Source organism: Quercus suber, unplaced genomic scaffold (assembly GCF_002906115.3).
Source record: "Quercus suber isolate HL8 unplaced genomic scaffold, Cork oak 2.0 scaffold_400, whole genome shotgun sequence".
Lineage (NCBI taxonomy): Eukaryota > Viridiplantae > Streptophyta > Magnoliopsida > Fagales > Fagaceae > Quercus > Quercus suber.
Window position 1 is genome coordinate 629,390 of NW_027069851.1, and position 68,158 is coordinate 697,547.

Genomic DNA, 68,158 nt, shown 5'->3' on the forward strand with positions numbered 1-68,158 from the left:
TGCTTTAACTTAGGAACAAAACATTTTGAAAACCTTGGTCTTTGGCTACCAATCTAGCTTCAATAACAGCCTCCAAAAGAGCTCCAATGGAAGTTGTAGCAGAAGTACTTGCTACTCCAAAAAACACTTTATCTCCCTGCAGAGTTAGAGCTTCATATACAATACCATATCTACATTGCCTCCTCTTTCTAGCTACTACAATTTTGATGATTAAGTTCCAGTTTCTGGCTGTAGGTTGCTGCCAAGTGTTGGGATGGTTGCTATCTCTTCTTCTCGGGGTTCGACAACTTGAGAGAGAGGCCTTATACTTGCAAGAGAAGTTTTGAGCAGTTAGAATAACTTCCATTGGATTAGGGATGATTCCTTGATGCACTACTCTATTCCGATGATTCCAAATAGCCCAAAGAGTAATGAAAACATCCTGCAAATAAGACAAAGAGTCCGAATTCCTCAAATCATGTCTTGAAATAATTTGTTTCAGCCAATGTTGAACAGACAAGTCAGAAAAATCTGAAGTATGGATAGCTAGAGTGGTTCCATGCCAACACGCCCTTGTAAATGGACAAAGAAGAAAGAGAACGGTTAAACTCTCCTCCTCCTCATTACACATTGGGCAAAGATTTCCATTGGATATACCCCTAACATGAAGATTATGAAAAGTTGGCAGACAATTGTTCAACAGTTTCCAAACAAAATTACTGACTTTCAAAGGAACCTTAATTTTCCAAAACGATCTCCACCAACCCAAATGAGCTTGAAAAAAACCCGACTGGCCAGCATAATTCCTACTTAACAAGTCATAGGCTTTGAACACTTGATACTCCCCATTATTGGAGTATTTCCAACAGAGTGTATCTTGTACAGCATTAGTCTTGGAGATGGGAATTCGAAGGATTGATGAAGCCTATTGAAAAGGATATATGTTCCTAACCAAATCATCCTTCCAAGTCCTAGTATCATGATCTATCAAATCTCCCACAATGCCAGTAGGGAGATGAGGCTGGTGGCCACTAAAGTTTGAATGAGGAAACCGATCCTTATGGTTTAGGGGAATATTATACCCATTCCCAACCCTCCATTTCCCTTCTCTCAAAAAAGGGTGATCAACTTTGATGATATTTCTCCAAACCCATGAATGATGCGGTTTAGCTCTATAATCCTGAATTGAACTATTAGGGAAATANTTTTTTTTTTTTTTTTTTTTTTATACAAGATAGAATTTCTACTCTAGCCTAATCTAGTTGTATATGTGTGTGAAATTCTCTCCTAAAGACTTGAACCCTGACCCTTGCCCCACACCCTACAAGCATTTATACTTGTAAAGTAACCACCGCAACAATGGTGCGCAGTGGTGACAAATTCTTATTAGTTTGTAAAATAATTTATGTCTGTAGCATTACTCTTCATATAAATAACATGCATTATAATATGAGTTACCATGGCTTTTGAGTGGAGTTGTGGTGTGCTTTATGTTAGAACCCTTCCCTCTCTCTTGTATGTGTGTGTGTTTGTTTCTCGAAAGAAAAAAATATATATTCATTAAGTCTTTACAATTATTATGCTTTTAAATAATATGTTATCTTACATAATTGGCTCACTTGTATTACTTAAACAAATTGAATTTGACACATAGCATTGTTAGTCCATATCACCCTAAATTTATTCAGGACTTTGCTACATGTCAATGTTTTGTTCTTGAGTAAAGGGCACGTGTCATTATAGCGTGCATCTACCAGTTTTGAGATCTAACTTTTACATTATACTAGTAAATTATCCGTGCGATGCATAGATAATGTTATAATATTTATGTAAATTTTTTTGGCGAAAAACACATTTTAGTCCCTACATTTTTAGGGCATTTTCATTTAGTCTAAATTATTTTATTTTTACCACTTTTAGTCCCTATCCTAAAAAAAATGCTTGTTTTGGTCCCTGCCGTTACATCAGAGACGAAAAATGCACACGTGGCAAACGGCAGAATTAAAAAATATTTAAAATATTTTATTTTAAATTTAAAATAATAAAATTAATTATCAATAATTTTAAAATAATTTTAAAAATTTTAATTAAAAAATATTTCTTTCGTTTATTGAATTTTGATACAGATAACGTGGTATCATTTGATATGAAATATTTTTCTTCCCGCATGAAGTCTCTACTTATATATATATATATATATATATATATATAAAGATTACAATATCTGGATTGGAAGCACCCATATGTTACACCAGTTGTTAAAGGGCCCTCTCTCAGAAAGTGTATACCATATCTGCTTTTTTTTTTTTTTTTTCCAATACCACTGAAGGGAGAAACAAAATACACAATAGCTTTACAAAAGACCAACTAGAAAACGATTACAATAGTGGAGTGGAAAACATGTTGCCTCTTTAGGTATAGACCAAATATCTTTCACTATAACATGAGGAACCCAAAAAAGATCACAAAACAAGCCATTCTAATTCAAGAAGCAGTAGTCCGCGAGCCTAGTGCTGTCCATCCAATCCGTGGCACATTTCTTCTTAATTGTCTGCATAAGTCCTTTGCTTTAACTTAGGAACAAAACATTTTGAAAACCTTGGTCTTTGGCTACCAATCTAGCTTCAATAACAGCCTCCAAAAGAGCTCCAATGGAAGTTGTAGCAGAAGTACTTGCTACTCCAAAAAACACTTTATCTCCCTGCAGAGTTAGAGCTTCATATACAATACCATATCTACATTGCCTCCTCTTTCTAGCTACTACAATTTTGATGATTAAGTTCCAGTTTCTGGCTGTAGGTTGCTGCCAAGTGTTGGGATGGTTGCTATCTCTTCTTCTCGGGGTTCGACAACTTGAGAGAGAGGCCTTATACTTGCAAGAGAAGTTTTGAGCAGTTAGAATAACTTCCATTGGATTAGGGATGATTCCTTGATGCACTACTCTATTCCGATGATTCCAAATAGCCCAAAGAGTAATGAAAACATCCTGCAAATAAGACAAAGAGTCCGAATTCCTCAAATCATGTCTTGAAATAATTTGTTTCAGCCAATGTTGAACAGACAAGTCAGAAAAATCTGAAGTATGGATAGCTAGAGTGGTTCCATGCCAACACGCCCTTGTAAATGGACAAAGAAGAAAGAGAACGGTTAAACTCTCCTCCTCCTCATTACACATTGGGCAAAGATTTCCATTGGATATACCCCTAACATGAAGATTATGAAAAGTTGGCAGACAATTGTTCAACAGTTTCCAAACAAAATTACTGACTTTCAAAGGAACCTTAATTTTCCAAAACGATCTCCACCAACCCAAATGAGCTTGAAAAAAACCCGACTGGCCAGCATAATTCCTACTTAACAAGTCATAGGCTTTGAACACTTGATACTCCCCATTATTGGAGTATTTCCAACAGAGTGTATCTTGTACAGCATTAGTCTTGGAGATGGGAATTCGAAGGATTGATGAAGCCTATTGAAAAGGATATATGTTCCTAACCAAATCATCCTTCCAAGTCCTAGTATCATGATCTATCAAATCTCCCACAATGCCAGTAGGGAGATGAGGCTGGTGGCCACTAAAGTTTGAATGAGGAAACCGATCCTTATGGTTTAGGGGAATATTATACCCATTCCCAACCCTCCATTTCCCTTCTCTCAAAAAAGGGTGATCAACTTTGATGATATTTCTCCAAACCCATGAATGATGCGGTTTAGCTCTATAATCCTGAATTGAACTATTAGGGAAATATCTAGCCTCGACAGTGTTAGCAAGGAGAGAGTTACGATTCTGACATAACCTCCAATATTGCTTGTTAAGCATAACTTGGTTCACGGTTTTAAATTTATTTATCCCCAAACCACCCATTCTCTTGGGCTGACTAATCCTATCCCAATTAAGGAGATGCAACTTCCTTTCTTCATAATCATGATCCCACCAGAAAGCACAAATAATAGTGTCCATTTTACTACAAATAGCATCAGGAACTTTAAAGCAAGAAAAAGAATATAAAGGCAAGGATTGAAGAACAGAAGCAATTAAAGTTGTTCTACCAGCTTGAGACAATAACCTCATTTTCCACCCTTGTAATTTTGCTTGCAATTTGTCAATAAGAAATTGAAAGTCAGCAATCCTATTACCTCTCAGTTTGAAATGGACACCAAGATACTTGCTAGGTTGTTGAACCAAATTGACCCTGAGGGAATTAGCAAGTTATACTAGCTCCTCCATTGGCATGTTAGGAGAACAGTACACATCAGACTTAGCCAAATTTATAGATTGACCAGAGATAGAACAATACCATTCAATAAAACCAAGTTATTTCGTTTCTTTGTCAGTAAAACACAAAAACTAGGACAACAATTACAGATTTTTTTTTTTTCTTTCTTAGGGGATAGTCCAAAAGGGTTAAGGAAATTGTTTTATGTTGACTCAATGACATGCGGGACTTCGAAGTTGGAAATGAAGGCGAAAATTTTTGGCAGAAACATTTTGTGGTGCAAAAATTCAATCTTAAACTTCCTCGCCAGTATAGTGGGAGCAAAAATAGATATGTACAGACAAAAAACAATGTCTATACTTTCCTCAAAAAAAAAAAAAAAAACAATGTCTATACATATCTATCTATTTACACAATTATACCATATATAATAATGAAAGCTCTGCAATAAATTTTACAAAGCTCTTTATGCACCACATCATCATTAGCATCCTTTCTTATTTTTTACTTTTTGCAATTTTTACCTTGTTCAACCTTTCATCTTCTTCAACCATTATTTTCTTAGTTCAATCTTTCATCTCCTCCAATCATTGTCTATTTCAATTTTTCATTTGATTCCCTTAACATAGATTTTCAAATTTTCTCCTTTATATCTTCTTAAATTCTATTGTTTCACTATTTCCAACATTTCATCTACTTCCACCATTCCTCTTCCATCTTAATTTTTTTTTATAAATTTCTTTTTACTTCATTTCCACCTCTCTCCTCTATTCCTTCCAAGTTGTTCACTTCAAAAAAGGTCAATACTCTCTCTCTCTCTCTCTCTCTCTCTCTCTCTCTCTCTCTCTCTCTCTCTCTCTCTTTTTTTTTCTCTTTCGGTGGATTTTTTTTTTTATTGTTTCAACACCATTTTTTTTCCACTAATGGTTTCTTTTTATTATTAATGATTAAGTTGTCACATCATATTTCTTTCCCTTTTTAGCAATTTTGTATCGACTTTTATGCATATTTAGGTTTTTAAAATTCCAATATCCTATCACAAGTTCTGTTTCTTTATCCATTGGTTTGATTTTATTTTGGGTTAATAATTAGTTGTTTTGCAAGTTAGAATTTGATCTTTTTTTTTTTAGTGATCCAATTAGATGTTAAACTATGAGACTTTACTAGATTTTTGTTTATTTTTTAATTCTTTTGAGTGGACAAATATGTTGTTTTTGTAGAGTAAGTACTATTGACAGTTGAATTAAAAGTACTCTATAGTGCCACTTATTTAGACAAAAGCAAAGGTTAGTCAAATGAAAATAGTTGGATGAGTGACATATTTTAGCTTTTGCAATTGTTTTTTCATTATTATTATATAATGATGCATATAGAAACTTAATTATGATATTTTTCTAATTATTGTTTATTTGATAATCTTTTGGGTGGACAAATTTGATATTTCTGCAAAAATAAAAATAAAAAAAAAATAAAAATCTCAAAATAGATTATCAACAACAAATTTTTTTTCCTAATCAATCAAATTAATCATTGTTAAGCGACAATTGATTAGATATTTGTGTTTATTTGCAAAGTAAATTCATATGGGTATATTTTGATTCGATATATATTTATGAATGTATTGAGATAAGCAATATATTCAAGAAGAGATATCATAAGCAATATATTCAAGAAGAGATATCATGATCATACTTGGTATACTTCAAAAGAGATTGATTGGTTCAAGTAAGATAACATTAAAATAGAATATTACAAGTTGAAATTTTTTGAATGGTGGAAAAACTCAAATTTTCTCATTCCTTTCTAACTATCATGATTGGAAAAACTTAACCCCTACTATATTCTATCACTAGCAAATTGGCTCATAATATGAGTAGATGAAATTTTTTTAATATAAAAGATAGTAATATATATATATATATATATTATTTATATATATATATATATATATAATTGTATATAACATTTGAGTCTATCAGTCACTTGATTCATTTGGGTCCGCTTCAGTGATACTTTGAAAGGAGAGGTTGATACAAAAAAAGGAGTCAGTTCATTGAAACATAGACAATTACATCTTAGTTCAGTCCATAATGTTGGTACAATAATTAGAGATTTTTTTTCCTCTGGGGAATAGGGTTGTTAGGAAGGGAAAGTCCGAAAGGATGAAGGAAAGTGTTTTACATTGACTATCATGTAGACTTTTAAATCTGGAAATGTAGGGAGGAGGGGAGGTTCCTAATAGTAATTGTTATTCTTTTTTTTTTTTTTTTTAATTTATTAGTGCTTTTTTTTTTTCACTGGTAACATTACTACATTAATATATCCGTTCCCCCCCCCTCTAAAAAAAAAAAACTGTTTCTCAACCGTTTTTTAGTGTTTAAACAATATTACATGTAGTTCCACACACTTTTTTACCAACACATATTTTCAAAAAATAAAAATAATATTACTAAAACAACATTACACGTAGTTCTACACACTTTTTTACCAACATATATTTTCAAAAAATACAAATAATATTACTAAAACATCATTGCCTAACCACAGCCGTTTAAATTTTAAGTATGGAGATTCCCTCATAAATTAATAAAAAAAATTATGGGGAGTATCCTTTGCCTCAACTCATCCTATGGAAAGTAGTCAAAGTATTGCTTTCTCTTCCCTAAAAAAATAATAATTAATAATGGAGTAGTGCTTTCTTTTTTCCTTTTTTTCCGCTGGTTACATTACTTTATTCCTTTTTTTCCACTGGTTACATTACTACTTTAATGTATCCGTTTCCCTATGATTTTATTTTTATTTTTTGTTTAAGTAAGGAGATTCCCGCAGAAAAATAATTAAAAAAAAAGGTATGGGGAGTGTCTTTTGACCCAAGTCCTCCTATGGAAAGTAGTCAAAGTACTTCTTTCTCTTCCTTAAAAAAAAAATTAAAATTAAAAAATTAAAAAGAATAAGGTAAAATATTATTTTGGTCCCTAAATTTTATTAAAATTTTGTTTTTTTATATTTAAACTTTAAGAAGTTCATTTTTCATTTCTAAATTATTGAAAAATTCATATTTCATCCTTAAACNATTTTTTTTTTATATATATTATATATATATAATATATATATATATATATATATGTATATAACATTTGAGTCTATCAGTCACTTGATTCATTTGGGTCCGCTTCAGTGATACTTTGAAAGGAGAGGTTGATACAAAAAAAGGAGTCAGTTCATTGAAACATTGACAATTACATCTTAGTTCAGTCCATAATGTTGGTACAATAATTAGAGATTTTTTTTCCTCTGGGGAATAGGGGTGTTAGGAAGGGAAAGTCCGAAAGGATGAAGGAAAGTGTTTTACATTGACTATCATGTAGACTTTTAAATCTGGAATGTAGGGAGGAGGGGAGGGTTCCTAATAGTAATTGTTATTCTTTTTTTTTTTTTTTTAATTTATTAGTGCTTTTTTTTTTTCACTGGTAACATTACTACATTAATATATCCGTTCCCCCCCCCTCTAAAAAAAAAAAACTGTTTCTCAACCGTTTTTTAGTGTTTAAACAATATTACATGTAGTTCCACACACTTTTTTACCAACACATATTTTCAAAAAATAAAAATAATATTACTAAAACAACATTACACGTAGTTCTACACACTTTTTTACCAACATATATTTTCAAAAAATACAAATAATATTACTAAAACATCATTGCCTAACCACAGCCGTTTAAATTTTAAGTATGGAGATTCCCTCATAAATTAATAAAAAAAATTATGGGGAGTATCCTTTGCCTCAACTCATCCTATGGAAAGTAGTCAAAGTATTGCTTTCTCTTCCCTAAAAAAATAATAATTAATAATGGAGTAGTGCTTTCTTTTTTCCTTTTTTTCCGCTGGTTACATTACTTTATTCCTTTTTTTCCACTGGTTACATTACTACTTTAATGTATCCGTTTCCCTATGATTTTATTTTTATTTTTTGTTTAAGTAAGGAGATTCCCGCAGAAAAATAATTAAAAAAAAAGGTATGGGGAGTGTCTTTTGACCCAAGTCCTCCTATGGAAAGTAGTCAAAGTACTTCTTTCTCTTCCTTAAAAAAAAAATTAAAATTAAAAAATTAAAAAGAATAAGGTAAAATATTATTTTGGTCCCTAAATTTTATTAAAATTTTGTTTTTTTATATTTAAACTTTAAGAAGTTCATTTTTCATTTCTAAATTATTGAAAAATTCATATTTCATCCTTAAACTACTGAAAATGTTTTATTTATGTCTTTAAACTTTACTAAAAGTTTGTTTTTCATCCCTAAACTATTGAAGAAGTTCTTTTTCATCCTTATTTTTGTCTCTATACTATTTAAAAAACTCTTTACAAAATTTAGGAATGAAAAAGAACTTTTTAAAGTTTAAGGACGAAAAACAAACTTTTAGTAAAGTTTAGTGACTAAAATAGTATTTTACAAAAAAAAAAAAAATACTTCTCTCTTTCCTAAAAAAAATTAAAAAAATACTGCTTTCTCTTTTTACTAAAATAATTACTACTTTTTTTAACAATAATTGAGTGTAACACTGCCAACGCACATTATTTATAAGATATGTTGGCATTCTAAGCTAGAGATTGGAGAGGGACAATGGTTTTCATCCTATCCAAAAGAATTAAAACTAACATCTCTACTTTCTCAAAAATAAAATAAAAAACTAACATCTCTATCCAAGACGCCAAAGGCCTTGTAGCTGAATTCAGTGGCGACTCTAGGAATTTTTTTCAGGGTGTTCCTTGGGTATGTGGAGAAATTATAAGATCCACATGGTGAACAAGTGATGTGGTCCATCATTCCACTAAAAAACTGCTACTAGTCTAAAATTGTTAGTTAGAAAATTTTTTCAAACATAAATTAATTAATGACTCAGTAATTTTAAGCAAGTGGAAGTTTTTTAATAGAATGGTGAACAAATGACGTGGTCTACCAGAAGACCCTATAATTTCTTGGGTATGTGGTTTTCTTATCAAGTATTTGTCCATAATTCTAGTAAAAGAATAAACAATAAACTATAAGTTCATTTGAAATATTAATAAAATTATTAATTATTGTTGTTTATTTTTTTTTTTTGAGGGTGAATTATTGTTGTTTAGTTGTTTTATTAATTTGTTTGTCTTTTATAAATTATAATTTGTTATATTGTTATTTCATTAATTATAAAATTATTAATTGTTGTTTAGCATAATATAATATAATTTGTTTGTCTTTTATAATATATTGGTTAATTAAATTTTTAATTATTGTTTATTAGTTGATTCCCTTTTATATTAAAAAAATTTCATCTACTCATATTATGAGCCAATTTGCTAGTGATAGAATAGAGTAGGGGTTAAGTTTTTCCAATCAGGATAGTTAGAAAGGAATAAGAAAAATTGAGTTTTTCCACCATTCAAAAAATTTCAACTTGTAATATTCTATTTTAATGTTATTTTATCTCAACCAATCAATCTCTTTTGAAGTATACCAAGTACGATAATGATCTCTCTTCTTGAATATATTGTTTATCTCAATACATTTATAAATATATATCGAATCAAAATATACTCATATGAATTTACTTTGCAAATAAACAAAATATCATATCAATTGTCGCTTAACAATGATTAATTTGATTGATTAGGAAAAAAAATTTGTTGTTGATAATCTATTTTGAGATTTTTTTTTTGTTTTTTGTTTTTTGTTTTTTTTTTTTGTTTTTTTTTTTTTTTTGCAGAAACATCAAATTTGTACACCCAAAAGATTTTCAAATAAACAATTATTAGAAAAATATCATAATTAAGTTTCTATATGCATCATTATATAATAATAATGAAAATACAATTGCGAAAGCTAAAATATGTCACTCATCCAACTATTTTCATTTGACTAACCTTTGCTTTTGTCTAAATAAGTGGCACTATAGAGTACTTTTAATTCAACTATCAATAGTACTTACTCTACAAAAACTACAAATTTGTCCACTCAAAAGAATTAAAAAATAAACAAAATCTAGTAAAGTCTCATAGTTTAACATCTAAATGGATCACTAAAAAATAAAAGATCAAATTCTAACTTGCAAAACAACTAATTATTAACCAAAAATAAAATTAAACCAATGGGATAAAAAAGAACTTGTGATCGGAAATTGAAATTTTAAAATACCTAAATATGCATAAAAGTCGATACAAAACTGCTAAAAAGGGAAACAAATATGATGTGACAACTTAATCATTAATAATAAAAAGAACCATTAGCGGAAAAGAAAAGGTGTTGAAACAATAAATAAAAAAAATCAACCGAAAGAGAAACAAAATGAGAGAGAGAGAGAGAGAGAGAGAGAGAGTATTGACCTTTTTTGAAGTGAACAACTTGGAAGGAATAGAGGAGAGAGGTGGAAATGAAGTAAAAAGAAATTTATAAAAAAATTAAGATGGAAGAGGAATGGTGGAAGTAGATGAAATGTTGAAAATAGTGAAACAATAGAATTTAAGAAGATATAAAGGAGAAAATTTAAAAATCTATGTTAAGGGAATCAAATGAAAAATTGAAGTAGACAATAATTGGAGGAGATGAAAGATTGAACTAAGAAAACAATGGTTGAAGAAGATGAAAGGTTGAACAAAGTAAAAATTGCAAAAAATAAAAAATAAGAAAAGATGCTAATGATGATGTGGTGCATAAAGAGCTTTGTAAAATTTACTGCAGAGCTTTCATTATTGAATGCTCGAAAATGTGTTGAAAACACAAGAGCTGTTTAGATCCCCAAACTAAAGTTACGGCTCGATTGATTTTACACTAACTTACTACTAAGTGCGGAATAGTGTAAATGCGAGTGGATAAACAAACAAGCTACTCTAATCCATAATCATAGCAACACAACAGTAAAATAGAATGTAAAAGAGTAGGGAAGAGAGATGCAAACACAATATAACACGCTGATGTGTTATCGAAGAGGAAACCGAAGAATTTAGCGAAAAACCTCTTCGCCACCCTCCAAGCGGTAATTGATCCATAGACAATTAGTTGGGATACATGGGTTAGCAAGAGACCCTCCAAGCCTAATCTACCCGATATACCTAAGCCCTCCAAGCTCCTGCTCCAACAAAGTTTCTCGGAACCGTGTCTTTAAATTACAACTTTACAATTATTATATATGGTATAATTGTATAAATAGATAGATGTGTATAGACATTGTTTTTTGTCTATACATATCTATTTTTGGTCCCACTGGACTGGTGAGGAAGTTTAAGATTGAATTTTTGCACCACAAAATGTTTCTGCCAAGAATTTTCGCCTTCATTTCCAACTTCGAAGTCCCGCATGTCATTGAGTCAACATAAAACAATTTCCTTTACCCTTCTGGACTATCCCCTAAGAAAAAAAAAATCTATAATTGTTGTACAAGTTTTAGTGTTTTACTCACAAAGAAACGAAATAAGTAGATATGGTATACACTTTTTGACAGAGGGTCCTTAACAATTTGTGTAACATCTGGTGCTTCTAATCCAGACATTGTAATCTATCTATAATCAATATATATATATATATATATAACTTTTTTATACGTACAAATAGACAATACACGGAACACAAAAATACAAAATTGATTTTTGATGCTGTTTGTATTTGACAACAATCAATATATGTATATATATATATATATCTATAATCAATTCTTAGCATCACCTTTTGCTATGACTCTGCCAATATTATGACTTACTATTTTACTGGACTGACCAATTGATTGCTTCAGTTTCGTCTTGGACAGAGATTTTTTTTTTTTTTTTTGGAGAAATAATTACAATATGCTGCTAACCCTGCAGCTCGAACCATTTTCCCTCTAAATCCCCAAGCGCTTTGTGCATGGGGAGGTGTCAATTCAGCCAGTGGCGACGCCACGTTTGGTTCAGGGTGTTCCCAGGAACACCCTGACCTGAAAAAAAAAAAAAAAAATTATATATAAAAATTTAAAATTTTTTATTTATCTACCGTTAAAAAAAAATGAGGAACACCCTCAAACTTTTTTTATGCCAAACAAATTTTGAACTAAAATCTAAAAAAAAAAAAAAAAAAATTGTAACAGAGAATCTGGAAAAAAAAAATTGTAACAGAGAATATGTGAGAAAATGATTATGAAATAAGAAATATCTCTTAATTTGGGCGAGGAGCAGAACAAGGCTTTGGAGGAAACAGAGAAAGAGACGAAACTGCAGCTCTGCCGCTACTTCTTCTTCTTCTTCTAAATGTTCAGAGTGAGAGAGAGATTTTAGCAATTTGTTTAGACTTTTTAGACAAGGAGAGGAGAGGACAATATGTGGGTGGATATCCTTTGGCCACGTTGATAGTTAGGTGGGAGAGGCAGACCACTTTACTCTTTTTTTTTTTTTTTTTGGATAAATACGTCTGTGATATGGCTTATGTGGGTACAGTGGGTTTGAGTGGTCAATCAAATTATTTGCACTTTGTACACCGATAAGGTTATTGCAACATTCAAGACCAGCATAAAATATTTTTATAATAAATACAATTTTTTAGAAGAAATATTTAGATGTGAAATTATATTAACATAGGTAAATATTTTAAATTAAATAATGGTTTTGTTAAAAATACTGAAAATATATATGATTATAAAACTTTAAAACCATAACCTTTTTTTTGTGTAGTTTGTTTAGGTAAACTTCTTTTCTTCCTCTAAAAAAATGATAATTTATTTTTCTTTTAATTTGAGTTAAATTTAACATGAAAATACTTCTAAAATTTTTTATATCTTTTTTAGTAAATATCAGTATCTATATTCTTATTTATTTTTTTATTATTTTTTTATATATTATTTATTAGTTAATTATTTATGATCGTCACTAGTTTGACCACCAGTTGAACTCCGGTTTGACCAGAAAACCAATAGCCACTCATTTTTCTGGTTCTTTCATTGCACCGAGTTTTTAAAACCATGGTGGGCGGGGATGGGGCATGGGCGGGTGGAATATTTGAATTGAGGGAAGTAAATACACATGGGGGTGTACTAGTGCAACTAATAAACAATAATTTAATTAACTAATAATTAATTGATAGTAATATATATATATATATATATATTATTTGAGTCTATCAGTCCACTTTGATTTATTTCTGTCTGCTTCAGTGATACTCTGAAAGGAGAGGTTGATATAGAAAAAGAAGCCAGTTCATTGAAACATTGACAATTACATCTAAGTTCGGTCCATAATGTTGGTACAATAATTAGATATTTTTTTCCTCTGGGGAATAGGGTTGTTAAGAAGGGAAAGTCCGAAAGGATGAAGGAAAGTGTTTTACATTGACTGTCATGTAGACTTTTAAAGCTGGAAATGTAGGGAGGTATATATATATATAATATTGGCGAAACTACACAATTGGTCCATGAAGTTTATCTTATGTGCGCAATCGGTCTCTCAAGTTTGAAGCGAACACAATTAGTCTCTTAAGTTTTAAAACTGAGTTTTATTTGTCTTTTTACTAACTGATGTTAACAGTGTTAATTACGTGGCTAACGGAACAATGACTTAGCATTTTTTTAAATGATGTGGCATGTTTTTAATTAAAAATTAAAAAAAAAAAATTTCCACGTCAAATGAAATTGAAAAATCATATTAGCTGGATTAAAAAAAAAAAGGCTTTTGCGTTTTATATGACCCCTCCTTTGTTTATGTTGGACATTTTATCTTTTGACAACGCTAATAGCAGCACTTCTAATGTTTTTGCTGGACCTGAAACTTTTGTATTAGGCCCTCTGTTTTTGGGTTAGTTTAATAGACTCTCTGTTTTTAACCAAAAAAAAAAAAAATCTGAAATTTGTTTAAAAAAGGCACGATGAAGAGAGAGAAGGGGAAGCGAGAGATTGCCAACCACAAGAGAGCCGCCTGAAATTCCATGCCCTAGCCGCCGCAGGCAATAGCCCAAGCTGTAGCTGCCGACCCAAAACACCACCGTAGCAGTATGGTCCATAGTCTCACAAACCCCAAACTCAACCTCTTTGAAAAACATGATGATGCTATTAGAAACACAAAAAGCAAACGAAAATTGCCGATGGTAGGTGTTAGAAATACTGAATGTAATAATATTGTATTTCATTATGAAAGAATGTACATGGGTGCCTTTATATAGGAGGCATATGTGTGCAATACAAGTAACCTAATTGGACCTAAAGTCTACAATATTATACACGTTAACAGCCCCCCTCAAACTTAAGGTGGATGTGAGACCAACTTGAGGTTGTCAACCAAAGTACGAAGGCATCCCTTAGAATGTGACTTGGTGAAGATATCTGCAAGTTGATCTTTAGAGAAGACTGAGATCAGCTTAAAAACACCATGGACAAGATGATAACGGATAAAATGACAATCGTTCTCGATGTGTTTAATCCGTTCATGGAGGACATCATTGTGAGCAATATGAATAGCACTCTGGTTGTCACTATAAAGAGGAGTAGCAGATGATGTAGACACACCTAAGTCTTTGAGAAGCTATCGTAGCCAAAGGAGCTCAGATGTGGTATTAGCAAGGGCACGATATTCTGCTTCAATACTGGAGCGGGTCACATGAGTTTGTTTCTTACTTCACTAAGAAATCAAAGAAGAACCAAGAAGAAAGCAATAACCAGTGGTGGACTTACGATCAGTGGGATCTCCTGCCCAATTAGCATCAAAAAATGCACAGAAAATAAGAGGAGACTAAGCAAAGTAGAAAAGACCATGGAGGAAAGTGCCCTTTAGGTATCGAAGAATGCGCAGAACAGCAGCATAGTGAGTCGATCATGGAGCAGACAAATACTGGCTCACCTGGTAAACAGCATAGGAAATGTCTGGACGAGTAATAGTGAGATAAACTAAGCTGCCAACCAAACTTCTGTAAAGAGAGGGATTAGACAATGGTTTCCCCCCTGAGGGAGTCAAATGCGCATTAAGCTTAATTGGAGTGTAAACAGTCTTGCTATCAGTGAGTCCAGCTCAAGACAAGAGTTCAGAGGCATACTTGGCTTGAGTAATATAAAGTCCATCTGTAGAATGAGTGATTTCAAGACCCAAGAAGTAGCTGAGATGTCCAAGATCTTTCATCTCAAACTGCTAACTGAGAAAAGTCTTGAGTTCTTGAATGCCACTGAGGTCATCACCAGTTATGATCATATCATCCACATATAGGAGAAGTAAAATAGTGCCTTTGTCAGTACGATGAAGAAATAAGGCAGAATCATAATGACTGGCCATGTAACCCAAGCGAGAGATGGTAGAGCTGAATTTGGCAAACCAAGCTCGTGAAACTTGTTTAAGACCATAAGTGCACGTCGAAGGTGACAAATCTTGTTTGAGTTAACAGAAAGACTAGGAGAAGGTTGCATATACACTTCTTCACTTAAATCCACATTAAGGATTGCATTTTTAACATCCATCGGAAAAAAGTCCCATTTACTAGCAACAGCAATAGCTAAAAGGGCACAAACAGATGAGATACAAGCAACCGGAGTAAAGGTCTCTTCATAATCAATCTCATACTCTTATATAAAACCTTTTGCAACAAGACGAGCTTTGTAGCGCTCAATGGACCCATCAGAGCGAGTCTTAATCTTGTAGATCCACTTACAACCAACCACAGATTTTCCAGGAGGAAGTGTCACCAAATCCCAAGTATGGTTTTTAGATAATGCATCAAAATCCTCTTTTATTGCAATCTGCCATAAAGGGTCAGTAGAAGCCTCACGATAGGTGTGAGGCTCGTGTAGTGTAGTAAGGGCAGTGTAATAATGATAGTCAAGTAAATGTGCAGGAATAGATCTTACTCGAGTTGAGTGATGAGGTGGAATGTCTTATGCAAGATATTTAGGCGGAGCAGGAGCATGCTCTGATACCACGTTAGAAATACTGAATGTAATAGTATTGTATTTCATTATAAAAGAATGTACATGAGTGTCTTTATATAGGATGCATATGTGTGCAGTACAAGTAAATATGTGTGCTATACAAGTAACCTAATTGGGCTTAAAGCCCACAATATTGTACATGTTAACAGTAGGTTTGGGTGGGTAAGTCACCGGAGATGCAGAGAGAGGGAAGGAGGAAGATGGGTGTGTAAGCCAACAAAAAAAATTGTGGAATATTTGATTGGCAGTTCAATTTATAAATTATTTTTATTTTTATTTTACTCGATTTATAACAATATTTGTTTTCTTTTTCTTAAAAATCTCTTTGGATTTTGGTGGCGTAGCTCTGTGATTCAACGTTAGGATTCTCCTTCTTGTAATGAAAGTTCCGAAAACAAACAAGTAAAATCACTTAAGAGTAAGTCTTGGCTAAAATGATAACACACAAGCCCAATGAATTTGTGGTGGGGGAGATGGACTATTAGTGGAGTGGTTTTCCAGATTTTATTATTATTATTTTTTTAATTATAAAAAAAGAGCTTGTGATGGAAATTCCATTTGAGTTCTTGTGGCTGTCAATCTCTCGCCTTTGTTAAACAAATATCATATTTTCTTTTAATCAAGCCAATATGATTTTTCAATTTCATCTAACGTGGAAATTATTTTTTTTTTAATTTTTAATTAAAAACATACCACATCATTTAAAAAAAATGTCAAGCCATTGTTCCGTTAGTCACGTAAGTAACTCCGTTAACAATAGTTAGTAAAATGACCAATACAACTCAGTTTTAAAATTTAAGGGACTAATTGTGCTCGCCTCAAACTTGAGGGATCAATTGCGCATACAGAGTAAACTTCCGGAACCAATAGTGTAGTTTTGCCTATAATATTTAAGTCTATCAGTCCACTTTGATTTATTTCTGTTTGCTTCAGTGATACTTTGAAAGGAGAGGTTGATATGGAAAAAAGAGCCAGTTCATTGAAACATTGACAATTACATCAAAGTTCAGTCCATAATGTTGGTACAATAATTAGAGCTTTTTTTCCTCTGAGGAATAGGGTTGTTGGGAAGGGAAAGTCCGAAAGGATGAAGGAAAGTATTATACATTGACTGTCATGTGGACTTTTAAAGCTGGAAATGTAGGGAGGAGGAAAGGTTCCTAATAGTAACCATTATTCATTTTTTTTTTTTTTATTAGTGCTTTCTTTTCCTCTTTTTTTTTTTTTTTTTTTTTTTTTTTTTTTTTTTTTTTTCTCGCTAGTAACATTACTACATTAATATATACGTCCCCCACCCCCCTTTAAAAAAAAAAATCCATTTTCCCAATTATTTTGGTAAGGTGTTTTGAACAACAGTTTTCAGTGTTTAAACAACATTACATGCATTTTTACACACTTTTTTACCAACACGTATTTTCAAAAAATACAAATAATGTTACTAGAATAACATTACCTAATGGCCCGTTTAATTTTTTAAGTATGGAAATTCCCTCATAAATTAAAAAAAGTATGGGGAGTATCCTTTGACTCAACTCATCCTATGGAAAGTAGTCAAAGTAGAGTCCAAATCTTCTGTCCCACTTTTCTTGCTTCACTCTATACTTCACCAATAAATACTTATCACGTGTTCACTTAATTAATTAAATACTACTATTAATTAATAACTGTAATAGAAAAAGTGTGACAGAAGATTTGGACTCGTCAAAGTACTGCTTTCTCTTCCCTAAAAAAATATATTGAAAAAAGTATTGCTTTCTCTTCCCTAAAAAAATAATAATTAATAATGGAATAGTGCTTTCTTTTTCCTTTCTTTTTTTCGCTGGTTACATTACTTTTTTCCTTCTTCTTTTTTCCACTGGTTTCATTACTACGTTAATGTATCCGTTTCCCTATGATTTTATTTTTATTTTTTGTTTAAGTAAGGAGATTCCCGCAGAAAAATAATTTAAAAAAAGGTATGGGGAGTGTTTTTGACCCAACTATGGAAAGGAGTCAAAGTACTTATTTCTCTTCCCTAAAAAAAATAAATTAAAAAAAAGTAGGGTAAAATATTATTTTGATTCCTAAATTTTATTAAAAATTTGTTTTTCATCTCTAAATTTTAAAAAGTTCATATTGTGTTTCTAAACTATTGAATATGTTTTATTTATGTCCTTAAACTTTACTGAAAGTTTGTTTTTCATCTTTAAACTATTAAAAAAGTTCTTTTTCATCCTTATTTTTGTTTCTATACCATTTAAAAAACTCTTTACAAAGTTTAGGGATAAAAAAAAAAACTTTTTAAAGGTTAAGGACAAAAAACAAATATTTAATAAAGTTTAGGGACTAAAATAGTATTTTATCCCAAAAAAAAAAAAAAAAAAAAAAAAACCTTCTTTCTTCCCTAAAAAAAAATTTTAAAAATACTGCTTTCCCTTTTTACTAAAAATACTTTTTTTTAACAATAATTGAGTGTAACGCTGCCAACGCACATTGTTTATAAGATATGTTGGCATACTAAGCTAGAGATTGGAGAGGGACAATGGTTTTCGACCTATCCAAAAGAATTAAAACTAACATCTCTGCTTTCTCAAAAATAAAATAAAAAACTAACATCTCTGTCCAAGACGAAACTGAAGCAATCAAATGGGCAGTCCAGTAAATAGTAAGTCATAATATTGGCAGACTCATAGCAGAAAGTGATGCTAAGAATTGATTATAAATATATATATTGATTGTTGTCAAATACAAACAGCATCAAAAATCAATTTTGTATTTTTGTGTTCTGTGTATCGTCTATTTGTACGTATAAAAAAATTCTATATATATATATATATATATATTGATTATAGATAGATTACAATGTCTGAATTAGAAGCACCCAATGTTTCACCAATTGTTAAGGGACCCTATGTCAGAAAGTGTATATCATATCTGCTTATTTCGTTTCTTTGTGAGTAAAACACTAAAACTTGTACAACAATTACAGATTTTTTTTTTTCTTAGAGGATAGTCAAGAAGGGTAAAGGAAATTGTTTTATGTTGACTCAACGTCATGCGGGACTGCGAAGTTGGAAATGAAGGCGAAAATTCTTGGCAGAAACATTACGTGGTGCAAAAATTCAGTCTTAAACTTCCTCGCCAGTCCAGTGGGACCAAAAATATATCGCGGTAATGTCAGCACCAGTCCAATGGGACCAATAATAAATGACTGTAGTGGTAAACACGTGTTGGAGCATTATAATATTAAATAAATAAAATGAATAAATGTAATAACATAAATGAAAAGATATGGGAGTAAATATGGGGAATGAGGAGTTATTGAAAATGTTTAATTCCACATTGAAAAGGAGAGAGACTTTTTTATTCTTTTTAATTGTGGTGATTAATGGGCTAAAATGTATTGACTCAGATATTGGGCTAGATACGTGCGCAAGGGGGAGGTGAAGAGTGGAGGTATCAAAATTGGAAATGAATCAGTCCAAATAGAGTTGTGTAATTTCTCTCTTTAAAGTAATAAAAAATTCAGAAGTATTATTCAGTTTCTCTTTGTATTATTTCTATTACCATTGTATTTGCACCAACAACACGCAATTTATTTATGATTTTGTTTCACAAAAATTGAAAGTTGAAACTAATTGCAGACCACCGCTTAAAGTAAAGGCAAGCCATGAGAATGAAGAAGATACTGTGAGGTTTCTTATTAGCTCTTGAATCTTGATTAGTATATTGATGTGCAAGCCACACTTGTGGCGTCTCCAGGTGCATGTATCTCTTCTCAGATGAGAGGAAACAGAGTTAGCCGTTACAGATTTACCAACTAACCAAGTCTATACCTAAAAAAAACATGACACCGTGGAGAAGATGATGATTGACATGTCGTACAAACCCAGTTGGCTACACGACTTGTCGTTTTGTTTTGCTTTCCTTGATTGTGTTGTAGTACGGCCAACAAGGAGGATAAGGAAAAACGCATGTTAGTGTATTTTGCCTTCTTAGTATTTTCGCTTCATTCTTATTTCCTTTTCACCTTTCTATTTCGAAATTCAGATCATTGCTTGTTTGTGATCTATGATAAATTGTCACTAAGCACCCAAATGACAAAGATTGTACAAGTTATTGTAGATGGAATGGGCCACACTGGCCTTGACTTGGAGCTCGTATATGGTGTACTTGGCATATGTGCCGGGTCACTCACACACTGATGGATCCCACAGTGTGTGGGGCCTGCCTAATGTGTGAGAGACCCGGCATATATGCTGGGTACAACATATAACTTTCGCTTGACTTGAAGGTGATGACTAAAAATAACTGCTGTACTAATAAAATATGGAATTTCTTTGACTGTTTATTTTTATTAGTATTGAAACTAATCATGGTTTTTTCTCTGACTGGTCCCGGCGTGCCGATTGTTTATGTTGGATTTGGTTTTCTAATGCTGACAACTTGCATTAGTTGTCTTTTCCATCTCATTCAGAGGTAAAACTTTTACTTTTTTACTTGATAGAGGTTGACCATATATTTTGAAACTTGCAATTATATAACTGAATTAAGATTTCTCAAAAAAAAAAAAAACAAATACTTGAATTATGATCAATATTCTTAATAAAGTTATATTTGGTCAGTCTGATCTCGCTACAGTTAAATTTACGTTCACCTATTATAACAATCATGACTTTTGCTTTTACATTTAAAAAACGTCGTCTTTAGTAATTTACAAAGTTGTACTGAGGTTCTGGACTTAAGAATGGTTATGAAAATTAATAAAGTGTATTTTCTGCATCAGTATACACTGTTAAATTGCTCATTTTCTTTTCAATTAATAATTTCATTTTGGTTTGCCATTACCATTATTGAAAACATGATTCCAATTTAATATATACTCATCTATAATTCTATTCCACTGTTTTCTTTCTTGAACATCTGAAAGATTAGGGCCTTAGAAGATGGAACAAACCAGTACGTAAAGGCTGAATTTCTAGGGGAGATGAACAACTTGCTTTATCGGGTTCCACAAATAGTTGAATCATCTCGTTCTAAGGAACCTGACAAGATTAGTGGCTAGGTTATGAGGCATTTGGATGGAAAGAAAGAACACTTGCAGTGGGATAATAGACGCTATATTTTGAACTTTGAAGTAAAGCAGAGAGGTGACTTGAATACAAACTGAGGTCCTGCTCAAAAATTAAGGGCACTACTCCATCCCAATTGAACAAAACTTTGGCACAGAAGCTGAATTTATCTTTATAAATGTATTGTTGCAGGCCTTTTTCAGCTCATATTGCAGATTCCAGGGCCTGGATTTGAGATAAAAGTTTTACAATGTCTTTCTCTGCTGAATTGCATAACCTTCAGTTATTTCACCTACCATACAAGATGTAAAATTTCAGACTGAAACAAAATATCACTAATACAATATCACTCGGTACAACCTCTAGGTTTGCATTCCTTTATCTTTTTTATTCAAGGGATGCCATTTGATAGTTCAGACTCCAAAGATTGAGAGTTTATTGCTGCGCTATTTTTATTTTTTAACTTCTATCTTTGGTTGCCTAGATGGTTGATAAATTTTTAACTACATATATTTTCTAGTATTTGGTGATTAAGTATTTTTCAATGGGTATTGTGACTAGCTTGTACTTGACTAATAATGGTTGCTAACTAGTCAAAGTTGATAATTGCAGAGAAGTTGTGGACTAAAAATAGACGTGTACAAGCCCAAATTGTACTAGTCAGGCTCCAAGTCTATTGTATTATGGTAATTCAGGTTCATCATACTAAGAATCCTAATGTTTCTTGTATCAAAAAACCTAATATCTTTTCCTAGTTCAAGTAATTAGTCCATTATAACCGAGTCACCTTAATTCCATGTAATCTTACTCTGCAATCTTTATTTCTCTTCATATATTTTAATTCCATTTACTTTAACAATAAAAAGCAAGTATTTAGTGTTAACCTATCTTTTATCATCTATTTTTGGGTATCTGAAAAGTGTTTATATTGACAACTTACTATAACTAGTCACAAACTTATGTGATGCATGAGAATGTATAGTTATATTAAAATGTGGTATAACGTATAATTTATTTTCTAAATTTTATTGAAGATAATTTTTTCTACCTAAAAATTAAACAATTTCCAAAAGTAATTTTCATTACTCTATTTTTACAAGTATATAATTTTATCATTTTTTATTGACATTATTCTTTTTTTTAAATGATCCATATTCTTTTAACTATTGTTATTATGCATTATACTTTCCTAATTTCTTTTGGTACAACTAAAATTTTTAAGTTTCAAATTTATTATCCAAATTCTCATTGTTTTAATGAGATTATTATGATAACAAAAACTTTAACATATAATTACAATTGATATTACTCAAATAATTGATAGAACTCTCAACCCAAACTTATCTTTTACGGTTTTATCAGTCTTAAGTAAGTGGACCGAATTGAACCGACATAGACTAAATGGACCGAAATACACAGAATAGACCACATTAGACCGTATGGACCGAATTGGACTAAATAGATCGAAATGGACTGAGTAAACTGAAATAGACCGAATGGACCAAATAGGACTGAATTGGACCAAAATGGACCAAATTAGACTGAAGTGGACCAAAGTAAACCAAATGGACTGAAGTGGACCAAATAGACTGAATGGACTAAAGTTGACCAAACTAAACCAAATAAACCATAGTGGGCCAAATGCTGATTTGTAATTAGAAAACATAACTCAAAAAATTAATAATAATTATAATAAGAAAGTGATGTAAAACCATATTATATGATAAATAAGGTGTCCAATATAATGGAAGTGGTTTGTTGTTAAAGTAATCAATAAGAATTTTTATCACATTAATTTTTTAAATTAAATTATTATGCATGCGTTTGCTTTTCATGTGCCTGTTGAAGGTATTATTCAAGTTGAATTCGATACCATGTAAAGAAAGTTGGTTCACCACAAATAAGTATATCAAGAAAACCACTCACATGTAATATTTTATACAAAAAGTAGAAAAAGAAAGAGGAAAAAAAAACTCATTGTTAAGGGCTTTATTATCAACTCTATCTCTTGAAGGTAATGAAAATAACATACGATTCTCTAAATATGAGAGGAATTGGACAATTCAACCTGACTTTGAATACTACATTAACATACGAGTATAAATGCAATGGTGGAATGAGATTTTTTTTGGGCAAGTGTAAACTAAAAATAAATAAATGGTGTTTCTACCCTAAGTCTTTGTATCAGATGTATTTTCTATTATAAGTTGCATATAGGTTCAAGAATGTGTAAAGTTATGGTAATGAAAAGTGATGGTCATATGATGATTAATAAGTTATAATTAGTTTTGAGAATGAGTAAAGGCATAATGCATCATTGCATACATTAATATTTATATACATATTTTTATAAGAAATTATGAAAAGAAAATGATAACATGGCCACTAATGCGACTCAAAAAAGTATAGTAACAATAAATGCTACGCTTCAACTTTTTAATATATATAAATCTGCAAATCCACACAAGGATAATTAAAAATAATAACATTAGGCAGAAGCGGATTTCTAGTTCTTGAGCCAGAATTGAGATGAGAAGTGGCCTTATTTCTAGGTTCTTGAGCCAGGAGTAAGATGAGAAGTGGCCCTATTAAACAACAGTGGGAAACAACTTAGGTTAGTAGAAAGCCTAAGAAGTTAACTTTAAGGTCACCAATAAAGGTCTGTAATTACATACATATTATATTTCAGCATGCATGTGAAGCATGCTCAAACGTCCTCAAAAGAAATAGAAGAGCATCACTTATTACCATGTGGTAATTGGGGCAAATTATATATAACCAGGAACTAAATGTCAACAATTCTGCTGTACTAGAATTTTGATTTTTCTCCTGTGTTAAGAAGTTTCTCAATGACAGCTAATCTAACTGGCCTGGCTGGGACAATCAAGTGAACTAGCTTTTTGCACTTCTTCATTAAAGTTCTGATTCCGTTCTTTTTTCATCTCCTAATACAACAATGATGGAGCTCAATTATCAATTCCTGTTTGATAATTTTCTTGTAATCATACAATGTTATTAACTGCTTGGTTCATAAATTATTTAACCAGGTGCAGATAGAAAGAACCCTTGTGAGTTACAATTGTACAATGCTCGGTCCACACATTCTGAATTGATTGTTACTTGTTAGATATTGATATACATAGTAACAAAATAAAAAAGATTGTTTAGCATTGAAAAAAGAAAAAGAAAAAAAAAGGGCAATAATAGGTATCCATAAAAATAGCATTATAGCGGGTAACTTGACTGATTCCACCAGTGAACTAAATTTTTTAGGGCATGTTTCAAATGCATGCTGAATTTTCTCACCTATATTACTCAGTTTTCTGATTCATAATCTTAGTTTTCTTGTATCTTTAATGTACTTCAACATATTTTTGGACACTAAAAACTAAAGACTCGAGTACATCAAAAATGTGTTTTTACTCATATTTTCCAGGACATATAATGTTTCACCCTACTTCTTAAAACTGATATTAGGGATGAAATTCAATTTTCTTATAAATTTTATGGACGAAAACAATATTTTAGCCTTTGATTTTTCTCCCGTGTGTGAGTGTGTTTTAAGATGTTTCTCATGGAAAGATAGTAAATTTGTCTCGACTAGAACGATCAATTGAGATAGGCTTTTTATATTTCTTTATGAAAGTTCTAATACCTTTCTCTTTTCATCTCCTAATTCAACAATGACGTATCTCAGTTATCAATTACCAATTCATAATCTTCTTGGAATCATACAATGTAATTTAACTATTTAACTAGGGGCAGATAGAAAGAAGGCTTGTGAGTTGTGAGTTCAATTGTACATATCTCCCTCCTCACTTGTTGAAAAAAAACAAAAGTGAGTGGACGTTTCCAATATAAGAAGAAAAGAAAACTTTAAAAATTAATATAATTGAAACCAAGCACATACTTATTAAACTTTTTTAAGTAGTGTCCCAAGATACCTTCAAACCAAAATGGATCTATCACCATAAACAGAATTAGTAATATTATTCAGTCTCACTTGTATAGAGAATCTAGATTCAAATTCCCTCATTTGTTGGGAAGGAAAAAGAATATTAAAAAAAAAAAAAACTGAGTAGAAATCTTAAATACATGGGAAAAAAAATACTTAAGAAATTAATATAATATAATTGAACCTAAACATAAAAACTTGAAAATTTTCGATTAAGTGGTGTCGTTCCTCCAAACCCAAATGTATATATCACCAATTTCTTCGTCTTCTTTTTTTGAGCAAATTTATCACCATATACATAATAAATTATTGGAAGGATTTTTTTAAATAAACAAATTTATTTTAAAAAAAGGCAGTTTAGGCATAAAAAGCTAGGGTGATTAGGAAAATGAAGAAGAGACAATCACATAAGCATAAGGCCATTAACCCCTCAGGCCTCAGCCCCCACCAAAGCATAGCACAGCAAATTAAGCATCTTTTTCTCAATTAGGTGGATAGACATGGAGCTTACATCCATCCCTCGTCCGCAACTTTTGAAGCATCTTTGCCAATTTTTGAGAGGGATATAAAACTTCCACATCCCGCAAGGCAGTCAAGCACCATAGTTCCCTGGGGGGCATTATATGAAAGTCACAACCCTCGATGACCAAACGTTGAAGGCTTGGCATTGCACCTTTCTCCATGGTCCATTGTAAAACATCAACTTTTTCAATTTTAAAGACTTCAAGTTGATGAAAACTACTTTCATTGCAATCAAGGGTGAACTGGAACCGGACATCCATGACACCTCGTACTTTGAGTATTCGAAGGTTGGTAAGGCTACCCAACACTCCCAAGCTCGCCGGAGATAAGCTTGCACAAAGTAAGGTTATCTTTGTGAGGGTTGAGTAGAATGAAATTGGACTCGAAACCTCGAAAAGATCAAAGTAAATCTTCAAAGTTTGTAGATGACACAAGGGATGGAGACTTGACAAAAGCTTCGACTCCAATGCTCTTGAAGAATACAATCCTAATTTTCTTACATTAGGAAATCTGCCTTTGGCAAAGAGATTCTCAATGTCTTGATTTACAGCTATACCAGTAAGGACTTGAATATTAGGCAATGCTGCGTCATTGTCAGTAATAGGTAGAGATGTTCGCCCATTCAGGTACAAATGTCTCAATTTTTGTAACTTCCATATCCCCCTGGGCAAGCGTCGTATTATAGAATCTCTCATGTCCAGCGTCTCTAGATTGCAAAGTTTGCATACGGAATCTGGAATGACATGAAGCTCACCAGATCTAATGCTCAAGTACCTCAAAAGGATCAGGTTTTCAATCCTGTCGGGGATTAAGCAACAAATGCCCATATTACTGAGCTCTACCACCCGAACCAACTTGTTACTTTTGCAAATCCATTCCAAGTAGCAATTATCAGGAGGACTCTCAAGCTCGACAACACCCCCGAAGCCTATTATAGAACGACTATTTGAAGGCTTACAAGGGCTGGAAGATATATATGGCTGGTTGGCATGGTGGATGGAAATTCTACGAGAGATGCTTATGGCTGAAAGGTTAACATCTGAACGAACCTCAAGAAACTTCTCTTCAGCACTCTCTGATATACAGAGGTCTCGTAGAAGATCATGGATACGACATGTTTTGACTCCTCCATCTAGCCTTTTCGTTGCCACTTGAATCAAGCTTCGATCAATGAGTTCCTCCAAGTAGTCTTCAGCAACATCCTCCATATTTCTGTTCCCAACTTGTCGTATGAATCCCTCGGCTATCCAAAGTCGGAATAATTGCCTCACTGGTATCTCAAAGTCTTCTGGGTATATGCCAAAATATAGAAAGAAAGGTTTTAAGCACTGGGGCAAGTGGTTATAGCTTAGAGCTAATATGTCTATGCAACTTGATCTATCCTCAGTCAAATACGAATTCACATGGCCAGCATATTTTGACCATGTTCGATGTGTTTTCTCCTTATTCGCCAATAGACCCCCCAATACCACAATAGCAAGTGGTAAACCATGGCAAGTTTTGACAATTTTTCTCCCTAGTGTTTCAAGTTCTGGAGGACATGTAGCACCCCGAAACACCTTCTTAGAGAAGAGTTCCCAACTATTATCTTCTTTAAGAAATGGGAGTTCATAAGGGGGAATAGGAGGAATACTATTAAGACTACTTGCATGTAATGCTACTTCTTTTATTCGGCTAGTGATCAATACTCTACTTCCATTCAAGTCATCACAAAAGATGGTACTTACCTCATTCCATAGTTCAGTTTTCCAGATGTCATCCATGACAATTAGGTACCTCTTGTCTTTCAAGCATTCGAACAGCCCACTTTTCAATTCATCATCATTCAAATCTTGCCATCCATCCCCATTCCTTTTGTATATATCTTTCACAAAACGCAACAACAATTTATTCAATTTTTGGTCTTGTGAAATTTTCGTTATATGGTCTTGTATTCGTTCCTCTGCATTCTTCAGCATCAAGACCTCAGACAATGTCTTTTTGCATTCTTCATCACTCATTTCCTCAATAACTTTCAAATCTTCGATTAGTGTCCCTTTCAATTTATCCTTATTCGAGCTATAAATAGCTTCCAAACCATGGAATAATTCATCTTTCAATTCTGCTTTCAAGATAAATTTTTTCAGTTTTGGCCTTGGAGTCACACCCTTCAAAATTTCAACCAACAACTCCCTGATTCTATATTCTTGAGAGACATAAACCCACCCACGGACATCAAAGTAATTCTTGACATCATTGTTGTTGTAGATCTTCCTAGCAAGAGTGGTTTTTCCTAAGCCACCCATGCCAATGATTGAGACAACATTACGTTGTGAACTCCCTTCAATAAGGTGCTTCACCAATGCCTTTGTGTCATAATTGAAGCCCACCACATCATCTACCTCTACATATCTCCTGCGCCTGTGCAGTATCTCCTCTACTTCTGCATCTCCTCTAGATGATTCAGCTATTTCTATCCCATACTTGCTCTGATTGTCATAGATTTCCTTGATGACATTCTTGATGTTCTCTATCTTGTTTGCAACCTCGTGAAGCGCTATTACTCGGTCAAAGCAATGGATTACCTTCCTCAGCTTGCCTCTTCTTCTGTGCTTTGTCATAGTCACGATGAATGTATCAATAATGTCCTCAGCCTCATAGGCCACGTCCCTGATTTGGCTTACTACCTGCTTCACCAACTCGTTGCCATGTTGTTTCCCTTTAGTATTTTGGAGGAAGACGTTGATCAGAGACAGCTCATTCTTAAGTAACCTGACTTGATTCTCCACTCCACCAAGCAGTTTTGATTCTTGGGCGAGCAACTGAGTCAGGTTCTGCAACAGGAAAGTAACAACACTGTCTGCCATCTCTATTGGGAACGGGAATGTCCGGAAGGAAAGTGTTTTACTTTAAAGTTGGAAATGAAGTAAAGGTTCCCAATCGTTTTCCTTTTCCAATGCCTAAAGTCACTTCTTACCTGGAAAGTTTAGGGTGCAAACAGCAATATTCATGTCCTGATCAGTTCATGGAAAGTTTAAGGGTGCAAACAGCAATGCTCATGCAAACAACAATGCTTATGTTCAGTAATGGTACATACTTCCACAGCTTACAACTCGTCGCATGACAAAGTGTGATAATAATTGTGTACTTTATTGTGGTCCTAGTGCCCTACCCACACCTCCACCACTTACAGTGACAAGCTATAATAAAAATTATGTAATTTTTTGTGGTCCTAAAATTATTCTTAACTAGATAATTTTCCGCACAAAGCACAGATACTTTGCAAATTCATTTGAAATAATTTGTCTTTTTTAAGACCTATTATGATACTCATTTTGCTGTATAATATTTATGTTTTACTGCAATATTGCTGAATGCTTTGAAACTCAATTTTCTTAATTCATATTTTATATAATAAAAAAATTATCATAGAATTAGTTTCCGATTATTGAGTGGAATTTCTCTACTAATTTCTAAAGTTGGAACGGTTAAGTTATTCGACATTTGTAGGAGACTAACATATTATATTATTTGTAGTCTTTATTTTTTTAATTTATTAAATGATTTTGAAATTTATAAATTTAAATTCAAAGCATAAAACACTTTCATACCCTAAAATTACAAAAATTTGAGCAACCTCAAATACTTTCTCAACTACTCTATTTTCACAACCAAATACCGAGCCCCAAATCTCAAACACTCATTTCATCTCAACAAAAAGAAATCATTTGGCATATAGAGAATGTGATGAAATAAAGAAAAGATGGTTTAAACATTTCCATTTATCAAAGATCTAATTGCCTTTAGCAAAGCTTCCATGTTAAAAAAATAATAATAAAATAAAATAAAACCACAAAATACACTCTAAAATCATCAATAACTTTTACTTTTATTATCGTGGCTCATATCGATATTGTAATAAATAGAAGTAAAAAACTACAAAGAAACTTATAAATTATAAGTTCTAAAACATAATAAAAAAAAAACAACTAATCTCATCAATTATAAATTAGAAGGTTTCTTTCTATTTCTCTTTAGTTCTAAAACAAAATACATTTATGGCTTTCTAACACCAAACACCCAAAAATCCAAAGCCAATTACAACCTTTATAGAACCCACAACTTCTTACCTTAATATCAAAACTATAATATGTCGACATTCAATAAAAGAAGCAAGCCCTCTTCCTTGGTTATAGCCAATACATATAGGTTAAGATTATATAAGATGACAAAGTTGGAGCTAAATAGGTGTCATTGAAAGGTTGAAGATAAATGACACCATTCTTTGTCAGGATGTATTTGAAATGAGATGGTATGAAGGGTTTTGGGCTATATATAAAGGAATAGAAGTACAAGAGGTTTGTCTTGAAACATTGAATCAAAGAAAACAAATAGTCATACAAAAGAATCCTTATTCTCTAAGGAGAAAAGTCTTGAAAAATTGAATCAAAGAAACAAAAAGTCCCTGTTTTTTTGTTCTTATCTTGTGGCTTAAGAGTATTTCAATTCTCTTTTCAAAGAGTGCGGCACATCGCAGAACCTCATGCTCTCCTGCATGAGGTCTCTGCTTTTATATATACTAGCATTTAACCCACGCAATGCGCGGGAACATTGTACATATTCAAAATATCATCAACTTGACATAACAATTCATCAAAATTAATCTAGGTAATGTAGTACATCCATCCGTTTTATAGAACAATTAAATTTTGTATCTCAATTATAGCTATACTATCTAAAGAACAATAATATTTACAACATTAATTTATTTTTTTACAATATAACAATGGACAGTATAAAGAAAAAGAATTTAGTTTAGAAGTACAATAATTTTAAATTTTAAAATTAAAAACAATCATCTAAAACAACGTAAACAATGATCTTAGCATGGTCTGCAGACTTGTGGAAAAGGAGTATTTGATCCAAACCTAATCCATAGTGTATATTGTGGGTTCTTGGTTCATGTCTTCATGATAGGCAATATTGGCATGCAAATCTACAAAATCACCTCCACAAAAACAGAAAAGGAGAGAGTTTAAAATGAACGATTATGTAGTAATCATAATTATTCTGTTTAGATGGAGAAGAATTTTAAATGCAGTTAACCTCCTGCTTTAAGTCTATAAAAATTACAAAATCATAAATGCAATACAAAACAAACATCAACTGATTTGATCTATTTGTAATAAAAATAGAATGAAGTATTACGTCTACACTATGCTCTACTTACATCTAGAACAACATTAACATTTTGTTCATAGCATTTATTTATTTGTAGCACAGGTTCTTGGTTTATGATAGGCAATGTGGGCATGTAAGATATACTTAGGTGCAAGCAATTCTGCAAAATCAACTAAACAAACACCAAAAGAGAAAAAAGAAAAGAAAAGAAGAAAAAAAGAGAGTTTAAAATGAATGTTTGTGTGGTAATCATATTTGTTCAGTTTGGATGGAGACGAATTCTTATTGCAGGTATGGTCCCCTCCTCCTTTGAGTCTGTAAAACTTACAAAATAATAGGTGCAATTCAAACAAACACCAACTGATCTGATCTGTCTGTGATAAAATGAGAATGAAGAATATATGTTGAGATTATGCTATTCCTTTTTATTTATTCCACATATTAAAGGCTTTCCTAATACTTGAACAACTTAGACTTAAAAAAGAAAAAAGCAAGGACCAACCACAACAGATTAACAGCTTTCCTTAGTTTTCAAAAAGTTGGTCATCTCCTACAAAGGTCTGCATTTTGAATTTCTCAACTCCAAATGTTTTCCTTGTTCATGGCATTCCGTTGTTATTTGCCTAATACCATTTTGCACTCCAATTTTCTTCAATTGAACAAAGACACAGAGAAAATGATAAGATGTAAAGAATGACATTAACACATTGAGATGTAAGCAAGATCTACCTTAAAAAACCCTATCCATAACTACAATTAAGCAAACAACATTAGGTAAAAATTGCAACTGAGTTCAAAATTGGAATCACAAATATTACATCACTTGAATTTCATGTTGATATAAGAGTCTTATTATGCTTGGAATATCCTATGACAAAACCGAAAATTTAATGAAAAATATGGTATAATAAACTAAAACAAATCCTTATAAAACCATAACCTAAATATAGAATATTAAATCTCTCATAATCTGAAAGAAAACAAAAAATTAAGTAAATAACAAAAGGGTACAACGGAACAAACTTGAGAACTAGTTACCTTTAATTCACTTTTTAATTCTTAGCACCAAACAGGTTGCCAATCTAATTTTAAGAATGGAATACAATTTTAAAAAACTATAAAACTGAGCATTGTAAACAATCAAATCAACAGTTAAAAATATCTTATGAAATAAACCTCTATCAAAACCTAAAAGTAATTAACATTATACTTTCAAATTTCACAGTTTTAACAAAGTGACAAATCCTTCAGATTTTTTTCAAACAGAACCACTTAGGATAAACAAATGTAGTCAAATGTATTCAGTAAATTGTATCGATAGGATCAAGTTTCCAAATCAAAGTAACAGATGACAAAACCACTCAGGTTTATGAAATTTTTTTTATTAATATATACGAAAATTATAGCTTCTTCTAAACTATTTTTTCATAACCAATTCAGATGAGCATAACAGTTAGTATTACCTAGATATAGGCTTCTTGTTCTTCTTCTAGCCATCCTTCAAGACATTATCTTGGATCTGGTGTGGCACCAACATATTTGAGTCAATGATCTCTTTCAAATTAGAACAGATTTCAGTTCCCTCGTCCAATACAGCGAACTTGGAATGATTTTTTTGCTTCCTAGATCTTCTAGTAACCTTTGTTGGACACGCTTTTGATTCTGTCGTCTACTCTTTGCTATCTAGGCATATTGACAAATTAATAACAGATAACAGGAAAAAATACTCAATATCAAAGCATCATAAATAAGGGGGGGTGGGAAATAACTGCATCAAGCTTTTCTTTTTTTCTTAATCTAAAGGGCTAAATCCACCTTTGCATTTGTGTTTAACCATTGTCATTCCACAGTTGCCACATTGCAATGAAATTTTCAATGTTAAACATGAAATCAACGTCTATGGAAATTTGGAAGCACTACCAAAAGGCAAGCATAAACAGAGAAACCCAGATTTTGAATCATAAATTTAACAAAAACCAAAAGATCAAAGATACCCATCGGAAAAAAAGGATTTAATAATAATAATCACAGATCAGAATTTGGATTTCCAAAAGACACGAATTCAAAATAACCATTCCCGAAAATACTCTCTGCTCCCTATGCTAATAGGAAATACCTGTTAACTTACTGTTACATTCAGCGGAATAATGTGTTTTTTCTTTTATAGTTGCATTTCAATGGAAGTTTCAACTGGTACATTGGTTTAGATTCGTACAGTATAATTTTTCACTTTTTTAATTGTACATGTGGTATAAGTTTAAGTGGGTATTTATCCTATGTGGCATAACATGAGACATTTTAATAAACAATCAGCTTAACTGTTAGTATTATAATAGGGGGGCATTATTGAATCAATTTGGTTCCTTCCCTTTATATCTACAACTCCATATCTTTCACTTTTCAATATTTTGAAATATGCAGCTAAAACATGCATGTGCAGAATTTGGGTAGAAGCAAAAAAAAAAGCTTGTAATGTTGAATGCTCATAGGACCAAGACTAAACTGGTTTAAAATGTAAATTCAATGTTCAACAAGCATTTAAAATAATATATATATATATATATATATCCATTAAAAGCACATTCTATTTGTAAATATCTGCATATCAATAATCATGAACATATATAAAACTGATTTAGGAGTAAGCATTGTTTTAAGAAAATAACTCTCTCGGAAAAGACAGATTGTGGATAGGAATTTCAAAGACATTTCCTAAAGACATCATCTCTCAATAGAAGTTTGAATATGAAAATATTTAACCAATAGACTAACATGTGCCAGAAAATCAAATGACATTCAAGATGATTAGTGTTAACTTCTATGAGATTAACAGAATGCAACATCTGTATCTTAGAATTGAATAATACCAAAGATTGGCACACATATAGCATATTAAAAAACACGCATACACAGGAGAAAAAACCAATAGATCATTTACTAAAAAAACTCAGATGTCAAAACTTAAAAGCAACAAAAGAAACACCACAAATTTATGCATAAAGCCATGCCTATATAATGTTTAAATCATCCAAATGTAGCAATATTTGAAGCAATTTTAAGGATTTTTTTTCCTCCTCTCAGTGGCTCCCACACATTTTTTTCTTTTTTTTGTCTTTTTCAAATCTATTAATCATTCTGCAACATGAAAATCACAATCAATACGTATAAATCTCATCAAGCACAAATAACGTATTTGTTAAAGTTCTACTTGTCAATTGAAAACAGTCCAAAGTTTACTACCAACAACGTAGGAGTTATAGACGTAACTGGAGATTGTGCTAACTTCCATAAATATATGTATCTTTGCCTAAAAGAGTCTTTAATTCCCACACACACACACACACAAAACAAAACAAAACAAAAAAATCCAGGATATCTTTATTTAGACTTAGACTGCAAAAAATCTAATTCCATCCAAAACAAGAAAAGAAGACACGCTGTACTTCATCCACAAACATTTTCTATAAAGAACATTATACTTTCAGATTTCAAAATCCAACAATTTCAATCCCCTTTACAAATAACAGAACAGGTAAGAGGGAAAACAAAACTCGACAATTAAAGTGAAATGATTAAGTTTAAAGGATTACTAACCATTGACACTTATGTAGGATTTCATTTGGTGGGTGTTTCCCCTGATTTCAACAGATAGAGAGGAAAAGGGTTATGAGTCGAAATTCCTAAATTGACAACAAACCATAATTGAAGAGAAAATTAGGAACAGAAATTAATACCTCAGCCTCTGCTTCTGCTTCTGCTTTGATGAAATTAAAGGCTATAGATTGTAGAGAGATTCCACATCATCACTACAGAGAAAGAAATTGAATGATTTAAATCAAAAAGAGACGAATTCAAAACAAACCCATTACTGAAAATACTGAATAAAAATAGTCACATATCAGAATTCTAAACCGGTTTTTTTCTTCTTTTTTTTTTTAATTTTTTTATTTTGAGAAACTTGTAGTCAATGATTTAATGAACCTGAAACCTAGTAAGCATTCCGACCCCCAACCCCCAAAAGAAAAAAAAATTTGTAGCAATCTATAAAACATAACAAAAGCAGATATAATTTAGGCTAAAATGTAAAACTAGCCCTCTACTGTTAAGTTTTCAATTCAGGTTTAGTGCATTTTTTCTTTAAGTTTTTTAATTATTAAAAAAGTGCAAAAAACTAATTTAATTATAAAACAAAATGAAGAAATCCCAGAAACACAACAAACCCAGAACACGAACGACAAAAAAATTTCTTTACATTGTTTACAACCAAAAATGGCTTCAAAATACAAAATTTCACTAAACAAATTCAGAACAAAGCACAACAAACTCGAACAAAAGGATCCAACGTCAATTATCAATATCACATACAATTTACAAATTCGCTATTTAGTCAACAATGAATCAATTTTTCTGGGTTTTTCAATTTTGGGGTTCATCTGGTTTTTACAAACAAAATCAGAAATAAGAACAGATTTGACTAAAAACTGAACTTGAAAACCCAAATCAAATCAGAGAGAGAAAGAATCCAAGGAGACCCAGATTAGATTGGAGAGAAAAAAAATCTAGAGACCCAGATCAAATCGGAGAGAGAGCTCACCAGGTTGATCGCCAAATCCAAAAGACTCTGAAACCAACCAAACACAACAGCCCAGCGGTGGGTTGGAACTCCGATGAGGGTTTGACGAGAAAACGCATAGAGAAGGAGATTGGCCTAGTCGAAGTGAGCTAAAGAGAAAGATGACTACCACCAAGCAACGATAGTCGGACAGTGTTTAATTTTTATGGATTTTTTAATGGAGAAATTAACAATTTAAAAAAAAAAAAATGAAACTAATAGTGCAGTTGACGAAATCAAACGGAAGAGCTTAATTGAACATCTTTGAAACTTATAGAACTGAATTGACCGAATGTAAAGTTAATGTACTATTGTAAATCAAATCGAGAAAGACAAATTTTGAGAGAAACCAAAAAAATCAAATCAAAATCTAGTCAAAACCAAAGCATCCAAAGAAAGAGAATAAACAGCTGGGTTTTAATTCAAATTCGAATAAGAAAAAGCCCTGGTGAGAAGTTCTAGGAAAATCAGTGCGTACCTTCCGAATACACCGTTGATGGGGACAAATATAGGGTTGATAACGATTAGAGCGGCAATTAAGATGATATTGAAACGATGGATTGAAGGGAATTGTTTTTTGCTGGACCGTGTTTAGTTCGGTCGAACTCTGTTCTCTTCCTCTTTCTCCGTACAGCAAGTCAGTCTCTTTTGTTTTTTTTTTCTCTTTTAGGAACAAGCAAGCAAATTATCTCTTGATTGTAATTTAAGAGGTTAACTTTTTTTCTTTTTTTTTTAATAACGAGAGGCTTTTAATTTTATTTTTTTTTAGTGTATATTTCATTAACTACACCTAAGGACTGGGTTAATGCTAACCAGGTCCAAAACAATTCAAAATTAACTATTTTAGTCTTTTAAGTCCAAACAGACTATAACGCTGTTAACTCAACTCTCATCCCCCTCTCTCTCTCTCTCTCTCTCTATGACTTGGAACGAGAACTTTCTTGTAAACAAACAAGAAAAAAAAATGATTGAATGAAACCAACAATCAAAACTCATTTTCATTGAGTATTTTTGAAAATGAGTAAGTGATTGTTGGTTTCATTCAAGCTTCTTTTTTTTTTTTTTTCCTTATTTGTTTACTAAGAAAGTTCTTGTTCCAAGTCAAATCCCTCCCCACTCACATTTCACAACATGCTCTTAGAACATTTCTAGTTCTAGAGAGAGAGAGAGAGAGAGAAACATAAACAGACAGACACTTTAAGAGAGAGACAGATATCGTGGGCCACGTCAGCATTCTGGTGGTTAGACACGAAGTACTTGTCCCTCGGCCACTCGTCGAACTTGAGGTGGTCGGGCCTGTTCTTCTTGTACTTCACTTTGAGAAGGTGAGCCCCACGTGGCGGCATTGGCGTCAGAAACTTGCTGTCGTGGAACATCGTGGACGACGTTGTTTGGAGCCTCGTCACGGCCTTCGAGTTCGTCACTTTGGTCTCCTTGCTCGACTTCTTCTTTCTCTTTTGTGGATGCACTTTATAGCAAGCTTTTCAATGTTTCATTTAAGAACTCTCTCTAGTAAAAGATCTACTCAAAGATCTCACATGGCGGTGTATGATTGGATCGCTGGAGTTGAGTTAACGATGTTGTTGATGTTGGTTGGAGCTAACTATGGCTATGGCTATGTTGTTGAGTTTTGAAGATGGGAAAGTGAGGTAGATGAGCATGTGGTAAGTCACGTGGTGACTAGGGAATGCTGTGTGTGGGTAAGTGGTGATTCATGCATTTTTTATTGTTAGTTTCTGATAATTCTGGAAGATCAGTGGGTTGGAAATCTTCAGACTTCGACAATTTTGAGAACTGGGTCCTGTAAAACCAAAACCAATCAGAGTGAAGACCGGTGGAGGCCGGCCTATAACCCTCCGATGATGAAGTTAGAAGGCTGGAATGGAGAGGAAAAATATCTGTGTTTTCTTCCTTCTCTAAGTGAAAAGTAAAAAATGTCCGAATCCCTTACCTTTACGCAGGATCACGTTTATATAGTATGTGGAACGGTTATTGACTTTGATAACCGTTCCTATTGTCAAGGAGTTCACCAAAATCGGAGGTAACTTCCATAACTTCCTTAAGCGTCGTTTCATCTGAACCGATGCCCCTTTACGAGCAATGGAGGTTTCGATTCTTTTTTATTAAGGATGCTTGGCTCGTCTATCCCTAATTAAGGGTGGACGAGCCATGGCATGGCCATGCTTTCCTCGTTCGTCCTTTGTGACGGACGAGACATTCCTCGTCCGCCCCAAAGGAATGATGGACGAGACCTTCCTCGTCCCAAAGGAGGGATTAGGCAACTTGGCTATGCTCATTTTTCTTATTTTTCTTCTCTTTTTGTAGACGAGCCATATGGACAATTTAAGGTAGTACGATTTTGTAGCATCATCAGTTGCCCCTTTGTTCATTGGGTCGTCCTAAGATAAAAAGGGTGTGTTAGCAGCAGTTAAATGTGCTACGTGTCAAAAATTGGTTGGTGGAAAAATCTCGTCGATTGATCTGCCCGAGAAGCGTGCCACGTGTCCCTTAATGACTGGATGACGTCGCTTCAGATGCCTGAGTTTTCTCCTTATAAATAGTGGAATACCTTCGGTACCCTCTTCATTTCTGAAATTTCTTTCCCTGTCCTTCCTCGTCTTAGATATTCGTTTAGAAGCTTCACGCGTCTATAGCCTTCCTTCGTCCTAGATCCAGGTATTTCTCTTTTTCTCGTCCTTAGTTTTTCTGTTAAGATGGTAGACATCGTGCTTTCCTCGTCTAGTGATAGCATAGATAAGGCTATAGACGAATATAATGACGAGAGTAGTTATAATTCTAGTAGTGATAGTGACAGTAGTAGGGGGAACACCACGGACGAGGAGTACGTCTCTGGCGTCCCTGGGCTTCCTATAGAAGTTTTACAAGAACAACTTAGGAAGGCCTCTGGGTCTCAGGCTGGTACTTCGTCCACTGACCCTCGTCCTAATCCCTTAGATGAAGAAGAAATTACTGTATATAGTTGTGCGATAGATATCCCCTCTAAGACGGACGAGCAGAGACTGAAAAACCTTAAGGAGTGGTACCAAATCCCAGACGAGTTTAACCCTAGAGTTCCCGTCCGAGGAGAATGGTGTTGCAACCCTCGCTTTGGGATTGGCGTCTATGAAGCTTACCTCTTGGGGGGTTTAAGATTCCCTTTAAACGCCTTTACTAGAGAGTTGTTAATTAGGTTAGGTTTAGGCATATGTCAGTTTAACCCAAATGCATGGAGACTAATTGTCTCAATGCAAGTTTTGTGGAGTGAAGTATTTGGAAGGGACCGTCCTCTTACTGTGGACGAGTTCCTTTTTTGTTACAAACCTTCAGAGATACACCAATCCCCTGGCTTCCATCAATTTACAGCCAGGAGTAAAGATTGTAGGTTGATCAAGTCCTTGGCCTCGTCTGACAGAAAATGGAAGACGGAATTTTTCTTCGTCTCTGGCTTCTGGGCTGGAAACCCTGTAGACGTTGGCCAGGACTCGTTTGGCCGTTATACTGGGGACCTAGGAAACCTTCGTCCTGAAGGTAAGTTGTTCCCCTGTTCTTTTTCATTTTTGTCTTTATACTTTATTTATTTTAAATATCGACGGCCAATTAACAGGAGTATTTTTTCTTTTCAGCTGTTGAACGTCCGTCCTTAAGCAAGTTTCTCCGTGATCGCGTCCACAGAGCTCGTCTTCACGCGGATAGGGACTTTCACTCTTTGGTCTCACTTAGACGCCTCGCCAAGTGGGGTTTAGGTCCTAATCCATCTGACGAAGCTATTGCACACGAGGTCACAGTTAGAAAAAGTAAGTTTCAAGTCTTTATCGTCCTTGCATTTTGTTCTGTTTTATTTCTAAAGGTATTTTTATCTTTTTTTCCCTCCTTTTGTTTTTGTAAAAAAGGGATGGCGACGATGAAGGGAAACAGGGGAAAAGATGTAGTTACTGAGGGTGATCGTCCTGAGAGCAATGTCCAGACTTGTCCTACAACTGGGGAGAAAAGGAAAACCTTGTCAAGGAACTTAGACTTGGGAAATCTCCCCAGTCGTCGAGGTAAAAAGGCCAAGCCCAGCTCCACTCAAGTGGTCAAACCTCCCTCGTCTCAGCAGCCAATGCAGGTAGTTGATGTGGACTCGTCCACTCCAGTTGAGACCACTCCGTCCCAGGCCACTCCGTCCAGGACCGTGTCAACTCCGTCTCAGCCTCCCAGAATGGTCCTCTCCAATATCATTGAGAATGAGGACTTAGCCTGGGAACGCTTTAAGCAGGCTGTGACGGACGAGGACATAAACGTATGCTATGATATGTCCCTTAAAGATTTTGAACATTCTGGTGTTCATGATCTCTTCAAGGTAATACCTCGTCTTGAGCAGTGATTCTCCTTCCTTCCTCGTCTCTCTTTCCTTTCCTTCTTTTTTTTTTTTTTTTTTTTTAACTTGTTTTTGTTTTTCACAGGGGATGTCAAAGTTTATAGCAGCGTCCAGGCAAGCAACGGGGTTGGACAAGACGAGGATCCTGCTAGAGACGAGGATCCAGGAGTTGAAGGCTGAGGCATGGCAATGGGCTGAAGTGGCTGCCAAGACCACAGACGAGGTGAAGGAGTTGAAAACATTGGTTGAGGGGCTGAGAACCAGTGCTGCAGAGAAGGACTCTCGTCTTGAGGCCTTGCAGAAGAAAAATGATGAGTATGATGCCCTTCTTTCCAACGCGAAGGAGGATTCAGTGGCTGAATTCAAGTCGTCCAAGCAGTACACTGAAGTCTTGGACACTAACTACGCAGCAGGGTTTGAGGATTTTAGAAGTGAAGCTGTGGAAAGGTTCCCTGACATTGACTTCAGTTCCATTCTCCTTAACCTGAATGCTGCTGCCACTAGTTCTCTCGTCCAAACTGGCTCCGATGACTTCAATGTTGAAGACGACGCTACAACTTTGCCCCCTCAGGACGCCCCCAATGCTTCTCCTTCTACTTAGAAAGATTTTCCTCTTTTTTTTTTTTTTTTATGCACTTCTATTTGGTCCACTTTGTGACCACCTATGTAATTTCAATACATTTTCCTCGTCCGTGGTTTTAGGACGAGGCTTTAAACAAGTTTATTGTGCAAAGACTTTTCTTTACGTTAGATATACACTCAACTAAATGTTATTCTCGTGGCATATGTATGGACGAGTTTTATTTATTTTGCTTGCCCAACTTCGTCCATTTTGCGTATATATTTGTCTACCATTTTCATTAGAATTTCAAATGTAGTTCCTTCATGTGACATGGTAGCAATTCAACATAATTGGTCTAGGGACCTGTTAAAAATGATAAAAACCAGCCTGCCTTGTTTATGGACTTGGCTAACTTTTATTCTTAAAAACTGAAGGCTTTCATTGTACTCGTCCATATCCTGGATTGTTTTAACAAAAAGCCCAATTTTTATACTTTGAAGTCTTAAGGCTTTCATTGTACTTGTCCGTTTTTTGGATTGTTTTAACAAAAGCCTTAAGTAAAATATAACTAGATGCTTCTCTCGTCCATGGCTTAACATACACTCATCTATGCATTTTTGCCCATGTATTTAAATGTAGTGTTTTAACTTGTCTGTGTCATGGACGAGTTTGCTTGGGACTTAAGGCTTTGCTTCGTCCTCTGATAAGGACGAGGATGCCCTAATGCTTTTCCCTTTGGGATTTAAGGCTTTGCTTCGTCCTTTGATATGGACGAGGATGCCTTAATGCTTTTTCCTTAGGAAAGCTTTTCATTATATCCCTTAAGTAAACTTCAAACGAATGTAGTATGGGAATCAGTAAATTACACAACATTATGTACATTCCACAAATACCATTCATATCATAAGCATTGTTCAAAGACGAGGCAGGCTCCTTAGGCCAATGCCTTTATTTAAACATAAACTATAACGCCGTCCATAAGTTTAACATAACAAAGCCACACCAAATAATATAATAATAATAAAGTTTAGTTGCTGAGCTCGTCCAGGCTGATATTCTACTGGTAATACTTCCTCAAGTGTTCCACATTCCATGGATGCTCCAACTTCCTCCCATCAAGAGCTTCTAAGTAATAGGAACCTTGTCTTTTGCAATTGACAACTCTATAGGGGCCTTCCCAATTTGGTCCCAACTTCCCATGAGCTGGGTTCTTTGTTGCTAAGGAAACCCTTTTTAGGACGAGGTCCCCTATGTTGAATCGCCTTGGCTTCACCATTGCATCATATCTCCTAGCCATGAGATTTTTATACCTTGCCACCCTTTGCTCGGCGTCCACCCTTACCTCGTCTATCAAGTCGAGGTTCAGACGTAGTTGTTCCTCATTAGCTTCGTCCTGGTAGGTCGTCACCCTATGATTGGCCACGTGCACTTTTGCGGGTATGACTGCTTCAGTTCCATATGCTAGCCTAAAAGGAGTCTCTCTTGTAGGAGTTCTCACTGTCGTTCTATATGCCCACAGAACGCCTGGAAGCTCATCTGGCCATACTCCCTTAGCCCCCTCAAGCCGCGTCTTGATTATCTTCAACAAGGATCGGTTTGCAACTTCTGCCTGGCCATTAGCTTGCGGGTGGGCCGGTGAAGAGTAATGATTTTGAATTCCAAAGTGTACACAAAAGTCTTTGAAAATTGTATTGTCAAATTGTCTTCCATTATCCGATACTAGCACCCTAGGCACCCCAAATCTGCATACAATATTTTTCCACACAAAGTTCTTGACATTCTGCTGTGTGATGTTGGCCAAAGGTTCTGCTTCTACCCACTTGGTAAAATAATTAATACCAACCACAAGGAATTTCATCTGCCTTATACCCAGTGGAAATGGACCTAGGATATCCAGTCCCCACTGTGCAAAAGGCCACGGGGCCGTCATTGGAGTCAAATACTCTGATGGTTGCCTGGGGATATTGCTGAATCTTTGGCACTGGTCGCAGACCTTGACGTACGCCTTAGCGTCAGCTTGCATATTTGGCCAATAATATCCTGCACGGACGACTTTATGGACGAGCGATCTGGCGCCTGAATGATTGCCACATGCTCCCTCATGGATTTCCCTGAGTATGTAGTTGGCCTCGTCTGGGGCCAAACATCTGAGATAAAGCTGGGAAAAACCTCTTCGGTAGAGAATCTCGTCCATAAGAACATATCTTGCTGCCCTCGCTCTCAGCTTTCTAGCTTCGCCTTTTTCATCCGGGAGTCGCCCGTCTTTTAAGTATGACACAATTGGAACCATCCAATTCATTCTATTTTCTACTTGTTGCACTTCTGGGATATCTACACTTGGCATATACTGGATTTCATCAAACTTGTCTGCAGCTTCGCTAGACGAGGCATCTTTCGCCAAAGCATCAGCTTCCATGTTTTCCTCCCTTGGGATTTGAATAAAGCTAACTTCTTCAAACTTTTTAACAAGTTGCATCACTTTGTTTAGATACTTCCTCATGCGCTCTTCCTTAGCTTCAAACTCGCCATTTACCTAGCCCATGACTAGCTGAGAATCTCCCAGGACGAGGAGTGACTCTGCTTCAACGGACTTGGCCAATTCCATCCCTCTGAGAAGTGCTTCATACTCAACTTCATTGTTTGTTGTCTGGTACTGCAAACGAACTCTGTGTTTTAACTTGTCCCCTTCCGGAGATTGCAAAACCACACCTACTCCTCCCGCATATTGTGTAGACGAACCGTCCACATAAACTACCCACTTAACGCTTGCTTTTTCACCCACCTCATCACAATTCGAAGTAAACTCTACAATGAAATCTGCTAGGGCTTGAGCTTTTATGGCATGCCTCGGTTGATACTTGATGTCAAATTCACTGAGTTCGACGGCCCATTGGATCAAACGTCCTGCAGCCTCTAACTTGTTCATGGCCTTCTTTAGTGGGTGGTCTGTCATGACGTTAATGACATGAGCTTGAAAATAATGCCTTAGCTTTCTGGAAGCCGTTACCAACGCAAAAGCTAATTTCTCCATTAGCGGGTACCGTCCTTCTGCTCCCCTCAATGCTTTGCTAGTGTAATACACAGGTTTTTGCACCTTGCTTTCTTCCCTCACCAGTGCTGAACTTACGGCATGTGGGGTGACTGCCAAATATAAGTACAACTCTTCTCCGAACACGGACGAGCTCAATAATGGGGCTTTGCTGAGATACCTCTTCAAATCTTCAAAAGATTTTTGATACTCATCGGTCCATTCAAATGCTTTTTTGAGAACCTTAAAAAATGGCAAACATTTGTCTGTAGCTTTAGAGACAAACCTGTTGAGGGCGGCAACTCGTCCAATGAGGGACTGAACTTTTTTCACATTGCTAGGGGGCTTCATATCCAATATTGCTTGAATTTTGTCAGGGTTTGCTTCAATTCCTCTATAGGAAACCATAAACCCTAGAAACTTCCCCGACGATACCCCAAAAGCACACTTGCTAGGGTTCAACTTCATATGATATTGCCTCAACGTGTCAAAAGTTTCCTGCAAATCGACCAAGTGTCTCTCCTCGTCCTGAGTTTTTACCAACATATCATCTATGTATACTTCCATATTCCTCCCGATCTGCGGATGGAACATGTGGTTGACCAGGCGTTGGTATGTCGCCCCAGCATTCTTTAGGCCGAATGACATTACTTCATAACAAAATAATCCCTGACTGGTAACGAAGGACGTCTTCTCTTGGTCTGCTTCGTCCATCCGAATTTGATTGTACCCAGAGAAAGCGTCCAAGAAACTGAGTAACTTGTGGCCCGCAGTGGAATCTACCAACTGATCAATGCGTGGTAATGGATAACTATCCTTTGGGCAAGCCTTATTCAGGTCAATGAAATCAACGCACATCCTCCACTTGCCATTCGCTTTTTTGACCATTACCACATTGGCCAGCCACTCATGATAGTATACCTCTCGAATGAACTTTGCCACAATCAGCTTCTGAACTTCTTCCTTGACGGCATTATCTCTCTCTGGAGCAAACACCCTTTTCTTTTGCCGCACTGGCTTGGAGGTAGGGCATACACTCAGACGGTGGGGTAATAACGCTGGGATCTATGCCTGGCATATCTTCATGACTCCAAGCAAATACATCCTTATTTCTTTTCAAAAAACAAATGAGATCTTTCTTGATCGTTGCTTCCAAATCTGCTCCAACCCTGGTACACCTCTCAGGGTCATCATCATCTAAAGGAATATTTTCCAATACTTCAATGGGTTCTACCGTCACCCTCCTTTCTTCGATATTCATTGCTTGAATCTGCTCATCCGCAGCTAGCATGGCCAGATAACACTCTCTTGCAGCTAATTGGTCTCCTTGTACTTGGCCTACCCCGTGTTCCGTTGGGAACTTGACTGACAAATGATAAGTAGATGTAACTGCCTTCCATCTGTTCAAGGTTGGCCTCCCAATTATTGCATTGTAAGAAGACGAACAATCAACTACGAGGAAACTCACTTCCATGGTTACTTGCTGCGGATACGCCCCCACCGTCACTGGTAATGAAATACTCCCCACAGGTTGCACCTTCATTCCACCAAAACCAACTAGGGGGGAGCTTGTTGGACGGAGTAAGTCTCGTCCCAGTCTCATCTGCTGAAATACTGGAAAGTACAAGATATCAGCTGAACTTCCATTATCAATCAACACCCTTCTTGTCTTGTAGTCTGCAACTACGAGGAAACTCACTTCCGTGGTTACTTGCTGCGGATACGCCCATCACTGGTAATGAAATACTACCCACAGGTTGCACCTTCATTCCACCAAAACCAACTAGGGGGGAGCTTGTTGGACGAAGCAAGTCTCGTCCCAGTCTCATCTGCTGAAAGGCTGGAAAGTACAAGATATCAGCAGAACTTCCATTATCAATCAACACCCTTCTAGTCTTGTAGTCTGCAATAAGGAGAGTGATGACAATAGCATCATCATGAGGGTGATGGACTTTCTTTGCATCCTCGTCCGTGAAGGTAATTGCTTGCTCGTCCATGGTCCCTGCACTTGGCGATCGTCCAGAGAGCTGAACGCTCTGCACTGCTTTCAGGTAGGCTTTCTTTGACTTAGACGACTGTCCTGCAGAACTTCCCCCCAGAATGATTCTTATTTCTCCAAGCGGTGGCCGTGACGGTTCTTCTACTTTGGCTTTCAATTTCTCGTCTCTGTGATCTCGTCCTAGGAAATTTTTCAACTTCCCTTGTCTGATGAGATTCTCAATCTGCTACTTCAGATCAAAACACTCGTCCGTGTCGTGCCCATGATCTCTGTGGAAGCGACAATACTTATTTCTATTGCGCTTATTGGGATCTCCCTTCATCTTCTCTGGCCACTTTAAGGAAGGCTCGTCTTTGACTTGCATAAGGACTTGCTCAAGTGGCACGCTTAAAGGAGTGTAGTGTTGATTCCTTGCTGACGAACCTGCTCTCTTTTCTCGATCTTTCTTATCCTCCGTTCGTCCCTTCTTTGGACGAGGACCCTGGTTGGACTGATGAGAAGGATTTGATTCTACCCTCTCAGCCCTCTTCCTCTTCTTAGCTATAATAGCATCTTCTGCATTCATAAAGTTTTGGGCTGAATGGACGAGTTCAGCCATAGACTGAGGTTCCTTCTCATAAAGTTTATGTATAAACAAATCTGAATTGACTCCGTTATGAAAGGCTACCAACAGTAGCTTATCATCTACCTCGTCCACGGTCAGGGCTTCCCTATTGAAGCGTGTGATGAAGGAACGCAAGCTTTCATTCTCCCCCTGTTCTATCGTTAACAAACTGGAAGTGGATCGTCTGTGACGCTGACCCCCTATAAAGTTATTAACAAACAACTTGCTTAATTCTCCAAAAGAACTTACTGAATTCGGGGGTAATTTGCTGAACCATACTCTGGTCGGACCCTTGAGAGTGGTGGGAAAGGCTCTGCACATTATTTCATTCGGAACACCTTGCAGATGCATAGTGGTCTTAAAGGTGGCAATGTGATCAAAAAGATCCCGATTCCCATCGTATGAATCCAAAGAAGGCATTTTAAACTTCGGTGGTAGGGGATGGCCATTGATGGAGGCCGTAAAAAGAGAGTCAGTTCTATGAACCAAATCTTCTACTGGGTTTGCCCTCTTCATATTCTCCTTCATTTCGTCCACAGCCTTCTTCATCTGATCCATCTCTCTCTTCAAGTCAGATGCCCTTCGTGAAGTGGTATCCTTTGATGGGCTCCCACGCTGAAAGTTCTCTCTGCCCTCTTGGTCCTGAGTTTGCCCTTCTTCATCTTGCTCTTGATGTGTCTGCCTTCTTAAGTTAACTTCTCTCCGTAACTCCTGATTTTGGCGAGTTAACTCTGCCATCGCAGCCGCCATCGAATGCATATGCTGAACAGACGAGGCCTGCACATTGGGTGCAGATTGTCGATCGCGATGCGGATTACTCGACGCATCCCTACTCTGTTGAGGACCCGGGCTAGTTGCCCTTGATCTAGTCCGAACCATTTCAAACCCTTTCTTGTGAGAAAGAACTCGCAGAACTAAACAAGTTCAAGAGCGACAACTACGTTTCCCCACAGACGGCGCCAACTGATAATTCTGGAAGATCAGTGGGTTGGAAATCTTCAGACTTCGACAATTTTGAGAACTGGATCCTGTAAAACCAAAACCAATCAGAGTGAAGACCGGTGGAGGCCGGCCTATAACCCTCCGATGATGAAGTTAGAAGGCTGGAATAGAGAGGAAAAATATCTAAGTGTTTTCTTCCTTCTCTAAGTGAAATAAAAATGTCAGAATCCTTTACCTTTACGCAGGATCACGTTTATATAGTGTGTGGAACGGTTATTGGCTTTGATAACCGTTCCTATTGTCAAGGAGTTCACCAAAATCGGAGGTAACTTCCATAACTTCCTTAGGCGTCGTTTCATCTGAACCGATGCCCCATTACGAGCAATGGAGGTTTTGATTCTTTTTGGTTAAGGATGCTTGGCTCGTCTATCCCTAATTAAGGGTGGACGAGCCATGGCATGGCCATGCTTTCCTCGTCCGTCATTTGTGACGGACAAGACCTTCCTCGTCCGCCCCAAAGGAATGACGGACGAGACCTTCCTCGTCCGTCCCAAAGGAGGGACGAGGCAACTTGGCTATGCTCATTTTTCTTATTTTTCTTCTCTTTCTGTAGACGAGCCATATGGACAATTTAAGGTGGTACAATTTTGTAGCATCATCAAATACGATTACTTTAAATGAGCTTTTTATATTTAAATATTATTCATATAGTATTTAGTTTATATGTTTTATTTATTTATTTAAAATCTACTATTGTCATCATTTTAGTAGGACTAATATATATATAATATAAAAACAAAACGTTTAACTTTTTATTGATCACTCATTATTGCACCATTTGACTGCGTAAATTACTGTCACACATATATTTAAAAACACCGAATAGCTGTGACTTTTCATTTTGCCAGCTAAGTTTTAGTGATACTCACAGTTTCACATAAGAAGTAAATATATATATATAAAAAAAAAAAGATTAAAAAAATAAAATAAAAATGTCATTAAGGAGAAAAGCATCAGTAAGGTATAGAGAAGATAATGAGAAATCTATCCTTAAGGCACTTAAAAAAATCGTTTATTATTATTATTGTTATTGTTGGTGTGACCTGACTCCTAGACTTTTTTACTATTTAAAAATAAAAAAACGACTTATAAAAAAATCCACTAACCAAACTAAATAGATGAATGAAATGAAAGACGAGGAATGGAAAGAAAACAAACCCACAGAAGAAACAAGGACATGCACTCCACTGACCTATATTAGAAATTAAAAGAAAATTGAACATTGGCTTCAACCATGGGACGAAGAAAAAAAAAGTTAAAGTGGCAGTACAAAAGTTAGAACTATTGATTTGACCCAGAAAAAACAATTTTTGAAATAAATAAATAAATAAAAAAGAAGAATCCACTCAGGAACATCAATGTTGCGACTAGTTATAGCGGTATCTGGTTACTTTTTATTGGGTTTTATAAATAATAATTTTAGAAAAAAAAAGTATAAATGTACTTTTAATTTTTATATTTTGATTTTTTTTTTTTTCATTTTGATTTCTACATTTTAATTTTACTATTTTTAGTCTCTAAATCAATTAACACGTATTATTTTCGTCCTTTCCGTCAGTCAATCGATAAAAATAACTGAAGTGGCAGCCGGATGAATTAAAATATTATAAAAAATGCCACATTATCTTCTAATTTTTTTTAAATAATTTGTCGATTTCAACTCAATAAAAAAAAGAAAAAACAAAATTAAAAACAATAAAATCAAATGCCTATGAACACAATAACACAAACCCAGAAAATCAAACACAAGAACACGAATTCAAAATTAAACCCATTGAATCAACTTCTTTTCCCACTTAAAATCAAATCAATAATGCAATAAAATTTGAGAAGAGAACAAAGACCAATGCTAAAAGTCCCATGCGGAAAACCCATCAGTTTTCTCGTTCTTCCCCAAAGATTCATAGCCAAAATCATAAAATAAAATTAAAAAAAAAAAAAAAAAAAAAAAAAAATTTTTTTTTTTTTTTTTTTTTTTTTTTTTTTTTTGGTTTCATTTTTTGGGTTTGGGTATTTGATTTTTTGGGTTTGGGTATTTGTTCTAGGTTTCTTATACTTAGCTTCGGATTTAGCTAGCACTTCCACGCTTCTTTTGACTGAGCTTGAAAATTGCCGGCGTCAGATTCTTCTTTGTTTTGGTGGGTTCGGAGCAAGGTCTCTAAGGATGAGAGTTGAGCGCGCCGGGAGAGGAGAGCCCTAACGGTGTCGTAGAATTCAATGCAGTCTCCTCCCTCTCGTCGTTGTTGTTGCTGTTGTTATTGTTAGTCTCCCCTTCCATCTCATCCTCAATGGATCTTGTCATTGTTACGTCAACATCCCCCTTTTCGTTTTTCTCTTCATGTTTCTATTTCTTTCTCTTGTACAGATTTAATTTTGGTTTTTTTGTTCTCGCACGAGAGGGAGGAGATTTGGTTTTGGTAATGGAATTGGAATTAGGGTTGAACCTTGCTACATTTGGGACTGGTGGAGGCTTATACAAACTCTCACCTGCTTTCAGATGACCCATTACTCCGAAGTCGGAGGAGTTGCTTTTGACTTTGAGCAAATACCCAAACCCGGAATAGTGTTCAGGTTTGGATCTTATGTTAATTTTTTGGGTTTTAAAATTTTTGGGTTGGTGTTCTTGTTAAATGCACTTTTAGATCTTAATTCATTTGAATTTTGGTTTTTAATTCTATTTTTAATTTTTTATTTAGTTAAAATTAATAAATTAATTTTTTAAATTTATATGCTGATGTGTCATGAGTGATGTGGCATTTTTTATAATATTTTAATTCCTCCAGCTGCCACCTCAGCTATTTCTGTTGGTTGACTGATGATGGAAATGACGAAAATAACACGCGTTAATTAGTTTAGGGTCTAAAAGTGATAAAATTAAAATATAGGGACTAAAATAGAAAAAAGTCAAAATATAGGGATTAAAAGTGCATTTATGCCTATTTTTAATTATAGCATGAATTATTTAGTGTGAATTACTAAATATGTATTTGTTCAAAACATGGCTGCTACGTGAATGTAATGATATTTAACCTCTGGGGTTTCTTAGCCATGCGTTGTGCATATGCCTCTGCTATGTTTACAAGTGATTATGCTTTTTAGGGATAATCTCTGATGCATACACCCTAAGCATTTGTTCGCACATCAAAACCACAATTTATCTCCCGACAGGTGGTGCATCACGTTGCTTCGATCATAAACAACAGAATTCTCATCTGAGATATCTTGGTTCAAACCAAATTGCATCCTGAACCTATGAGGGTTGTATTTAATGGCCAGTGACCAATATCAATTATTCCTGACCAACTGAGGGTAACTAGAGAGGAGTTGAAGCTACTAATTAAGTACTAAGAATGCATACATGCACCTTCACATCGCCCCGTTTCAAAGGAAGGACTAAAAACCGTCCTTACTTGCGTCCATTGCCATATCAGGACTAACAAAACCCTCTTTCGTAGTGACTTTAGGGAACCAAATGAATTTGTACTCATCATCTAAGGCATTGATCAAAGGTGGGTCAAGCGCATTAACACATTCATTTAAAGGGTAATTTTTTTTTTTATTTGATAGATATTATAGAATTTCAACCTATGGCATCGGCTTTATGATGATTGCTCTTATCATCATATAGAGTAATCATCCAAAACATAGAATCCACTAAAGGGTAAAACTTAAATATAGTTTATGAGGAGTACATTAAGTTTTCAAATCTGATTCAACTGTTTAACCAAAAAAAAAAAAAAAATTTTGATTCAACTGTTGAATTGACCAATAAAACATAAATAATATTATCTTTCGTAAGGGTGATTGAATTCAATTCAGTTTTACATTTGAATGTAATTAGTAAATTTAGTGTATTACACCTAAGAAAAAATGCTTAAGCTTTACTCCACTTAAAAATGATTGGGGAGTAGCGTAGAATCAACCTTATTCAAAAAATTGAAGTTATTATTTGGTAAAATAAATTGAGCATAATGTTGATCTCCCCAAAAAATGACCAGAGAAATTGTTCACAAATGGCTTTAACAAGCCGAACATAATTGAAGAATTTGTTTGAACATTCTTGTCATTTTTTTTTTGTGCATAAAAAAAAAAATCCAAAATTATTAAAATCGATCACAACAACTTACTCAACAAATTTGTTTGAGTTCTGATGGATGCTAAGATATCTCTCATTCCCCAAAATAATAATAAAGTAGTATTCTAGACAAACCTTAAAACCAAGGCACTATAACTATCATTCCTCTTAAGCTATTTATAATCCAGTTTAACTTATCTGCCAACCCGCCAATAACTTGCTTAGTAATATTACGGAGATGTAAAATTCTCCTCAACCGGTCTTGAGCAAAAAGTATACCAGCCACTAGGTGAAAATACTTATTGATGTACAAAGATACAAAGGAGATACCCTCTTTTTTTAATGCATTTTCTTCATTCGAAGTACTGCATAGGTTCCTATTGAAAACCCGTTTTAGGTAAAGAAGTTTGAACAAGTTACATTGTTAAGATGCACTAGAACATTGCTACGTTACTTTTGAACTCAATACACACATGCAGGAACGTTAACATATATATACATAAACATGCGGGCAATGAGAAAAGGTTGAAGATTATGATATCTATAGAGAGGAAGGAGATCGATCACTTTGTGTGGGAAAGGGATATATACTATATAGCTAATAGCAGGCAATAACATACATAAACATGAGTTAGCTTTTAGTTGAAAACCATTGCAAAATCTTTGCGATAACAATTTTCTTCAATAATACTTTCTTGATCATTTGAAATAAGGAAAGAATTTCAATGGAGTTGGAGAGGTTTCTCTTTCTCATACACACAAACAGTGAAATCTCTCTCTCTTAAACACACATATGCAAGCGTACACACACACACACACTCACTCATATAGTTACCATTGTAAACAAAGGAATTGAATTCCATAAAATAAAGCTTTTCATCATCACCATTCCCAGTTGAATCAAGCTTCCCCATAAGCCTAGATACTTGTCTAGAATATTCTAAATAGATCTTTTCTCACTGAATTCTGATCAGTGCTTACATAAAAAGCTTCAATTACCCAACCCACTCTACAATGATAGTAATTCAAGCACAATCAACAAAGGAGAAAATATATAATCAATTAAGCAGGATGGAGAGGAAAGAAGAAGAATAAAGAACTATTGAATCATACCCATCATTATCATCATCACCAGCTATGCAACACACTATATAAATTGTCAAAACAGTTCAACTATTCTTAAGATTAATAACAAGCAAACAAAGAAACAGTCTCATAATTTTTCTTAGAAAAGAAAATTACTAAAAACCCTTACATTAACACTAACTTAATTACCAGATTAGCCTGCTATGTCAACACCCCATTAGGGATCTACAGCTTCTTTATGACCTCATCACCTTCTTCCCGCATACTTATCATTAGTCATCGGTTTTGTCGCCATGTAAATACTAGCAAGAGACCGATATTTTTGTTTATTTGGCCGATAATCCTCTCCTTCATCACCAGGGATCTCTTCAATCTTTACTGAACTAGTTGTTTCACTTCTGCGTTCATCAACCTCTTCTTCTGTCTCCGGCTTCTTCCTCTTGTTGTTGTTGTTGTTGGTGGTGGTGGTGGTGGTGTCTATATCGCTTAGTTGCATGAGTTGCTTAACCGCAGTCATGTCAGTCTCCATTGGTGCCTTCTGGGGATTAGTTTTACGTGTAGAAGATGGTGATTCTGCCATTGAAATGCTGAAGAAAATTGGATAAGAAAGGGAGAGATCGATCGGATATAAACAATTATTTCTCTCTCTCTCTCTCTCTCTCTCTCTCTCTCTCTCTCTCTCTTTTCTTTTCTTTTCTTTTTTCTTATGGTGTTTGGACGGTTTTGCTTTTAAAGGGTTTTGAGGTATGCGTTGTTTGAGTTTAATTTGTGTGAGAGAGAGAAATTGCAATGAAGACGGCTGGAATATATAAATCCGTACCATATTTATAATTATTTATTATTTTTCTTGACTCTATGGTCTCAGTCCTATATTTTTTACACAAAAACACAAATTATAGACAATTAATTAACTAATTATCGCATTTGATTATCAATCGACGGCTTGAATTTGTCTCATTTTTTTTCTTTTCTTGTAAAGGCTAGGATTTAATTTTTAGTATTTATTTGGTGTGTGTGTATTATATATATATATTATAAAATGTGTTGTTATTCTTTTTTTTTTTTTTTTTGAGAAGCAAAAAATGGGGGTCTTTATGGTCATATTACACCCCCGGGCAGGGAGCTAGTGGCCTCGATCAGGGATTCTGTAGTCGGTACCCATTCTGTACCCTCTGTGTGGGATTCACCTCACATTTTGTGAGTACACCTTACCACTAAATTTACCAACCAACGAAAGCCTGCGGGCAGTGGGACTCGAACTTAAGTGTGTTGCACAAAGCGTCCGAGTCTTACCCATTCAGTCACACCCTCGTTGGCTGTTATTTAAAATTTTGAATGATGTGGTATTATATACCTTTATAATTATAATATTTAAAATGAGCCATAATTACAAATGCCTTTTAAATTGAAAGGCTCTTTTTTTTTTAAGGACATTATGGTCCATAAATTTCCTTCCTAACTTGATTTCTTAAAAGGGTCTAAGTCCTTGAACAAGACATAATTTTTTGTATTAAGTGTATTTTTTAGTTATTCGATAGATACAGTAGAATTTAAACTTATAACGTTCACTCCATAATGATTGCTTTTATCATTATGATCGCCAATTGATTTATGCATTTTGGTGTAGCTAGGGCTTGACTTCCTAAGGGTCTGTGTCCTTGAATAAAACATAATCTTTTGTAGTAAGTGTATTTTATTTATTTATTTGATAGACGCGGTAGGATTTAAACATATGATGTCCACTCCATAATGATGACTTTTATTATCATGATTATGTTAAGATATCAATTAGTTTTTTGTATAACCGGACTTTGAATAATAGATTTTTTATTTGACGATAAAAGATTTTACCAGTTGTATTAAGTGTTCTAAAGATTGTATAACACTAATTTTTGAGATGGTTTTATTTTTCATTGAAAACACAAAAAAGTTGTATTACAAGGCTTTTAACATTCCTTATGAATATTTGCTTGTTATTTACTCTTTTTATGGCAGGAAGGAAACGGAAATTGTCAAGTTTTTAGTTGATTAGAGCATTTGTATTGCATCAATTTGTCTAAAATTTTCTATTTATTTTAATATAAGAATCTACTTTTTTTTTTTTTTTTTCTTATCCGTTTATTTTGAAAAAGTAGATTAGATTTTAACATTTCATCAATTAAAAAAAAAAAAAACTGACTATATATCATTATTTTATATCTATTTAATTCATTTTAAAATGAGGTGATAGCATTTTGGAAAAATTTCTCCTATAATAAAGTTACCTTAAAAAAAATTTTAAATCTTATTTAAGAAAAAGCAATGGTTACCAAAATTGTTGTTTTCACCCTTACCTGAAAATATGGAAAATATTGGTCTGCTTGTTACCATTAGCCATTAGTGCTGGCAAATTCTCAACTAGTTCAGAAATCTCTGGGCCATGTTTCCCCAAGCAGTTTCTACGTAAACTGCATTTTATAAGAGCACTTACATCAGTTATTGTAAAATATAAAAAATGATCAATTTTACACATATTTTTCACACCAAAAAAAAAAAAAAAAAAAAAACCTACTCACATCAATGGGTCTATAACACTGTACATATACAAAATCTTATTTACATAGTTACTATAACTTTTTATTTGATTATTTAAATCTTTTTGCCTCTCTCTCTCTCTCTCTCTCTCTCTCTCTCTCTCTCTCTTCAATCCAAAAAAAGGAGGAAGAAGAAGAAATCAACCTAAAACAAACTAACTCAAACAAAACTAAAAACTCATCACAAATCCAAATTAAAATCAACCAAAAAAAAAAAAAAACTCCACTAGAAAACCCATTTGAAAAACCCAAATCAACCCAAAACCCAAGATGATGCTTCCATTGCCGCTACCATGAGAGAGAAAGTGAAGATTCAGACCATATCGTAAAGGACCCAAATCGGGTTTGTGATGGTTGGTTCAAGGGTTGGGTTTGCCTCGGATTTGTCTACAAATGTAGAAAATAAACTTGGATTGATATGGGTTTGTGTTGAAGTGAAGTTTGGGGGTTTGTTTATGGAGTTTTTATGTGAAAGAAGAGGGGAAGAAGAAGAAAAAATGGCGAGTAGAGAAAGAGAAAGTAATTTCATAAATGAAAGTAACATCGTGAGAGAGGGAGTGTGTGTTTGACGTGGGTAGGTGAAATAAAAAAAATGTGTTTTTGCAAAGTACTTATGTAAAAAAATTTTTTTTTTTTTTTTTTTAACCCTCATAATTTGGGTGTTAAGTGTTATGGTAAGAATGGAAGTCCAGTACCTCTCCAACCATTTATACATTTTAATCAAAGTTGGAAAGCTGCGATTTGTTGATCAATAGGAACGAGTGAATCTTTATTTCTTTCTTTTTATACAAATTGAGAACATTTTCACTTTATTTAATCACATTACATGGCCAAATTTGAAGCCGAATCTCTCAAACTTCACATGAGCTATAAAGCATCGTCACCTATCCACTAGCTAGCAAGCACTTGGTACAATCCTAAGCTAATTTGAAACATAAAAATAGACATTTTAATATTATAATAATAATGGATTCAGGATTGATTGATACAACAATATCATTCATCTCATGTGGTCACAGGTCAAAATATGGGGCTGGGGAAGACCTCCATATCATCAAGGACGTGTAGGAACAATCTCAGAAGACATTTGTTTATTCTTTTTGGGCAGAGAAAACACCAAGAAAATGTTTGAGTACATATATTCAACAAAATAGCTACTAAAGGCGTCAAATGTTTGAATTGATACCCATGTAAATAGAGGAAAAAGGAACAAGAGTTCCTGAATATGCAAATCTCTATATTCGCTTATATTCAGTTCATATTTATTTGTATATGGGACATACAAATTAAAAGAGTAATAATATTAATAATAGCGTTCGACCTTGGAGCCTTGATTATTTCCTGAAACAAGTTTAATTGATATACGTTGTGTCAAATCAATATTCATGCCTAAACATATATATGTACATCATGCAATAACATATATGCTAACAGTAGGTAAGCATTATTACTCCTAAGTCCTAACTTTTTGGAAAGGTTGAATCTTGGACTTTACCTTACAATATATTATTTACATAGAGAGCATTAAATACTACCAAGACCTGATCTCTATTCCATATGAGTATATGCTGTGGAAAATTCCATTTTTTATTTATTTTTTTTATCTTCAAGGACTAAATCTAGTTGGGTCAATCGGGTTTAGGTTGAAATTTGTTGAACTTAAATGGTAATTGTTCTTATAACTTTTATTCAAACTTTAATAGGCTGGGTCAATCTAAAGTGACTTGCATTTTTTCACCCCCCCCAAAAAAAAAAAAAAAAAAAAAAAAAATCTGAAAACATGACCACAGAAAAAATGATAGCTCATATGCCAAGGAAATTACCAGCGAGCACTTCAATAAGATTAAGGAAAGGAGAGGTAGTCCAATATTAAGGTTAGGCGGCGGTCTTTGACGCTCAGGTAAGAACGCGGTTATTAGCATACAATTATATGTTAGTCACAATGTTATTTAAATGTACAAGGGAAAGGGATAGACAGAGAGAGGTGGAAAGAAAAACTAAAAAAAGAACTATAGTCTTTGGGTCGGGCTTCGGCCTAGTCTTGTCAGTGTAGTAGTCATGTCACATGTGAAGTGGGTAAGAAAAAAAATGAAAACCGAACTGGACTATTTTTAGGCCCAATAGACCTGCATAGGGACCCATACACTATGGGCGGATAAAACATAACCTTCTCCTCCAAAAGCCTATTTCTTAAGGTAGAGCTTACAGTATTGATTTAATATAGACACTGCTCACCATTGATTTTTTGCCAAGATAATCCATAGTGCTTCGAGTAATTATATTTATGGTAGAACCATCTTAAATGTGAAAAGAAAGAACACTACATTAAGGGTGTTTTATGAGAACCTAATAATTTTCCTATATTCAACTATCGAAATAGGATAATTCATCTCTCACAAGATTTTATGGAGTAGGAACATAGGAAAAAAAGAACTAATGCAAACTTCACAGGTATTTTCAGAAAACGATGACATGATTTCTCCCCCTCTAATCTATCAAGAATTTAATTGGTGGGATCTTCCGTGAATATCATGAAATGAGATAATACAATTTTGTTGTACTCTAAAAATACCTAATAATTACTCACTTTCTTACTAAGATTATTTTTTTTCCCAAGTTCTTTTCAAGATTAATACATTTAAAGCACAAGATCCTGCTAGGATGGTACCTGAAATGCCACCTTGATCAAGGTTACTTTTTTTTCCTTAAAAAAATTTCTCCGTAACCAGTAAAAGCCTTAAAGGACCCATTCTTCTAGTTGGACATCAATGAGTAATGCTCGCCAAGTATATTTTTTTTCCTGTATATGGTTGGTCAAAGTCGTCTTCTTGACCTTCACGACCAGAAATCATTGGATTTGAGAGGCAGAAAATATATAATTCTTGTAATGGTGGGCCAAGGTCCAGTTGAAGTCTTAGTAAAGGCTTCTTTTTCAAACCTTAAAGTAAAGAAAGTACTGGTGTTCATCTGTGTGAATTCAGATAACTTACTTGTATCTCAATGGGAAAAGCACAAATGAGAGATCAAGTAACACGCTTAAGACTTCACCATTTTGACTATGTCGTCTGAAATAGATGAAAACTAAAGGGAGAGAAAGCGAGAAAAAGAAAAAACAGAACATAACAAANCTCTAATATACTTTCTAACCTTTTTGTGTGTGTATTTCTATCAATACAAATAAAAGAACAACAAAGAATAAAATTTAGAGGGCAAAAGTCCCATAATACATAAACCCTCAGGATTATAATCTAATACTTAATTATAATAGTCTACTAATCTAATAATTCTACAAAAGAAGAAAAAAAAATACATATACATGAAACATGAAATAAAGTTACACCTGTAAGTGTGCTTTTAGATTAGATTTTTCTATAAAGCTTATTTGCTTCTTTGTTGAAAGTTGGCAAAATTATATACTTCAATTTTTCTTTGAAAAAAGAGGAAGGAAATTTATAGTCAGTTTAAAAAACTACTCAATGTTATTTATTAATAGATCCAAAACTTTTAATTTGAGAATTACTCGTCAATTTGATGAGTAATATCATTAGTATTTTCATCTACAATATAGAAAATTTAATCTCTTTAGTATACAAAAATAAAGGCTTGATGAGTGAGACAAGTTGAGCTAGGTACGGATTTGATCCAGTTGCGTAGTAATGGGTCAAAATCAGGTGTGGGTTTGGACTGGTTAATAAGTTGAGGTTCAATTTTGCCAAATCAAACCACACCAGATATATGATCAGCCACACAATTTTGGAAGTCTCTTGGTTTGACTACTTCCAAATGCTCTCTATTGATCAATTAACTTTGTATTGGAGGTAATTTATTTTTCCTACTAGAAAATGTTAAAACTAGTATAAATTTTTACCACAAAAGGTTTACGAAGTGTCAAGACAATGAATGTGAACTAAGTTGATACATTGATTTGTAAGAAAATGTAAGATATATGAAGTACAATTTGTACTATCCACAGTTGGATCTCTATCTCATGAAGGAGGCCTTTTATTGGTTTTGATGTGTATGAAATTAACCTGCTACTTAAATCACCGTGCACTAATATACTTGATCAGCCAAAAAATCAAAAAGAGCACGTTTGCTGTGCCGTGTGCACTATCTGAATTACTAATTCATGCATATAGTTTTCGCTTGCTCTTTACATATGCGGCCATTTCTCTCATAAGACTGAAGAGGCGAACATCATTTGTAGCTTCAATTTAACTGCACAATCTCATTTGTATATTAGGAATTTTGTTTTACTCCTATCTATCTTACAAATCACTAGTGCATATATAAAGTAGCAGTTAAAAGAACTAGCTAGGATGACCGAAATCAGTGTAATAATTAAGTTATATACTCTGTGCTCAAGAGCTTGATGAACTAACCAAAAACTGTGCCTCTGCAAGTTTTGACATTCCTTACTCGGAGCTTATGAATTTGACATAGGTTAAACATTGTTAGATACCGCTACGTCACTTTTGAACTGATCAATACACACATCTATCCTATCAAAAAAAAAATGATATCCAATGAGAAGAAGATCACTTTGTGTGGAAAAGGGATAGCAGGCAGTAACGTATAGATGTGAATCATGTGATTAAACTTAGTTGGCTTTGTGAAAATCATTGCTAGCTTCAAATATTTAATTAGTGCGCTATCTATTGAAAAATATTTAATGTGCCGTTGATATACACAAAGAAAAATGTTAAAACTGCTACTGATTCGACCATAGAAAGCTTATAAATATAAAAATGGATTTCAATTCTTCAAGGAAAAAAAAAAAGAGAGAGATTTTAATTCTTTGCAATAACAATTTGTTGAAACTTCAAAAATACTTTCTTCATTTGAAACAAAGAATGAATTTCACCGGTGTTGGTAAAGTTTCTCTCCGCCCTTTGTAATCTAAACCTAACTGCTGGAAAACCAAGCAATACAAATATTGGACTGAACACATTCTTGTGCCCCATCTATGGCAAATTAAGTTACTCTAACTTGCGTGCACGTACACAACATTAAAGTCTCTCTCTCTCTCTCTCTCTCTCTCTCTTACACGCACGCATGCGTGTGCACACACACAAATTAAAACCCTCTCTGATGTCTCTCTCTTAAATGGTATAAAACTCATAGTTGCCATAGTAAACTAATAAGAAATAAATTTCCATACAATAAAACTTCACCATCACTACAATTACCACATGCAACATTAATTCAAACTTGTCTATGAGCCTACTTGTCTAGCCTATTCTAACAAGATCTTGTCCCACTGAATTATAATAAATGCTAAGTAAAGTTTCAATTCCCCAATCCACTCTCTATAATGATATTAAATCACTCAAAGGAACCAATCTAATAAGGGAAAAATATATAATCAATTAAGCAGGCGGCTATGGAGAGAAAAAGAAAAGAACTGAATCATCGATCTCCATCATCATCACCAACCATGCAACACACACTATATATGTTGTCAAAAACGCTAAACTATTATTGAGATTAACAAGCAAACAAAGAGACTGTCTCTAATTTTCTTTTCTAAGAAAATTATGAAAAACCCTTACATTAACACTAACTCAAATACTAAATTACCTCCTATGTCAAAACCCCATTAAACTAGTTTAAGACTACCTGATCACCCTCTTCCCATACCTATAGCTTCATCGGTTTCGTTGCCATGTAAATACTATCAAGAGACCGATATCTTTGTTTCTGTGGCCGAGACGACTCTTCTTTTCCGAAAATCTCTTCAATCTTTGCTGAAGTTTTTTCACTCAGGCGTTGATCAACTTCTCCTAATTCTTTCTCCGGTTTGTTCCTCTTCTTGTTATCTTTGTTGTTGTTGTTGTTGTTATCTTCATCGCTTAGCTGCATGAGTTGCTGAACCGCAGTCATATCCCTATCCAATAGCACATCCTGGGGATTAGTTTTACGTGCGGAAGATGATGATTCTGCCATTGAAACGTGAAGAAATTGGACAAAAAGCGAAGGAGAGTGGATTTGAACAACTCTCTCTCTCTCTCTCTCTCTCTCTCTCTCTCTCAGGTTTCTCTCTCTTTATGAATTTTGGACGGTTTTTGCTTTAAAGGTTTGGCGTAGAGCGGGTTTTGAGGGTACGTGTTGTTTGAGTTTTGTGTGAGGGATCAAAAAAACAAAAGAAACTGCAGCGTTGGTTCTGTGAAGACGGCTGGAAAATATGCATATGAACTATTATTTAATTCTTTATGTGGCTTTTAATTTATTACATTTCATTGATTCCTGTGCTCTCTATCCTATATTTATACGCAAAAACACAAAATTATAGTCCGTTGATTAATTCAATATGACATCACTGACTTACTTCTTTTATTTGATTATCAATCCGACGGCTTGAATCTGTCCTTTTTTCCTTTCTTCTTATATGTTCTTTGTTTAGTAACCGTTAAGATTTTATTTGGTATCTACGCGTCATTTGACATTTTAAGTTAAGTAATGCTAAGTATCCGTTTGGATACTGATGGTAACGCTGAGCGTATGCATTTTGACTTTTTTTTGGTTAGAAGCGTGTTTTTGTATTTTCTAGTAGGTTGTAAAATGTTCACGGAACTTACATTTTTTTTTTTTTTTCACAAAAACTTTCATTAAAAATAAGTTTTATGGCACTATTCACATATTTAAAAACTATTTTTCTACAATATTTTCAGTTTTCAACAAAATAAATGGTATTCAAACATACCCTAAATACACGTTTCCATCTAAACCATTATGTGGATGCATTTCAAATGACAAAAAAAAAAAAATGATCCATTTCCTCTAAGTTTATGATCCACTGTGAATTCCTTCCTAATCTGACCTTCTAAACGGTTCAAGTCCTTCAATCGGATATATATAATCTCCTACATTTTGTATACTTCGATGATTTTTTATTTTACTTTAAAATTGGATAGTTACAATGTTAAAGGAATGTAGATTTTGATTTTAATTTTCCTCGTAAGAGAGAGCAATTAATGTCTTAAAGAACATTGTTTCTTTATCCAATTTTTAAATTATTATTTTTTATTGAGGATATTCTTTTATAGGAAAATAAATAACGGGATCTTTACGAAGTTATGATCACTTCTGCATATGTAATAGTTATGTTTAATTGAACCTAGCTAATACTATAAATTTATTACACATATCAACAATTTGTATGGACAAAGGCATCCTCAACCGTATTACAAATTTTCTGGTTGTATTAAGAATTTTTTTCTACGTTGAAATTTGACTTGGACTAGATGAAATTTTCTCTGGACACAAGGTTCTCTTTTTCTCTCCATGTTATTTTAACAATTAAGTACATACCATCCTATTATATATCTGATTCCTAAACAACTTATTTTCGAGGCCTACAAGAGATTCTTTATAACTATGGACTTTATTCCTCTCCTTAAACTCTCTTCTCAAAGTGTAATATGTGAGATCAATCTCAAGTCTCTTATTTAATTATAAGATACTTTATCATTTAAATTAACTGACTCTAACTTATAAAATATTACTGCACAAAATATACTCTTGTACACGGTAAAACATCGACGTGCCTTATATTTCCAAATTATTGAAAAAGAAAAAACAGAACATAACAAAAAAAATAATAATAATAATTGAATGCTTAGGACTTGGGAGGAACAAAGTTTTCAAGAGTCAAGAGTTTGAAAATATAAAATTGACAATGATGATGGTTTAATGATTCACATTTCACTTTCAGGCTTGCATTCCAAAAGTACTGTAGTTCGACAAGGCTATGTAGCTTTGAAAGCATAAGATATTTGGCACAATATGAGTGGCTCTTTCGTGTAGGCTGCGTCTTGGAGCCTTCATATGCATTATTATATTATACTACTTTATATATCTTATTATTTCACTTTTTAAGAAAAGACCTTCCCTTTCAAGTTAGCATAATTAAGTAACAACAATCAAAGTAGGCCCCCCCAATATTCTGTTCGTTCGGCTCCACTTGTTGATGCTTTCACATTGGAATGACAACATAGGATTAGTACTTTAAATTTTTATAATAGGAGGCACGCTGTTTCTCAATTTTTTTTTTTTTTTTTGAGAAACTGTTTCTCAAAATTAATGGTAAAATAAAGCAATAAAAATTGAACTATATCTTTTAAAAGAGAAATGTGACACCCAAAGAGTTTACAGATTCTATTTCACAGGGTAATATTACTGCGTGTATTTGAAAGTTGAAACGTACAGATAATGAGTTAGATCACTACAAATATGTTGCATTTTCTAACATGGTTTATTCTAAGTGAAACTTTAGTAACAAAGTTTTAAGAAATTTAAGATACTACTTTAACTAAATTTTAATTACTCAAATTTCACAACAAATTTATGAGAAGTTTATTTATTTATTTTAAATGATTAACAATCTATGGTGTGGTGTCAATCGGCCTAAAAGCCACTGGCGTATAACATGTAACACTTAGGTTGAGTCATATAATGTAAAAATGATGTAAAATCCACCTTTTACTATTAAAAATAATAAAGGTAGATGATTAAAACAAATAATTTTTTAATTAAAAAATAAAACTCTTGGTAATCATTTTTTTTTGTTTTTGGAAACCCTCTTGGTAATAAGATTTAGTTGAAGTATTAATATATTTTTATAAAATTGTAATAATATTATTTTTGGTGCCAAATAATTTAATTTATTGATAAGACACATGACTGAACAAGAAAAAGTATGTAGAAATGTGATGGTAACATAATTGCTCTGTGTTAATTTAATTAAAACAATTTATATTACTATTTAAAGGGCTTACCCTATTTGGGATCCTCATTTTTTTTTTTTTTTTGGTTCAAAAATGCCCTTACGCCCCTATGTTTAAGTAAAGACAAAACTAAATGACAATCCAGTAAAAATACAACTCTAACTCCAATTAAAATATTACCTAAAAAATAGGATCACTCTCCTTATGATTTTCAAATTGCTTTATCCATTTATAAATTAGATTATCAAAATAAAATTATATATAAAAAAAAATACAGTTTTTTTTTTTTTTTTGGCTACAAAATAAACATGTAATATTTTTATAGATTATCAAAATAAAATTATATATAAAAAAAAATACAGTTTTTTTTTTTTTTTTGGCTACAAAATAAACATGTAATATTTTTTTCATTTTTTTGAAACTAGCCTCATGATACTCCTGGTTGTATTAGTAGTTTTAAATGCGTAATATTAATAAGAAAACGTATAAACCTCAAATTCAAATGGATGAAAAATTATGACACAATAAAAATAAAAAATAAAAATAAAAAAACTTTATCAAACGCACGAAGTACATGGGATGAGGCTAGTAAAGATTAAAGCCAATAGAGTGACAAGTGGTGTTAATCTTGTGTATCTCGAAAAGTTTTGAATTAGGTGGGTAGTTACCTTGAGGAAGTTATAGACAGTTACCTTACTACAAAAAAAGATGATTATAGCTGTGTTTTTAAAACGCGGCTATAGCCACGTTTACCTCATGTCAAATAAATTGGAATGGATGGAGTAAAATATTTTAAAGTCAACATTAGAACCCACCTCATTTTTCAGTCAATCCAACGTATCAATGAATGCTACCATATTGAAATCAAATGAAATGACATTGCAATAAATTAGGAAGCAAAAACAATTTAGTTGAAACTATATTCTTACTTTTTTTTATTATACTTGAAATTATCATGGCTATAACAACTATATATGACTTACTACAATATACAATAGTGCAGAGTCTTAAAGCTCAATTGGTTAATACTTTTAAATTTCAAGAAATTATTGAAATAAAAAAAATTAGTTACAAAATTGGTTGTAGCCTAAGGTTACAACCTTACTCAATAAAATAAACAATACTACATATTTTAAAAATCTAACTGTTGAATTGCATGTTCTTTACGCTCTTAATACATATCAAATTTTGTGTTTATCAGATATTATTTACTATATGATTTATAATCTTATATTTTATGTATAATTTTAAATTACAAAAACTTGTAATTTAAACAATTTATTGATGACATAACTATTGAATTTTAATTTTTTAGAAATTTTGCAAGTATGAAAAATATAAGAAGAAGATATAATTCAATAGTGAATTTGTCAAAATTCATCTCCAATAAAAAGATATTAAGTAAATTTATTTTTTTTAACACACACACATATATAAGATATTAAATAAAGTTGTAACTTAAGAATACAACCAATTCTATAACTAAATTTTGTTCAAAAAAAAAAAATACAATATCATATTTAATTTTCCAAATAAGTTTTGTATACTAATTTTGTTAGCTTTATTCAAATATAGCTTTAAATATAAAATTTCCCCGTAGGAATAGGAGAGGATCCTGGTCTAAACGATTCAAAACAACTTCAACGTTCAAACTAACAAGGACTTGCCGAATAGGAAGGAGTCGAACGGAGAAGGATCCTCCCAAGTCATAGACTACATGGTAAAAGAAATAGAAATCATACGTGGCGCTAAACCCCAATAACACGGACTTCAGATGCTCTCTCTCTCTCTCTCTCTCTCTCTCTCATATCACATTCATAGTCTCATTTTTTTACTGTTTTTTTTAGGCTTATATGATTCATGTCGGTCTCTTTACTCTGTTAAATCCGAAATCTCAAAATTTCCCAACTGTTCAAACGCGTCAGCATGAAAGAGCTTCGAAATGTCCAATAATTCCCACCACACCTTTATATACCAGAATTGCCTCTTCTCGCTAACTCATTCTTAAACCCTACCCATCTATCTCTAACAGTTAACGATCCCCAACAAAGTTTTCTGTAACATCCTTAATAATTAACCTTAAAACCAACTACAGTTACAAGGTGGTCAGAAGAGCTACAGGACATGGTTGTCGCAACCATGGCCTGGCTCTCTGGGGCAACCAAGAGCCTCCATTATCGCCAACTCTTCGCTCAACGCCACCACCAAAAATCAACCTCGTCTTCCACCCTCGGAATCCTCACATTCGACGTCGCTAAGACTATGTCTCGCCTTGTCTCTCTCTACAAATCTCTCTCCGATGATCAACTCTTAAAGCTCCGAAAAGAGATCATGAGGTCTAAAGGTGTCGCCTACTTGAACTCCAAAGACGAAGGCTTTCTCCTCAACCTCGCTTGTTCCGAACGGCTCGAGGATCTCAATCAAGCTGCCATCACCGTCGCTCGGTTCGGCCAGAAATGTTCCGATTTGGGACTCAACCGCTTCGACCTCATTTACTCCGACTTAAAACTCGGGGTCATCGACCTGGGAAAACTCGAATACAACACGAAACGCGTCCTTAAAATCATCGAAAGAATGGAGAAATCCATATCCGCCACTGCCAATCTACACGCAGCGTTGGAATCTTTAGCCGAATTGGAAGCATCGGAGCGGAAAATAGAGCGGTGGAAAAACACTATCGGTCCCAAACAGATTTCGAACTTGGAATACATAAAGCAGAAAATCGTGGTTCAGAGAAAACAAGTGCAACACTACAGAGAAACCTCGCTGTGGTATAAAGGCTTCGACAAAAGCGTCGGACACATGGCTCGAATCGTTTGCGTCGTCTACGCTCGAATCTGCTCCGTTTTCGAACCCTACATTTCGGATCTACCTTTTTTCTCCAACAAAAGCAACCTACGCCTTGTTTCAAATCATAACAAAAGGCAAAACTTTTGTTGGATTCGCCAAGACGATGAAAACGAATATGAAGACCCAGACAAGAACGAAAAGCCGAATTCGAAATCGGGTCCAGTACCGAATAACAATAAAAGGTTTATAGTCAGGTTCTTGAGCCACGAACTGAACCCATCTTCACAGGACCGTGATATCGAGTCCACGACGACCCAACGAAACCGCGAAGCGATGATGACGAATTACAACAATCACGTGTTTGCGTTGGCGCCACCGCACACGGTGGGTGGGTCGGGGCTATCACTGCGGTACGCGAATGTGATAATATGTGCGGAGCAGTGTTTGTATGCGCCGGCGACGATAGGAGAGGAGGCGCGTGAGGCATTGTACGAGATGTTACCGGCGAGGCTGAAGGGGACAGTGAGAGCGAAGCTGAAGAGCAATCGGTTGAAAAGGGAGGATCAGGATTGCGATGGGCACTCGCTCGCAGAAGGGTGGAGGGACGCGTTGGAAGAGATCATGGGGTGGCTGGTGCCTTTGGCTCATGACACGATGACGTGGCAGGCGGAGAGGAACATGGAGAGGCAGAAGTTCGATTCGAAGCCGAGAGTGTTGTTGTTGCAGACACTGCATTACTCAGATTTGGAGAAGACGGAGGCCGCCATTGTTGAGGTTTTGGTGGGGTTGAGTTGTATATATAGGTTCGAGAATCGGTGCTTGCCTGGTAGTTCTGCTACTGTTCAGTTTATATGAACATCGCTGTTCTTTTTACATTACGGTCAAATTTTTTTTAAAAGTTTAATTAATTGATTTACGATATTCTTTAAATTCTTTTAGATGAGTGTGGAAAGAAAGAAACAAAGAAAAAGAAAGGTGTGTGGTTGCCTCCTCTCTTTTTTTTTTTTTTTTTTAAAGAAAGAGTAGAAAATAAGAAATGCTTGGATTATGTTTATGTTCATTGTTTGAAGAATATTTCGAGGATTGAACCTGAAGGAGTTAGATAAAAATAATAAAAATAATAGTATATTACCTTTCCTTCATTTGTTTGGGGTAAATTTTTTAAATTGCTTTCATATGTGTTTATTGTTTGAAACGACTGAACCCAGTCAGCTAATTACGAATAAATGATAAGAAAGAAAAATTATTGTGTATTTCCGAAGTACTATAAATGCGTACTTCCTCCTCTTACATGAATGATAAGTTCTATTAATTAAATTCATGATGAGACCCACCGTTTATGTGAGAGGGGGGAGTACGCATTTATAGTATTCCGAGAGTACCTAATAATTTTCTGGGGAGAATATGCTTTGCCAATGGGCACATTAGAACTTACCAAAAGAAAACTACTTGACTTAAGAACCAGTTACACAATTTAACTCTCTAAAATTAGATCAATAAATTCAATACATATGTTTGGATGTAAATTATTAGCATGATTGGATGATTCATATTTTAGGTAGTAAAAAGAGTCTTATTGTACTTGCAGTTGTGCATAAAGTTAACTTAATCCTCTCTCTCTCTCTCTCTCTCTCTCTCTCTCTCTCTCTCTCTCTCTCTCTCTCTCTCTCTCTCTCTCTCTCTCTCTCAATAGTTCATATTTGTCAAGAAATCCAAAGGACAAGGGGCTATTTGTTTTTTTTTTTTTTTTTTTGTTATCACTCATCGCTCATCACTCAATTTTCGTAGCTTATTGCTTATTACTTATCACTTAAAATACCCAAATTTCCCAAACCCCACTCATCACGCAGTTTTACCATTACTTTGTTTCAAAAAATAAATAAATAAAATAAATAAAAAGTCAAGATATGTGGCTGGGCTTTGTTTCAAAAAAAAAAAAAAAAAAAAACCAAAAG

General features: G+C 34.1%; 4 protein-coding genes across 9 annotated transcripts; 1 reads left to right on the forward strand and 3 right to left on the reverse strand.

The window, feature by feature from the left end:
• Positions 1–25,292: 25,292 nt before the first annotated feature.
• On the reverse strand, positions 25,293–36,089 carry LOC112032496 (toMV susceptible protein tm-2-like). Of its 6 annotated transcripts, none has more exons than XM_065761186.1 (5): positions 35,880–36,089; positions 34,524–34,595; positions 34,384–34,424; positions 32,253–32,468; positions 25,293–28,585 (listed from the first exon to the last, which is right to left on the reverse strand). In XM_065761186.1, the coding sequence occupies exon 5, from the start codon at positions 28,473–28,475 to the stop codon at positions 25,590–25,592; it is 2,886 nt and encodes a 961-aa protein (XP_065617258.1). In that variant the 5' UTR covers positions 28,476–28,585; positions 32,253–32,468; positions 34,384–34,424; positions 34,524–34,595; positions 35,880–36,089; the 3' UTR covers positions 25,293–25,589. The 6 variants fall into 6 exon arrangements, 3 of the variants coding, with proteins under 3 accessions (XP_065617258.1, XP_065617257.1, XP_065617259.1); XM_065761185.1 differs by having other exon boundaries at positions 32,253–32,472; XM_065761187.1 differs by lacking the exon at positions 35,880–36,089 and adding an exon at positions 35,384–35,795 and having other exon boundaries at positions 32,253–32,472.
• A 9,484-nt stretch (positions 36,090–45,573) lies between these two features.
• Positions 45,574–46,830, reverse strand: LOC136062300 (uncharacterized). The gene has a single exon (XM_065761175.1). It carries the CDS (start codon positions 46,828–46,830, stop codon positions 45,574–45,576), a length of 1,257 nt encoding a protein of 418 aa, XP_065617247.1.
• A 13,313-nt stretch (positions 46,831–60,143) lies between these two features.
• Positions 60,144–60,713, reverse strand: LOC112027494 (uncharacterized). The gene has a single exon (XM_024060156.2). The coding sequence runs from the start codon at positions 60,631–60,633 to the stop codon at positions 60,328–60,330; it is 306 nt and encodes a 101-aa protein (XP_023915924.1). The 5' UTR covers positions 60,634–60,713; the 3' UTR covers positions 60,144–60,327.
• Positions 60,714–65,552: 4,839 nt separating this feature from the next.
• Positions 65,553–67,058, forward strand: LOC112022379 (uncharacterized). Its single transcript, XM_024054968.1, has one exon. The coding sequence runs from the start codon at positions 65,553–65,555 to the stop codon at positions 67,056–67,058; it is 1,506 nt and encodes a 501-aa protein (XP_023910736.1).
• Positions 67,059–68,158: the final 1,100 nt, after the last annotated feature.

Excerpts from the sequence above, each read along its gene's own strand:
- LOC112032496 (XM_065761186.1), bottom strand. The coding sequence starts at position 28,475 with ATGGCAGACAGTGTTGTTACTTTCCTGTTGCAGAACCTGACTCAGTTG.
- LOC136062300 (XM_065761175.1), bottom strand. The coding sequence starts at position 46,830 with ATGGTTCGGACTAGATCAAGGGCAACTAGCCCGGGTCCTCAACAGAGT.
- LOC112027494 (XM_024060156.2), bottom strand. The coding sequence starts at position 60,633 with ATGGCAGAATCATCATCTTCCGCACGTAAAACTAATCCCCAGGATGTG.
- LOC112022379 (XM_024054968.1), top strand. The coding sequence starts at position 65,553 with ATGGCCTGGCTCTCTGGGGCAACCAAGAGCCTCCATTATCGCCAACTC.